Source organism: Arachis hypogaea, chromosome 12 (assembly GCF_003086295.3).
Source record: "Arachis hypogaea cultivar Tifrunner chromosome 12, arahy.Tifrunner.gnm2.J5K5, whole genome shotgun sequence".
NCBI classification, from domain to species: Eukaryota; Viridiplantae; Streptophyta; class Magnoliopsida; order Fabales; family Fabaceae; genus Arachis; species Arachis hypogaea.
The window spans coordinates 23,056,174-23,128,262 of NC_092047.1; the positions used below are offsets into that span (position 1 = coordinate 23,056,174).

The 72,089-nt window shown below is 34.9% G+C and overlaps 2 protein-coding genes, 2 long non-coding RNA genes and 1 pseudogene across 4 annotated transcripts; all 5 read right to left on the reverse strand.

Annotated features, from left to right (window-relative positions):
• Positions 1-2,470: 2,470 nt before the first annotated feature.
• Positions 2,471-5,221, reverse strand: LOC140176664 (uncharacterized). Its single transcript, XM_072208199.1, has 5 exons — positions 4,897-5,221; positions 4,237-4,467; positions 3,903-4,128; positions 3,394-3,767; positions 2,471-3,294 (listed from the first exon to the last, which is right to left on the reverse strand). Exons 1-5 carry the CDS (start codon positions 5,219-5,221, stop codon positions 2,471-2,473), a joined length of 1,980 nt encoding a protein of 659 aa, XP_072064300.1.
• A 2,008-nt stretch (positions 5,222-7,229) lies between these two features.
• LOC112729838 (isovalerate--CoA ligase AAE2-like) lies at positions 7,230-8,145 on the reverse strand (annotated as a pseudogene).
• A 3,575-nt stretch (positions 8,146-11,720) lies between these two features.
• LOC140177297 (uncharacterized) lies at positions 11,721-13,938 on the reverse strand. The gene is made up of 4 exons (XR_011869116.1): positions 13,762-13,938; positions 13,616-13,670; positions 13,399-13,527; positions 11,721-12,009 (listed from the first exon to the last, which is right to left on the reverse strand). It is a non-coding gene; the product is annotated as an uncharacterized lncRNA (long non-coding RNA).
• A 5,133-nt stretch (positions 13,939-19,071) lies between these two features.
• Positions 19,072-21,372, reverse strand: LOC140177002 (uncharacterized). The gene is made up of 4 exons (XR_011868411.1): positions 21,196-21,372; positions 21,050-21,104; positions 20,833-20,961; positions 19,072-19,443 (listed from the first exon to the last, which is right to left on the reverse strand). It is a non-coding gene; the product is annotated as an uncharacterized lncRNA (long non-coding RNA).
• Positions 21,373-31,851: 10,479 nt separating this feature from the next.
• LOC112727139 (NADH dehydrogenase [ubiquinone] 1 alpha subcomplex subunit 9, mitochondrial) lies at positions 31,852-37,006 on the reverse strand. Its single transcript, XM_025776782.3, has 12 exons — positions 36,767-37,006; positions 36,570-36,666; positions 35,615-35,679; positions 35,361-35,446; positions 35,134-35,218; positions 34,966-35,036; positions 34,256-34,387; positions 33,431-33,546; positions 33,170-33,293; positions 32,974-33,042; positions 32,299-32,419; positions 31,852-32,184 (listed from the first exon to the last, which is right to left on the reverse strand). The coding sequence occupies exons 1-12, from the start codon at positions 36,852-36,854 to the stop codon at positions 32,045-32,047; spliced, it is 1,194 nt and encodes a 397-aa protein (XP_025632567.1). The 5' UTR covers positions 36,855-37,006; the 3' UTR covers positions 31,852-32,044.
• Positions 37,007-72,089: the final 35,083 nt, after the last annotated feature.

The window sequence follows — 72,089 nt, forward strand, 5'->3', positions numbered from 1 at the left end:
TAGATATTTTTCTATTAATGTATTAACCATCGTATTGTATAATGCTACAGATATGTTATAATACTAGTTTGTCATTAATTACTAGGTATGTGAGGTGTCACATTATGTTGCTGATTGGGACGATACTGTTTGGGGATAAGTCTGGGATAGGTGTGCACTGGAAATTTCTATCCTTGCTTCGTGATTTTGTCAATATTGGACAGTTTAGTTGGGGTTCGGCATGCCTAGCACACCTTTACAGGGCGCTGTGCAGGGCATCTCGTTATAACTGTAAGGAAATAGATGGTCCCCTAACACTTCTGCTCGGTTGGGCTTGGATCCGATTGCCCTATCTATCGCCGGTTCCTAGAGAACCCCGCAGTTTCCCACTGGCAAACAGGTAATATTATGTTACAATGTATCCCTTTCTTGATATTTAAGATTCAGTTGAGCTAATTTAGAACATCGTATTAGGTGGCGTAACTGGGAGCGTGGTGACCGACGATATAGATTTCTGAAGCTAGATCACTTTAGGAAAGCCTTTGATGAACTTCAGGAAAGCCAGGTGTGTTTTAATTAAAGAAGTATTAGTTTTGGGAATATTGGGCTTCAGGAATATTAGTTTTAATTAAAGAAGTATCAGTCATTGTTATTGTTATTTGAATTGTGTGTTGTAATCATGAGTTTCCTTTATTTGTCCAGTTTGTCTCGGTTGCCTATGATGTGGATCGTGTGGATCCGAACATAATTCCTGCTGAAATCTACATGCAATCGTTTGTCTGAAGCGCTACAGTACCATTGGTGTCGTTTGAATGTATCGAGTGGCATGGCACCGATAGGGTCAGGCGACAGTTCAGCTTCGTTCAGGGAGTACCTACTCAGGAACAGAGTTTGGATAAGGTGCATGGAGAGGTTCTGACTGGACCTAAAAATCTTAACTGGGCCACGACACCGACTCATTCAATTTGGGTGATGCATTGGACAAACAGGTATCACTACGTTCTTTCTGAGCTTCTCATGCCTTCACAGCATCCATTGGATACTTACATGAACTGGTACCGATCAAAATATGGGAATCGCTTAGCCTTGTCGAATCTTGTGGGTGAAGAGAATGATGAAGGTAACCAAGATATGGATGTGGGGAATGAGGATATGGATGAGGGTAATCAAGATACCGATGAGGGTAGTCAGGATATGGATGAGGACAATGAAGAGCAGGAGCAACATATATCACCTCCAATGCCGCCTCCACAAGAACAACCCCAGTCCTCAACCCAGTACCTACCTCAGACACAGTTCACCCCATCAGTTCCAGTACAGCAACAATATTGGGGTATGTCACAGTTTGAAATAGGTGATGGAACTTCTTTTAGCCAGTTGCTTGGGTTCATGTCTGCAGATGCAGCACTACCACAATATGGCCATCAGCCTGAGTTCATGCCTGGCAGGTATTCGTTGGATGCCAGGTATCCAGGCCATACCTCATCAGTTGCTTCTGGAGGGTTCGTATCTGTCGACTCTAGTAGGAGTGAGGGTGGACGTGGTGTTCTGAACAGTCAAAATCCTAACCGGCTTAACATGGGACTCGTTGAGGAAGATACAAACACACTCGAACAAGAAACCGATGCGTATCTAGTTGATGAACCGGATGGCGAGGGCGAAGACGACGAGGATGAAATTGAAGAGTTCGATGAGGATGAAGAATCTCGTAACGATGGTATTATGTTAACTATTTTGCTTTACATATTCGATTACTTATTTACTTTCTTTGCATAAATGGCATCTCTTATTGGATTTTGCTTCTTCCTTTGTCGTATTTATGTTGGTACTTGAATATGTAATGTGCTGCACATACTTGTTTATTCAAAATTGTTTACAGGTCAGGCACGCAGTCCAGATGACAACGTCAAAGGTTACAATCTAAGGATTGATCCGCCACGTCAGAGTGCTAATCGTTTCACCCCTTCTGTTATTAAAAAAGCGGCCAAGCAATGCAAGAAGTTTGTGAAGGATGTAAAGTGGAAAATGAGAAAGTAGTTGTTTCCTTAGGTTTAGAGTTATTTGTTTCTGTTAGACATTATGTACTCATGACTTTATGTATTGGCTAGAGTTGTTTGTATTTGTTACACATTATGTACTGATGACTTTATGGAATGCTTAGAGTTTTTTGTATTGGTTAGACTAATATGTACTGATGACTTTATGTAATGTTTAGACTAATTTGTATGTGTTGAACTTTGTATAGAGTACTTTATATGTGTTGGACATTATTGATGTGTTAGCCATCTGGAATATGTAATAATGTCTCATAAAAGCTTAATATGCTGCTACAGATATTTATCAATTGATGTACTAACCATCAATTATATAATGCTACAGATATGTTATAATACTAAATTGTCATTAATTATAAGGTTACATATAGCAGGTCATGTTACCTCAATTTGCTCATTCAGGTTATATCATACAATATCATCTTAAAGCTGTGAACCTAGGGGGCATCTCTGTTGGTATTTGAACTAACTGACCGACGGCATCTGCTTCGACTATGTCCCTCAGCACCACATAGAGTACATCGCCTTGGACGATGTAACATCCTCGTGTCCATCTCATTCAGAAAGCGCGTCATCCTTGGGCGACCTTTTGTCACCCGTCGCAAGTACGGATTCGGTATGAACCGAGGTCCGTTGTAAGGAGGCCATGTAGTGGGATTACCTAGTGGCCTAAACCATGCTCGGTACACCCGCCGCACTTGATCCATCTTATACACATCATGAACATAGTGTCGCCAATCCAGTCGCTGGTTGGCACAACATGCGAACACATGTCTGCAGGGAATCCGGTCCACCTGAAACTCACCACAGTCACATTGAAGGCTACATAGATCAACTGCAAACTCCAGTCCACTTGGCATCTCACGAACCTCAAAGACCTCATTCTGGCGGTCAAAACAACTAACCTGGATGTTTCCTGATGCAAGTTGGTTTGCATGCAACTTCGATGTCACTATCTCAGAAAACACATGGCCAGCATTGATCCGGGCTTCCGCCTCAGCTCTTTTACGGGTGAACAACTCATTTAGCCTGTAGAATGTTGCCTTCACAAGAGCAGTAATAGGAAGATTGCGTGCACCCTTCAAAACTGAGTTGATGCACTCCACTAGATTCGTCGTCATGTGACCCCATCGGTACCCGCCATCAAAGGCCAATGCGTACTGTTCGCGAGGAATTCGGTTTAACCAGTTTGTGTACGCCTCGCCGCGGTCCCTTAACCGCTGGTAACGCACTTCGTACTCACGCACCGTCCTGGAATATCCTAGCAGATCAAAGCATATAGAAAGCAAAGTAATTGAGTTCAATATATTTATTTAAGGCAATTCTATTAATAATTTGATTAAATTTAGTAAAGGTTTACCGATGTTAACGACCAATTTTTGGAGGTGCGGTGCCTTGAACTTTCTCAGAAAATTAGACTCTATATGCCTGATGCAAAACGTATGAAAAGCTCTAGGAGGTGACCAAGCTCTGTTACTACGTTCCACAGCTGCATTGATGGACTCGTGCCTGTCAGATATTAGACCCACTCCATCCCGAGTAACAACATGTTGACGGAGGTTACTAAGAAAAAAATGCCATGCCTCAGAAGTCTCTCCCTCAACAATAGCAAACGCAATCGGGACGATATTGTTGTTGCCATCCTGTGAAACAGCCACAAGCAGACAACCCTTATACTTTCCGTACAAGTGAGTCCCATCCACCTGGACAATTGGCTTACAATGTCTGAATGCCCTAATACAAGGGTAATAACTCCAAAATACACGATGCAGTACCCGAATGTCACCCACCAAGTCATCGCCTTGATATGCAGGCATAGTCTCAAAATGGACAACAGCTGATGGCTCCTTGTGACACATGGCCTCAAACCATATAGGCAACGCTTCATACGATGCTTTCCAACCACCAAATATTTTTTCTACTGCCCTCTGCTTAGCCAACCATGCTTTCCGGTAACAAACGGTGTAGTTGAATTTTGATTGCACTTCTGCTATAACCGATTTTACCTTTAAGGAGGGGTCAGCTTCAACCAGGGGCTTTATTGCTTCTGCAATTGTGATAGAGTCCAGCTTTGAATGATCCTGTGAAATGGTGGCTGTGGTACAGGTGTGGCTACCATTATACCTCCTTATAACCCAACAGTACTTCCTGCTGATCAAGCTAACCCTGATAAGCCAATCACACCCTGACCCATACTGTGTACACTTGGCATAAAATGTCAATGGCTCAGACTCATATACACGGTAGTCTATGCTTCGTCGTATGGTATACTCCTTTACCGCCTTAATAACAGCTTCTCTGGAACTGAACTCCATCCCAACGGCAAATTCACCATCTGCGACGATAGGAATTTCTGCTGGGACATACGCCATAAGATAAATTTCATTAATACGCAGATATTTCAAAACCGATTCTAAAGGTAAATCAAATTTCACTGCATCCAGTATGCTATAAATCAAAACCTTCAACATGTTATGATGTCACCCTAAATAAAATAAGCACATCAGCAGCAAATATAAAAAACCAGACCGGACCGGCTGGATCGACCGGGAAACCAACCGAACCGCACCGGTCCTATCCGGTTCATGGCATTTGAACCGTACAATAGATCGAACCTGTGCACATAATAATTAAAAAGGCATGCAATTTGCTACAACCATATCGTAGCCAACTTAAATTTTATTTCCTATTAAACACTTTAAGCATATAAAAGAAAAAAAAATTTTCCTTAACGGGTCGAGGACCGGTTGGATCCTGACAACTACGACACATAACGCATGATTAAATAATGCTAAAAAAGGGTAAATTAGTAATAACTCAATCAATATCTAACTAAAAAAACACTTCTACCACGATTACGTACCTGCAGTCATATATTCCGGAAATTCCGGAACGTGCATGGCTTCCAAGTCTAAAACTCGCATGAATGATGGCTCCTCAAACGGCACTTCGTTTGCGAGTGCATTTGCCACTTGTGTCACATCTGGCTCCATGGTTCTGTCACCTAGATCTTCATCACCATCTGGAATAACAAATTCATAGTTGCTTTCGAACTCTTCTTCACTGTCACTATAATAATCTTCCTGTAGAATATTCCGGTCAGTCTCAGATTGTTCAAACTCAACATACAACTCGATGAACGAGATTTGAGACCGATTTTCAATATACATTGAAAACATCTCCTGCATGCTCGCTTCGTCCGTCACATATTTGATTTGATACTGTACGAATCCACCAAACACCAGTATGGGATATCTGTATAGAATACATGATATCTTTTTTGCCCTCTCAGAACCAATTTTTTCACAGATTACTCCTTTGAGCTCCTCAAATGAGATAATAAAAGGAATAACAACATCTACTGGGTTTTCACAAATAAATTTTACTCCTTCAACCGTTTCTAACAAAATCTGACCAAAATAAAATATTTTTAGCAATATTCTGTCACTCATTTTTTTCACTCACCACAAAATAAGCATAACCTTAGTCTTAGATACTACATTATCAAAATCAAAACTGAAAAAAAGAGAGAGTTTTTTAAGAAGAAGGAAGACGCAGCCGCTCAAGAAGAAGAAGGAAGACGCAATTAATGTCCCACCACTTCACTTCACCCTTTTATATCACCAACTTGAAGGAACTCGAACCCTACGACTAGGTTAACGTGAAGCAAAAAAAAAAGATTGAATTCGGAGCATCCGATTTCTACCGAACCGTTTCACAAAACGGAGGGTCCGAGTTCAATGATCTCCAATTCAATCTCTCAGCTACGAACTCGGACCGTGAGATTTGCATTCGCATTCCTTACTATTGAATTCGTTGGGTCCGAATTGTTCTACTCGAATTTCTCTCTCATTACCAAACAATTCGGACCGTCCGAATTGTTAATAGAAAATATCAATCCAAAGAACACGCACCGTCCGAGTTCCTTCAGCTCAAACTGACAAAAATCTGTCCCACATATACGTGTAGTCCCCCTAACTCCATATCCAAGCATAGCACACACATGCCCTCCATAACCATAACATTCTCTTGTGTCCTTTGAATTCATTTAGGTAGAAATGGTACTAGCTTGGTGGAGCCATTATTTTTCGTTAAATTATTCTTTTATAGGTTCTTAAGATGCTTTGTTTGATTAATTATCATACAAGCAGAAGTTGTTAGAAATGAAGAGAGTAGATTTATCTAATTTTCATGATATGTTAAGGAGTGCTTCTTCAGAAGATATCATTTTACTTTTGTTAAATTTTACTTTTGTTAAACACTTGTTTTGTTTTAACCAATTAATACTTGGATATGTCTTTCATGGATGTGTCTTCTGATAGATGTGTCTTTTGTTTAAAACTTATTTGGATGTATCTTTAATTAATGTGTCTTCTGTTGGAAGTGTTTTTAATAGATGTGTCTTCTGATTAAATGATTTTCATAAACAGGGATGTGTCTTTAATAGATGTGTCTGCTGTTCGATGTGCCTTTAATAGATGTGTTTTTAATAAATATGTCTTTTGTTTAAAACTTACTTGGATATGTCATTAATTTCATAACTACTTTAAATCAGGTAAGGTTTAGATTTGCTCCGGCGCACCCTAACCTAAACTTTGAATACAATTCCAAACCTTTAGTAAAGAAGACTAACTTTATTTTAATCAAGACTACAGAAATAAAAATGAAATAAATAATTATTTGTCATATGATCTGAAGATAATTGAGTACAACCCAAAGTTCACCGTTCATGAAACCAAACAAAACAATAAACTTGAAGGTTATAAATTTGAAGTGATGAAGTAATCTGTCAATAAACTTGAAGGTTATATGATTCGGACCACCCATGTTGTTTGATGACAATGGAGTATTCTTCATATACATACCTGTAAATGATAAATGTTACTCAGTGCTAGAATGGTAAAATCAAAAGATGAGTTCAAAGTGATTAACTGTTGTTAAATGATTGTGCATCCTCTTTGGGAGTAAATGCTTCTGCCAAATGCATTGGAAACGCCGAAGTAATCTGTCTCTGATCTGGAGGTATCCATAATCCTGCATGAAAAACCATTCCATCCAAATGATCATCGTGAAATTAAAGAACATGCATATGAGAAGAATCTTTAATATGAGCACCAAGTATAATCAAGAACTAGTTTAAAAAATTGTTATATCATTAATATACAACTAGCTAAACAAAAAATAACTTTCTATCTGCTACACTTGGATCACGTCTTTAGGAGCTCCCCCCAAGTGTGTAACCTTGTAATTTGTCACATTATCAAAAATGTCCTTAGGCCTTACCTTCCTAAGACAAATATTGGTTTCGAATTGCACTGCCATGCCCCAAGGAAGGCACCATCCATTGCAATGAAACATAGGACCTGTCCATAGATACATCGGGAAGAGATCCATTCGAAATAGTAGAACTGTCACGAGCGAGTTCAAATACGCGCCTCTATGGCTATAAACTACTCCTTTAGGCCTTGTGTGGTTCCAGAGGTGTAATTAACACTTATAGGATCCATTTCACTCTTTGACCTAACTATTTCAAACCCTTTGTCACCATTTGCTAGTAGCATCTTATACTCATAACTAATTGAAGAAGTGTCAATTGTTGAATCAGAATCAGAGTCAGCAATTAGGACTAGAATTGGCAATTTTGATGATGTTCTTTTGCATAGCAGGTCCAATGCACTGTGCGCGACTTCGAGCAGTTGGTAGTCTACAAAGAGGATCTTAGCTTGTGAATGCTCCAGCGGGACTGAAACCATGGATGCATTGAGGCGCGAATTCAAGGTGAAGATAATGGATCCAGCCATTAGGATTGCAAAATGCAGCTCATACTTCTGCTAGAACATTAGGTGATAATGTTGCAACCTATTTCAAAACAACATTGAATATATAATAGCATCAATGATTGAATCTATTCACCTTAAAGAATTTAAGGATGCTTCCTAATATTTTTCTTAGTACAAGTTTCAAACACTTTTGATGTGTCTCACCCCATTTATACTCCAAAAGAACCATAAACAAGTGATGTTCTCTCCCTGCAAAAACTTGCTACTCTCTCCAAGAACCTTATTGGAGTCAGAGGAACAAGATTTGCATAACAGTAGAATAGACCCTCCATTGATTCCCATGATCCTTGATCCTTACGATCTTTGGAAAAGTTGCAAAATTTAAGTGATCTAAGAAGTTAATATGGGCATACTGTCTTAGAAATTAGCTTACACAAATCATATTAAAATATGGAACTGCAAACAAATAATTTGTTTTAATTTATAGCAAAGCTAATAAGAAGAAAATTGAAATTTCAAAACATACAAAGATCGCAAAGCCAACTTAAAAAAATCCAATAACGTAAAAAGAACACCTGAAGGCTAGTAAATGAAATAACTATTTACTCTGAACTGAAAAAAAATAGAATTGGAAAATTACTGACATGAGGAACATAAAAATTGAAAGTTGAAACAGCACTGCAAAGAGGAAGTAGTTACCATGTTGGTGGGCGTGCGTTGTGGCGAGCAGGGTCGCAAGTGCGGTGGCAAGCGGGGAGGAGGCCATCGGGCAGCTGGGGTGGCGAGCGTGCCTTCGATGAAAGGGCGGCGCGACGATGCTGCGGCAGTTGGGCCGCGGCGGGTGGAGGACTACATGAGGAAGGACGCGCCCACTGAGGCACGGTTGAGGAGAGCGACGTGAGGGCGGGTGGTGCGGCGTGATGGAGGACACCGAGGTGAGGGAGAAAGAGGCGACGCCGGCGCTGAGTAAAGTGGCGTTCTCAACGAGACAACGTCGGCGCTGAGGAGGGAAGAAGAAAAGAAGAAGAAAAAGAAAAAGAAGGAGGCACAACGCAGAGAGGATAAGGTTTAGGAATGGGTGAAAGCAAAATAGAATTAGGGTAAATTTTGAACAGAATTATTCAAATTCAGATTTTTTTATTTTTTAATTATTTATTCAATAGTGTTATTTTTTTAATTATTAATGATTGTTGGTAATAATTGGCAGACTTAAGTGTTGGTAACGTATACTTTTCATTTTTTTAATTATTAATAATTGTTGGTAATAGTTGGCAGACTTAAGTGTTGGTACTTTCCCAAAATGAAATTTTTTTGTTGACTAATTAACATGAATCTTCTAAAACAAAAGATTAACCACTATTGGCCAAAAGATTTATCACTATTAAACAAATTATGGTTCAGTGTTTTTTTTGTCAGTATGCCAACGATTTTTATTATGCCAAACTAAGTGACCTACACCATAAGTTATATCTTCATAATTATTCAATCTGTGAAACAAAATAGCTTGTGTTAAGTACTAATTTAATACTTGATCAAAAAAGTATTTATTGGATATCTTTTAAATTCTTCAAATATTTTTAATATTTTTTCTATATAGTAAGATTGAAATAATCTTAAATTATGACTATCTCTAACAATTTTAATTCTTGAAATTATATTTATAACTTCTGTGTTTATCATATGAAAAATTATTAGATAAAAAATATTTATTTTTTCTATTTCTTTCAAATCAATACAAAGAATAAACATGTCATCAACATAAAAAAAAACTAAACATGCTGAGAAAGTTTGTTTTCTATTATTATAGTCTTAGCTTGTGTACTCTATCCATTGAACTTAATTGTTTACTTCTTTAACTTTATGTACAAATTTCTTTCTAATTAAGTTTCAGTTTGGTCCTATATTTCTGTCTATCCAAGATATCAAATGGCTTACATTATTATTATTATTATTATTATTATTATTATTATTATTATTATTATTATCAGTTTGGTCCTATATTTCTGTCTATCCAAGATATCAAATGGCTTACATTATTATTATTATTATTATTATTATTATTATTATTATTATTATTATTATTATCTTTTGGATAAAAAATATATTATATAAAAAAAAGTTGTGTTTAGAGGTAGCTCAAAAAATGATAGATGGGAAGACAATCACCTAATTTTTTTCCAATCGTTACTAGCCGCTAGATATTTTTCACGTTTTATTTTTGGGTAAAAGATTCATGGTCCCAAAATATTTGGACCATTAAATAATCTCATAATAAAATATGTTTTTTAAATTTTTTAATAATTGTTTTTATTTAATTTTAATTATAAATTAATTTTTTATATATTATTTAATTATAAAATTTATTTTTTATTTTATAAATTATTCTTTTATTATTTATGTAACACCTTAACTTTTAACACGTCATGATAATATATATGTATATAAGCATTGCAAGCCACGTTGCCAATTCTTTCTTTTCTTTTGCCTTAATGACTTTGGCCAGGTAAATGAATCCAAGTTAAAAAAAAAATATGATTATATATATGTATAAGGCATATGAGCCATGTTTCAAATTTTCTTTCTTTACTCCCTTAAAGGCTTCGGCCAAATTTCTTTCTTTTTTTTTAACTTTATTAATAATAATAATAATAATAATAATAATAATAATAATAATAATAATAATAATAATAATAGTTTAATATTATTAATAATAAAAAATTACGTCTCAATATAATATATTTGGTCATAAATAGTTAATTATTTAATTTTCAAAAAATCAGGGGTTTTATAATTCATCTATCATGTTTATTAATAATAAAAAGAGTAAAATATCGTTTTTGTCCCCAACGTTTCGGGTAAGTTCTAAAATTGTCCCTAACGTTTCAATCGTCCTATTTAAGTCCCTAACGTTTCAAAATTGACTCAATGTTGTCCTGCCGTTAGGGATCCATTAACAGAATTGACGGCGGGACAAAATTGAGACGATTTTGAAACGTTAAGGACTTAAATAGGACGAAAACGTTAGGGACAAAAACGATATATACAAATAAATTTTAATTTAATTTTATCTTTCAATAATATTAATTTTTTACTGTACATAGTATTCAATTATTTTTTAATTACATCTAAATAAATTATACTTAATCACATTACTTTTATTTTAAATAAATTTATTTTTTATAATTTTAAATAATTTTGATACATTAGAGAAAAAATGTATAATTTATATTTTATTGTATATATATTATTTGTTTCTTTTCTACAAGTTTATATACTAGTCATTTTACAAACATTTCATGATAACTAAAAATCTTTAAGAGTAAAATTATAAAAAAAATTAATTTATTTAAAATGACAGTAATATGATTAAATGTAATTTACTTAGATGTGATTAAAAAATAATTGAATACTATGTATAGTAAAAAATTCATATAATTGAAGGATAAAATTAAAATTTATTTTTATGTATCATTTTTGTCCCCAACATTTTTGTCCTATTTAAATCCCTAACGTTTCAAAATCGTCTCAATTTTATCCCGCCGTCAATTCTATTAATGGATCCCTAACGGCAGGACAACATTGAGTCAGTTTTGAAACATTAGAGACTTAAATAGGACAATTGAAACGTTAGGGACAACTTTTGAACTTACTCCAAACGTTGGGACAAAAATTGTAACACCCTACCACACAAAGCTTTACGCTTAAGTCGTAAAACAGAGGTGATGTGGTATTACGACTTCTAAAATAAAATAAGTACATATAATAGCAGAAGAGTTATAATATGCTAGGAGCCTTGAAGGATAGGGAAAATAAAAATCGCGAGATAAAAGCGCAACGCTCAAGGAACGAGTTAACTTGCATGCTAAGAAAACCGTAACTGTCAAACATAAGATAACAGAAGTAGGAATAGAGTGCCAAAGATACAAAATAACAAGCTTCTAACTCAGCCTGCGAAGTCAAGACTGGCCGGAGAATATTTACACATATATACATACATATCCAAAACCCAAAAGTACATACACACAATCCTGCCTCTCCATAAACCTTTAAGAGGATAAAAAAGGACAAGTTATAAGGAGAGAAAGCTAAGTACATATATATACATCACTGTACAACAAAACTATACAACAACACTATCCAGTAACCCCTCCGCTTTAAGAGTCCAGATGCCTAACGAGATGGCTCCCGACCTGCATCTGGAAAACAACAACATAGTATGGAATGAGAACCGGAGGTTCTCAGTATGGTAAAGGTGCCACACACATAATATATAAGGTCCTGGGAATGCCAGAGGCAATCCTAGAACGCCGACACTCAGATTGTAGAGCTTAAAGTATTAAACAGAAGCCATAAAAGGTGGTTTCCTAAAAATATTTAATTATAACTTAACTTAACCTTAAATCTAAGTCCTATGCTGCCATTCCTCCATACCTCCAACTCCATCATGCATTTTCACAGGCAAATAGACAGGTAAAGGCAAACACAAGAAAGTTACAACTACTGCAGGTAACAAATACACATTTAGCTTGGCAAATACAGGTAGGCACACCCAATTAGAGCACAAGCAAGTAATTCAAGTAATATGCATATCATGCATGCCTGTCCTATGGCTGATGAGGCTCATCTGTCGGTTATCCAGCCAACCCGACAAGTCTGAATTGTCCTTAGACTGTCCCCCGACGTGCATCCCCAAGAGTCTATGCATAGATTTTTCTCAAATAATCAATATTGCTCAATGGGGGTAACATTCCCGGGAATTTATATAGTGCCCGGTCACACTTACGTCGTAGGGTCAACAGAGTATCGAGTTTTCAACCTGGTACACGTGGTGGCAAGCCACGGCACTTAATCCAGGGAATCTCGTATCTCAGATTATTCAAATTCATAAGCCATATAAATAATTCAATTATAATTCCTCAACATCCACATCATTCTCAATTGCATCTCATTCATCATCATACATTAAACATATTCAATCCTTATCCTTCATTATCACACCTCCCATTCCGTCCATAAATAGTTTCAATTCAAAACATAATTCATTCTTTTCTAAGAATCAAACTTCAAACTTAAAACATACTCACTTTCTTAATAACTCAAAATCAAACTATATAACATTTAAATCTAAATCTCTTTTAAATAATCATCTAAATAAAATCTCTAATTTTTTTTTTATAAAATTTCGGCAGCATCTCCTCTAAAACTCGGACTTTGCCACCCTTTTCGGGTCCAAACCTGCTTTCTTTTCAATTCAACATACCCTTCCTCATCATCATAACAATCACCACAATAAATCTACTTCAATTCAACAATTAAACTCATACAATATTCAATTCCAACAACCAAAATTCAACTAAGAATCATAGTTCACAAATCCTAGGCTTTTAACACAAATACCTCAAATCAATAATTCACCAAATCGTTAGTTAATAACTAATTATCCAATAAACTTCAACCAAATATATATATTCATCGACAAATTACTAAACATTAAGCATACACCTGCATTCCAACTTATCCTATGGTCATCTAGCCTAAGTTTTCATAGAACATTATATATTAAATGCAAGAAACCTAAACCATACCTTAGCCGATTTCCACGTAACGACCAAAGCTATTTATTCAAAACCAAGACAGCCCCTCAAAACTCAACTAATCCGCTTCCTCCAAGTTCCAGTATTCACAATTTCAAGCTCCAATTATTTATTTACAACCTAATACACATTTATAACACATATATACCCAATTTAATACTCAAAGCTCAAATTAAATGAAATTAAAATGGAATTATGATTTTCTCACCTTACCCAAGCTTCACATAAGCAAGAGTGAACATTTTTCTCAAGCTAATTGGATCCTAAAACATCAAAGAGTAAAGAAATTTAATACCTCCACTTAATTTCCCAAAAATTGGGGAAGAAGAGGCTGAGAATAAAAGAATGATTTACCTATGAAATTGTTCCGGTAGAAATGTAGAGCTCAACACGGTGGACGCGTGGCCACAAACGGTGCGGCGATCGGAGCTCGGACGGAGGAGTTACGGCAAATTGAATTTACCGTAAGGGTTGGAAACGTTCTTTGTTTCTCTCTTCCCCTAAATGTGTTTCACGCTGCCTCTGCTGAATGGGGAAGAAGAGAGGCTTGGATTCATTAAATGCTGGGCCGGTTGGGCCCACGGGCCCGGTTCAACCGGTTCGGCCCATTCGGTCTAATTTTGGACCGATTTTTTTGAAATTGGTGTCAAAATTCTCGTTTCGACGAGCTCTATCCTAATTTAATATAATATTCACATTTCTAATCCTCCTTATTAAAAACTAATTTATTGACTAATTATTTACTAATTTAACCGGGGTTTACATTCTACCCACCTAATAAAGAATTTTGCCCTCAAAATTCAAATCTAATTACCTGAAAAGAGATGTGGGTAGTTCTTTCGCATATCTGATTCGAGTTCCCAAGTATGTTCCTCGATACCAGCTCGACTCCAAGCTACTTTTACCAATGATACTTCCTTTCCGCGTAATCATTTAATATTAGTATCATCAATTCTCACTGGAATTACTGGAAGTGTTAGATCTTCTCTCACTTGGATTGGTTCTGGTTCTAGAACATGACTTGCATCAGGAGTATACTTCCGAAGCTGTGATACATGAAATACATCGTGCAAATTCGAAAGGTATGGCGGTAAGGCAATTCTATAAGCCACTGGTCTAATTCTCTTCAAAATCTCAAACGGTCCAATATAACGGGGATTCAGTTGCTTAGTCTTAAAAGCTCTTCCCACTCCAGTGGTTGGTGTTACTTTCAGAAAAACATGTTCTCCTTCCTCAAATTCCAAAGGCTTTCGCCTCTGATCAGCATAACTTTTCTGGCGGCTCTGGGCTATAAGCATTCGATTACGAATCTTCTTTATCTGCTCAGTCGTTTCAGCTATCATCTCAGGCCCTAATAAACTCTTTTCTCCAGTTTCATACCAACACAACGGAGACTGACATTTCCTGCCATACAGAGCCTCATATGGAGCCATTCCGATGCTCGCATGATAGCTATTATTATAAGCAAACTCTACTAATGGCATATACCGGTCCCAACTTACCGGCTGGTCCAAAACACAAGCCCTTAGCATATCCTCCAAGGTCTGAATAGTTCTTTCTGACTGACCATCTGTCTGAGGGTGATACGCAGTACTCAAGCTTAACTGAGTCCCAAATGCACGCTGAAAAGCTCCCCAGAACCTTGATGTGAAACGAGGATCTCTATCAGATATGATAGTAGAAGGCACGCCATGCAACCTGACAATCTCTTTAATATACATTCGAGCCAATTCCTCCATTGTGCAGCTTATTCGGATAGGAAGAAAGTGAGCTGTTTTGTTAGTCGATCTACAACCACCCAAATAGCGTCATAACCTGATCGGGTTCTAGGCAACCCTATCACAAAATCCATTGCGATACTCTCCCATTTCCATTGTGGAATCTCTAAAGGCTGAAGGGTCCCTGATGGTCTCTGATGCTCAATCTTAACCTTCTGACACGTTAAACATTTAGATACATGCAATGCCACATCATTCTTCATACCTGGCCACCAGAACATCGCTTTCAGATCCTGATACATTTTAGTGCTCCCTGGGTGAATTGAAAACCCGCTCTTGTGAGCTTCCTTCAAGATACTTTGTCGTAGGTCTCCAACATCAGGCACAATAATCCGGTTCTTGAACCTCCATAAACCATCATGACCTTCTGACATTCTCCACTGTTTTCCCTGTTCAACTGCTGGTAATACCTTACGTAACGCTTCACTATCTTGATGAGCCTTCAGAAGTTCTGATTTAAAATCACTAGAAATTTGCAACTGACTCAAACACAGGATTCCAGATTCTTCTCTAACTCCCAAATTCAAACCTTGGAATGCCTTCAGTAACTCTTCCTCCCGTAGCATCATCCAAGCTGCATATAAAGACTTCCGACTCAAAGCGTCCGCTACAACATTCGCTTTTCCTGGATGATAATTCAATTCAAAATCATAATCTTTCAGAAGTTCCATCCATCTCCTCTGACGCATATTCAATTCTTTCTGCTCAAAAAGATACTTCAAACTCTTATGGTCTGAGAAAACATGAAACTTAACACCATAGAGATAGTGCCTCCAAATCTTTAAAGCAAACACAACAGCAGCAAGTTCTAAATCATGTGTCTAGTAGTTCATCTCATGCGGCCTTAACTGCCGTGAGGCGTATGCTACAACATTCTGGTGCTGCATCAAAACACACCCCAACCCTTTCAGAGATGCATCACAATACACTTCAAACGATTCACTTGGTTCAGGTAATACCAATACAGGTGCAGTAGTCAACCTGTGCTTCAATGCCTGGAAACTCTCTTCACATTCCGGAGTCCAGATAAAAGGTGTATCCTTCCTAGTCAACTTAGTTAAAGGTAAGGCGAGCTGTGAAAATCCCTTAATGAATCTGCGATAATACCCCGCCAAACCTAAGAAACTCCTGATCTCTGTCACTGAAGTTGGTCGCTCCCAATTCATCACTGCTTCCACCTTAGCAGGATCCACAGCTATCCCCTGCTTACTCACCACGTGGCCGAGAAACTTCACTTCACTCTTCCAGAACTCACATTTAGATAGCTTAGCATATAACTTCATACCTCTCAGAATTTGCAGCACAGTTCGCAAATGATCAGCATGTTCCTCTTCAGTCTTAGAATAAACAAGAATGTCATCAATGAAAACAATAACAAACTTGTCCAGATACGGTCGGAAAATCCTGTTCATATAATCCATAAATACTGCCGGGGCATTAGTTAACCCAAAAGACATCACTGTATACTCATAATGACCATAACGCGTCCTGAAAGCAGTTTTCAGAATATCCTCGTCTCTAATCCTTATTTGATGATACCCGGATCGCAGGTCAATCTTAGAAAACACACCGGCACCCTGTAGCTGATCTATTAGATCATCAATTCTAAGCAACGGATATTTATTCTTCACAGTGATCTTATTCAATTGCCGATAATCGACACACAGCCGCATACTCCCATCCTTCTTCTTTACCAGTAACACTGGCGCTCCCCACGGAGAAACACTTGGTCGGATAAAATGCTTACCCAACAGATCTTCCAGCTGAGCTTTCAGTTCAGCCATTTCTAAAGGCGACATCCTATAAGGAGTAATTGAAATTGGACCGGATCCAGGTACCAACTCAATTGCAAATTCAACCTCTCGGTTAGGTGGGAATTCATTAATATCATCCGGAAACACATCTGGAAATTCACATACAACCGGAATTTGCTCTAAACTCTGATCATCACCTGATACTCCCGCAGTTAATAACATAATACCCTGACATTCGGTTCCAGAACAGTTTACTATCATAGAGTTCAAATAGTAACTATTCACCACAACCGGTGCTTCTGAACCTTCTGGCATAAACTGTACTGACTTCTCAGAACAATCAAGCAAAACATGATTCTTAGATAACCAATCCAATCCCAAAATGAGATCAAGACCAGTCATAGGCAAACAAATCAAATCATGCACAAATTCACGCTGTTGTATTCGAAAGGGAACTTGTGGACATTCTATCCTAGTCACCATAGCTTCATGAGTAGCATTATATACTTTCAAATCATAACCTAAGACCACCATTCTTAATCTTAATCCATGGGCCTTTTCAAATGCAATAAATGAATGACTTGCTCCTAAATCAAATAAAGCATTTAAGATTTTACCAGCCATTTCACAATTACCTCTAATAAGTGTCTCAGATCCCTCAGCATCAATGGTAGAAGTAGTGTATACTCTCCCCGGCTGTTGCACCCTACCAGTCTCATACTTCTTCTTCTCAGGGCAATTACTGGCTATATGCCCGGGCTGTCCACAGGAATAGCACACTCCAAGTCCTAATCTACACGGAACTCCAGGATGATATTTTCCACACTTCTGACAATTCAGATCCTGCTGTGGCTGCTTCCCAAACCTTTTTCCTTGATTAGCAGTAATATTCGGCCTTCTATAATTACCCTGACCCTGAGTCTGCTGCGGAACAAAGCCTCCACGCTTGAAATTCCTACCTCTCGGAGCAAAGTTCCTCCCTGAAGGCCTCTGAAAAGGCATCCTCAAACTCCCTTTCTCTGCTGCCGCCTTCCTCACACAATCCTCAACCACCCTACTCTTATTCACTAATTCAGAAAACACCCTGATCTCCATTGGGGCAACGAAGCTCAGAATATCGCTCCGAAGACCTCCCTCATATTTAATACACTTCCATTCAGCAAAATCTTCAGGCGCACCTTGACAGTTACGAGAAAAGCGACATAACTCCTCAAATTTGCTGGTATACTCAGCAACAGTCATCTGTCCCTGCTTTAACTGCATTAATTCAAGTTCCTTGGCATTTCTAGCTGAATTAGGAAAGTACTTCTTATAGAACTCTGTCCGGAAAACCTCCCAAGGAATCGCAGCACCATCAGGCTGCAGGATACGTCGTGTTCCCTGCCACCAATACTGAGCCTCACCTTGCAGTTGATAAGTTCCAAATTCAACCCATTGCTCCTCAGGAACCTGTTGGGCCTGCAACAACCGTTCCATAGCTTGAATCCAATTATCTGCGTTAGTGGGATTTGAAGTTCTCCTGAAAGTCGGAGGGTGAACTTTCAGAAATATAGCAAGTGTCATAGGACCATCCTCATCATTATTATTCCCGTAATTACCCTGATTTATCTTATTATCCAGTGCCTCGGCTATTGCCTGCATAGCTACAACCATATTTCCCAGAGTAGCCATAAAGTCTACTGGATCATTCCCTACCGGGCTAGGAGTAACGATGCCTATCCTACCTCTACCTCGCCCGCGACCGCGTCTGCGAGTCGACATCTGGTCCTTATACACACTAAACAAGTGATATTAAGTTGATCAGTCTTAATATCACAGGTCTAATGCTTTAAGTTCCAAATGCATGCTCACAAACGTTTATGCCATATATATCAATCAGATATCCTAATAGCACATAAACACATATACAGAGAATGCACAGAAGCACAATCAGTCCGTCTTTCAGGCTCTATAGGAACGAACTGCTCTGATACCATTAATGTAACACCCTACCACACAAAGCTTTACGCTTAAGTCGTAAAACAGAGGTGATGTGGTATTACGACCTCTAAAATAAAATAAGTACATATAATAGCAGAAGAGTTATAATATGCTAGGAGCCTTGAAGGATAGGGAAAATAAAAATCGCGAGATAAAAGCGCAACGCTCAAGGAACGAGTTAACTTGCATGCTAAGAAAACCGTAACTGTCAAACATAAGATAACAGAAGTAGGAATAGAGTGCCAAAGATACAAAATAACAAGCTTCTAACTCAGCCTGCGAAGTCAAGACTGGCTGGAGAATATTTACACATATATACATACATATCCAAAACCCAAAAGTACATACACACAATCCTGCCTCTCCATAAACCTTTAAGAGGATAAAAAAGGACAAGTTATAAGGAGAGAAAGCTAAGTACATATATATACATCACTGTACAACAAAACTATACAACAACACTATCCAGTAACCCCTCCGCTTTAAGAGTCCAGATGCCTAACGAGATGGCTCCCGACCTGCATCTGGAAAACAACAACATAGTATGGAATGAGAACCGGAGGTTCTCAGTATGGTAAAGGTGCCACACACATAATATATAAGGTCCTGGGAATGCCAGAGGCAATCCTAGAACGCCGACACTCAGATTGTAGAGCTTAAAGTATTAAACAGAAGCCATAAAAGGTGGTTTCCTAAAAATATTTAATTATAACTTAACTTAACCTTAAATCTAAGTCCTATGCTGCCATTCCTCCATACCTCCAACTCCATCTTGCATTTTCACAGGCAAATAGACAGGTAAAGGCAAACACAAGAAAGTTACAACTACTGCAGGTAACAAATACACATTTAGCTTGGCAAATACAGGTAGGCACACCCAATTAGAGCACAAGCAAGTAATTCAAGTAATATGCATATCATGCATGCCTGTCCTATGGCTGATGAGGCTCATCTGTCGGTTATCCAGCCAACCCGACAAGTCTGAATTGTCCTTAGACTGTCCCCCGACGTGCATCCCCAAGAGTCTATGCATAGATTTTTCTCAAATAATCAATATTGCTCAATGGGGGTAACATTCCCGGGAATTTATATAGTGCCCGGTCACACTTACGTCGTAGGGTCAACAGAGTATCGAGTTTTCAACCTGGTACACGTGGTGGCAAGCCACGGCACTTAATCCAGGGAATCTCGTATCTCAGATTATTCAAATTCATAAGCCATATAAATAATTCAATTATAATTCCTCAACATCCACATCATTCTCAATTGCATCTCATTCATCATCATACATTAAACATATTCAATCCTTATCCTTCATTATCACACCTCCCATTCCGTCCATAAATAGTTTCAATTCAAAACATAATTCATTCTTTTCTAAGAATCAAACTTCAAACTTAAAACATACTCACTTTCTTAATAACTCAAAATCAAACTATATAACATTTAAATCTAAATCTCTTTTAAATAATCATCTAAATAAAATCTCTAATTTTTTTTTTATAAAATTTCGGCAGCATCTCCTCTAAAACTCGGACTTTGCCACCCTTTTCGGGTCCAAACCTGCTTTCTTTTCAATTCAACATACCCTTCCTCATCATCATAACAATCACCACAATAAATCTACTTCAATTCAACAATTAAACTCATACAATATTCAATTCCAACAACCAAAATTCAACTAAGAATCATAGTTCACAAATCCTAGGCTTTTAACACAAATACCTCAAATCAATAATTCACCAAATCGTTAGTTAATAACTAATTATCCAATAAACTTCAACCAAATATATATATTCATCGACAAATTACTAAACATTAAGCATACACCTGCATTCCAACTTATCCTATGGTCATCTAGCCTAAGTTTTCACAGAACATTATATATTAAATGCAAGAAACCTAAACCATACCTTAGCCGATTTCCACGTAACGACCAAAGCTATTTATTCAAAACCAAGACAGCCCCTCAAAACTCAACTAATCCGCTTCCTCCAAGTTCCAGTATTCACAATTTCAAGCTCCAATTATTTATTTACAACCTAATACACATTTATAACACATATATACCCAATTTAATACTCAAAGCTCAAATTAAATGAAATTAAAATGGAATTATGATTTTCTCACCTTACCCAAGCTTCACATAAGCAAGAGTGAACATTTTTCTCAAGCTAATTGGATCCTAAAACATCAAAGAGTAAAGAAATTTAATACCTCCACTTAATTTCCCAAAAATTGGGGAAGAAGAGGCTGAGAATAAAAGAATGATTTACCTATGAAATTGTTCCGGTAGAAATGTAGAGCTCAACACGGTGGACGCGTGGCCACAAACGGTGCGGCGATCGGAGCTCGGACGGAGGAGTTACGGCAAATTGAATTTACCGTAAGGGTTGGAAACGTTCTTTGTTTCTCTCTTCCCCTAAATGTGTTTCACGCTGCCTCTGCTGAATGGGGAAGAAGAGAGGCTTGGATTCATTAAATGCTGGGCCGGTTGGGCCCACGGGCCCGATTCAACCGGTTCGGCCCATTCGGTCTAATTTTGGACCGATTTTTTTGAAATTGGTGTCAAAATTCTCGTTTCGACGAGCTCTATCCTAATTTAATATAATATTCACATTTCTAATCCTCCTTATTAAAAACTAATTTATTGACTAATTATTTACTAATTTAACCGGGGTTTACAAAAATGATACTTTACTCTAATAAAAAATTAAAACAATAACAAATTAGATCTTCTATTAATCGTAATAAATATTTTGCAATCTTAATCGATCATAATTTTATCATTGATCCGTTGCATACGTATTGAATTAAAAAAATCGTGTTTGTTAGAAATTCAATCGATTGGATGCATAAATCAATTAATTGAAATTCAAGTTTTCCAAACTTCAATCGATTGGAATTTATACACAATCGATTGAATTTTGCAAGGCATGTGGGGTTTTTCTTATTCAATTGATTGGTCATGTTACCTAATCGATTTAAGTCTTCAAAGCAATATAGATTTTCACAATTCAATCGATTGGTTGTGTCACACAATTGATTGAATTGTGCAATCCGTTATATATTACGCTTCTCTAAATTTGTATGCTCGTGATTATAAATTATTATTTTACGAAAATATTTGGTAACCAAAGAAAATCAGTCAAAAACAGCTATAATTTACCTTATTTAGCATTCATTTCTTGTGTATTTATGTATTTCTCAAATTGCTTTGATGATTTGAATCGAGAAGCCTGAATTTTGATCGATTGGTTGGTGCATCCGATCGATTGAATTTCTAACAAACACGATTTTCCCAATCCAATATATATGTAAACCGATCAATAATAAAATTATGATCGATTAAGATTGCAAAATATTTATTACCATTAATGGAAGATCTAATTTATTATTGTTTTAGTTTTTGATTATTAATAAACATGATAAATGAATAATAAAATAATAATTTATAAAATAAAAAATAGATTTTATAATTAAATAATATATAAAAAATTAATTTGTAATTAAAATTAAATAAAGACTATTCAATAGTTATTAAAAAATTTAAAAAAATATATTTTATTATGTAACTATTTAATGGTCCAAACGTTCTGTGACTATTGAATCTGGTGCCTTATTTCTTATCCTTTGTTCACTCTTAAACCAATCTTCATATCAATTTATAAAGTTACCTACCTTAGTTAAAGAAGCACTCCTAATCATAGTTGTAAAAACCGGACCGGACCGGTCGGTTCGACCGGAAAACCGATGAACCGAATCCTATACCGGTCCGATCCAGTGTTTGAATCGCACAAAGAATTGAACCGGTCAAACTCGGTGTGAACCGGTACGAACCGGTCAAAACCGGTGAGGTGGTCTGACCGAACCGTTTGGAAGAAAATATTTCCAAAATGCTTGAGGTAGGGTTCAAACCCTTGTCCTCAAGGAAACCAAAATGCTCCACAAGCACCAGACCATTATATTTTCTATTAAAACATATGCAAATTATAATACATATAGATATCTTCTATCAAATAGTTTACTTTTATTTAATTTATTTTAATTTTAATTATAAATTCACTCCTTCTTAAATTAATTATATTTTTATTTAACAATAATGATAAACTCACTTATTTTTTTATAATTATATAATATCTATTAATATTATTTTTTAATAAATACTTGTAGTATATAATAGTATAAAAGATATAAACTAATTAATAAATTATTAAAATTTAAAAATAATAGTTATTTTAATATAAAAACAAAATAAAAATATTTATGATAGAGTAAAAATAATAAAATATTTATTGTTCATGTTCCATATTGTTTTAAAATAACTTGATATTTTAAAATGTTAGTAAAAATATGTATTTTAAATTTTAATTTTAAACTTTTAACTATTTTTTATTTTTTATTTACATAGGACCGAGTCAACCGGTTCAACCAATAACCCAGCGGTTGAACCAGTGACCCAGTGACCCAATGATCTGACCAGTTCGATTACCGGGTCGGTTCTGACAACTATGCTCCTAATTATTCAAACATGCTCTTAGCTGTTAGAGTACATAGAGTACACAGAGACAGAGTACTCTTGAACTATTTGCGGAACCATAACAAATGAGTAGTGTTATTAACTTATTATTACGTGATTAGAAGTCTTATCTAAATAAAATTATACGTATTTTGGAGAGAGAGTATTTTGGAGAGAGATACAGAACATGAACATGCTATAATCTAAAATTTATCATTTTATAAATACAAGGAGGGGATGTATCTAATCTAAAATTTATCTATTAAAAATAAATTATTTATTTTTCTAGAGGGTCTATATTCATTTTTTATTTTTAATATAAAAAATATATGTATTTTAAATTGTATAAAATATAATACAAAGTATAATTTATTTATAAATAATAAAAAGATTAAAATAATAAATACATGATAAAGCATAAATTATTAATAATATTATACTAATAAATATATAAATATATAATTAATCTATTGATATTATTATGTGAAATTGTGACTTGACTAAAAATATGTTTGATATATATTTTAGAAATTTTCACTCATGTAAATAAAAAAAATTAACTAAAAAATTCTCTCCATATCCGTAATCCAATGGAAAAACTTTTCCGTCCATTATCATCTCTAAAAGTGTTTATGATTTAATTTTTTCATAAATAGAACTGAAACTTTACCAAATTATTTTAAATAGTTTAAAAATTAAACTAAACTACTCTTTTATATAGAAAATTGGTGCAAGGGCCAAATATACTATATTACCAAATTTTCCATCACTTTAATCACGGGGCGACACCATATTGCAACAGCGACAAGTTGGTGACAGCGATGACACTAATGGAAGTTGGCTGACGAAGACCGTGTGGAAAAGGACAAAATAATCTTGTATTAGACTTGGTCAATTAGTTGTTTAGGAAGGTGTTGTTTGGACTTTTCAATTAGCCAATTTATTTTGGTTTTAAACCAAACCTAACGGTAAAAAATTAGTTTACATCAAACTGATTTTTATAAAAGCAATATTTTTAGATTAGTTATCATATTTAAAAAAAATTGTTTATCTAAAATAGCTTAGTTCAATTTTAAAATAGAACTTACCAATTTTTCGTACTTCTTCAAATAATAAACTTTAATTAAATTCTGTTGGTGGAATTTTTTTATATTTACCTCTTAGTGCATGTAAGTCTTTCTAGTAATGAAATTACTGTCTTAGACACGAAAAAAAATTCAATTTAATTAAACCAATTTTTTAACACTTTTAGTCATTTTTATATAATATTTTTATCTTGACTTTCTTAATCATAGTCTTTTACCTTTCCTACTACCCAATGATCATGTATGCAAATGTGTAATTACATTTCTAATTATTACAAGCAAAATATTAGAAGCAATATTTTTTAAGGATACCATTAGATTAATTAGTATATTTATATATTTAATAGTATAATATTATTAAGAATTATAAAATATCATGCATTTATTATTTTAATTTATTTATTATTTATAAATAAATTATACTTTGTATTATATTTTATACAATTTAAATATAAATATTTTTTTTATATTAAGAATAAGATGTGAGTACGTACTTTCTAAAAAAAAAAAATAATTTCTAACGCTTATATTTTTTAAATAATAAATTTTAGATTATAACATATTCTGCACCTCTCCAAAATACTTGTAATGATTATGTAAATAAAATTTTATTTAAATGAAACTTTTAGTTACATAATAATATAAAAAAATTATCAGATGTTTTCCCACAAAAAGTGGAACATAATATTCCATAGTACTATTAAATTGTTCAGAATACTTTTGTTTTATAGTGAAAGAAAAAATGATAAAAGTGTCCATCATTATACAAGTGTATTGGCCTTATTAATCCTACTAAACTTCATTGGATATTGGCTTAAAAGTGAAGCAGCCAAAGTCAACAATAATTGGACTCTTGTGTCCAAGAATTATTCACACAAATCTACTCAAATATTTTCACATATATTTTTAAAAATTTACATTCAAATATTAATATTATATTTCTTCCAAACCAATAATATTCACGTACATACGGATAGAGAAACCTAAACCCAAGCTATTCATAAACACAATTTAACATAATTTCTATTATTAATTTCTTATTTATTAACCAACTTCAATAGAAAAACACAACTTTTATATTTTATTAATGTTTCTTTTAAATATTACTAATACTATTTAATAACAAATGTACTTAATAATAAGTATATTTTTATCTTTAATATTTGTGTCATATTTGGTTTAGTTTTAATAGTATTTTTAAAGTTTTAAATATATTTTTTAACAATTATTTTAATTATATTTTTAGAGATTAATATCATATAATTAGTAACACATTAGCATAATTAAACAGTTAACTTATCCATTATTAATAATCTCAATTTGTAGAGATGTAACCAAACAGTTAACTTAATTATCCATTATTAATAATCTCAATTTCCAAAGATGTAACCAAAACTCCAAAAGTTTGAAACATAAATTAATAGTTAAATAAAAATTTAACAAAAAAATGATATTAGAATAATTTGTGACTAAACAAAAATATTGAGAAAAAAATACACTTACGTACCTTTTAAATATAATAATTGTACAAATAAACAAAAAAAAATTATTTCTTAAAGTGTACTTCCATATGTTACAAGTTCTGTATTCATAATTTAGTTGATTTTGGAACATTTGATGATTAATTGCTAGAGTTTGAGGTTTTGTATGAAAAAAAGAAAAAAAAAGTATTACAAAAAAGTTTTAGTTATACTTTTCTGATCTCTAATACATGGAAATAAGTATATATGATCCAATTAACAATGTTAATATCAACGTCACTCACTCCATTTACTATTTGTATCAAATTTAAGAACGAAATAATATTAAACTTATTTAAAAAAAATTTTGGACCAAAATAAAATACTTAAAATATTAGAAGTTAAATTAAAAATTTAGTCTAAATATTGAGACCAAAATAATAATAAAAAAGATAGAAAATGGGAGGGACCTAAAAAAATAATACATATAACCTGGACAACAATTTTTCAATAATTATAATTGATGATATTTTGTCTTAATGGGTAATTATTAAATTATTTTTAATAATTTTTTACATGTTAAATTATTAAATTAAATTAAAAAGGTATATTGTTTAATAAGACCACTCTTATTTTTTACAAATTATGCAAACATATCATAGAAAAATTCATATATGACATTATAAAAAATTACTACTAATATATATTATTTAAATATAGATTTTAGAAACTATAAAAATAAAATAAAATTGTATGAATAGAGTCTAATTCAGATTAAAATCAAATTTGGATTAGCTCTACCTGATTTTTCTTTTTATAAAAAAAATAATTATTTTTATTAATAAAATTGTCATATTTTATTTTTAAAAATATTTTTTATTTTTAATTAATTTATTTATATTATGACAAAATTTGCCAATTACAACATTATATGAACACTGATAAAATGATAAGTGATCTTTCTATTCAATTACCATAAATAAAATTATTTTTATATATTTTATGATCACTAAAAAAATTTTCCTTTCATGCATATAAAAAAGGAGCAATTTATTATAATAAATAATATAGAAACCAATTTTAGCAGAATGTACAAAATGAAAAATAGATACCAGAAATGTATTTTTTTCATAATCTATGTAAACTGCAACATGGGTGTCGCGGTTTACGTGCAACGAGAAATAAGCATAAATCGCGACAGAGATGTCACGGTTTACATGTGAGCGTAAAATGTGTATAAACAGCAAGAGGGGTGTTGCGGTTTATGCGTTAGTATACAATTTATATAAACATAAAACAAAGTGTGTGGTTAACAAAAAAACATACATTACATAAATTTTTATATTTTTTGAGAAGATAAAATAGTTGAAATAGATGAAGGAATAAGATTTATTAGTTTAATGAATAACTTTTTTTTTTTTTGGATTTGGGATAAGATTCACAAAAGCAGACCCAACCGCAAGAATTCTATCCTTTTCAACAGACCCATACTCCCGACTTGGTTCCCACCCACCCCAACCTAGACCCTCTTCCTCCATTAGCAACATATGAGAGCTCCATGAACGTTAAAGAAGATGATGTTGTTTGTGGACTCGCTACACGCTGTCGTGGTGGAAGCTTCTTTCGATCACGTCTCGTTCCTGTGCCATCATTGTCAAAACCGAATCGATGATAGAACCGATCAGACTACTGAGTCACTGGTTGAACCAGTAAGTCACTGATTAAACCGATTAATCCGGTTCTACGTGAATGAAAAATTTAAAATTAAAATTCAAAATACATATATTCATTAACATTTTAAGAATAATCAAGCTATTCTAAAACAATATGGAACAGGAATAATAAATATTTTATTATTTTTACTGTATGATAAGTATTTTTATTTTATTTTTATATTTAAATAACTATTATTTTTAAATTTAAATAATTTATTAATTAATTTATACCTATTATACTATTATATACTACAAGTATTTATTGAAAATATATAATTAATAGTTATCATATAATTATAAAAAAATATAAGTGAGTTTATAATTATTGTTAAATAAAAATATAATTAATTTAAAAATGAGTGAATTTATAACTAAAATTAAAATAAATTAAATAGAAGTAGCATGATAGTTAGGTGGCTATTCATGCATGTCTCGTTCTTTGAGGAGAGGGGTTGAAGTATGAAGGACCATACGATACACATACTATTGTTTTCTACTACTAATATTCTTTTTAATTATATTCTCTCGTGTTGCATTGTATACTATTTTTTTTCTGTGACTATTATTCTTTGCACAGATATGAATTTTAGAAAAGAATAATATTAAATTTTATATTCTTATCTATGAGAACATTATGATTTATTATATTATAAATTAATATTGTACCATATAATAGAAAATAGAAATATATATTTATTTTTTGTTATTTATATTATTCTTTTTTAATGGTCTAAATTAATTTATATATTATTAAATTATTTTTATTATTTATACAATATTTTTTTCTTCTGATAATTATTCATTGATAAATATTGAATTAACAATTCTGTTTATTATATTTCATTATTTCAATGTGTTTACTTCAAAAATATTTGCGTCAAAAACATTCACAGGTTGGCTCTTCCGCTTTAGTCACTTTAGCCACCGATTCTCTTCATTCATCACAGAGTCACCTATATATATATATATATATATATAATTTTCATTGGTGCAATCCATAGATGACAGAGAAAATGAAAGAGTTATTCATCATTTTTACAAAAATTGTACGTACTGTGAAATTTAGAGTCGTTACTAACCAATTTTTTCATATGGAATAGAATAACTTAGGTTCAGGAGTTGAGAAGATTATATTATAATAAATAGACATAAATTACGATAAATTATTGATGTTAACTATATAAGATACTATTAAAATTTAAGATAACGAATCAATATTAAATTACGAAATTCTCATTTTCTCATACATAGCACCTGCCATTGCATTTGTTAGAAATTACAAGAATAAAATACAATCGCTTCATTTTCTTCTGAGATATATTATACAGAGAGACTTTTTGAGATATTATATTTTGAAAAAAAAAAAACTGTTATATTAAAAATATTACAACATTGTTGAAATGTTAAACCCAAAAGTTATCATCAAGAGACATTAAATAGTGTACAATATATATTTAACAGTGATGATAGTTAGCACATAACATTAGAAAAAATTGGTTATGAGTATTTTAATGAATTAGTTGCAGGATCATGTTTTCGGCCATTAAGTATCAAAGACTGTTTATTTGTAACGCATGATGTTCGTGTATGATTTGGCAACATTTGTGATGGGAAATTCTCTTTCATTGGTAACCCAACTGGTCATTTGTAATATGATGGAACTAACAATTGTCAGATCTCAAAACTTTTAGAAGCATGCGATAGAGCAAAGCATACAATCTCTTGAAACTCTGGAATTTCATAGTATGCCTCGTTGAGGGGCATTTTCCTGAAGAGTTTGATGGGTTTTTTTTTTTTTTTGTCTTAAAAGGCTTTCAGTAAGGATAGTTTGTTTCTACAAATAAAGACAAAACAACTGAGAGCAAGACACAAAAAATAGAGATATAAAATTTTGTATTATTTATTTGTATTCTGTTTAGTGATAAATTAAAATAAATTATGAAAATTTAATTTATTTTCATTTTTTTATTAAAAAAAATATAATTATAAAAAATTAACAAAATAATAAAAAAAATAAAAAATAAGTTGTGTCACTTATTAGTGTCTTTAGATCATTCTTGTCAGGATAAACACAAAATACATTAATTCAATGTCTCTAGATACAATATCTCTATCCATGTTTTATCTACGATTTCTGTGTCTCCGAGTTCTATTCCTAAAAACAATAGCAGCCTAAGTAACTGTCCAGTATTAAATAGAAACTTGCCCACTCACCTTCTGGTTTTGAAAACACTTGCCATTAAAAGATTCAAACAACTTGCCACCGCATTCGAGTTATGTGTAATGAGCATGGAGGAGCCGCCACGTTTTCACCACACGTCATAGAAATTGAAGGAAGCCAACTGGTAGAGTCTGTATTGAAGTCCTTGGCCTAAAACCAACCATCTCGTCTCCAATGTTTAGTCATTGGAAAGTGTTTGCCAGCCATGTCAATTTCAGAGGACTATTCGTGTTCATGTGTGATTTTGAAAACTTAACATTCTCTTAGCAACAACTAGATAAGCCTTTTAACCAACTTGAGTTCTGGTTAACTCATTATTCCGCATAAGTAAGTGTCAAGAGTTTGAATCCGTTTTATGCATGTAGTAATTTATTTGATACGGAAATAAAAGATAAATCAGAAAATAAAGATTCAAACTGAATAAAAAGATACATTGAAATTAAAATAGAAACAAAAAAGATAAGTTGAAATTGAGGACAAAAAGAATCACTCTACTTTCTACTCAATTTCTTAACGCAACAAGAAAGGAACTCCTCAACCTAACTTGCCAACGCTATAATTTGGGAATTGAATCGAAGGGATCCTCAACCTTCTACTCAATTCCCCGATGTAACAAGAGAGGGACTTCTCAACCTTAATTGTCCACACTATGATTTGCTAAGGAGGTATTTATAACCTCTTATTAGGTTAAAACAAAGAAAAATCCTAAAGCCCATAAATCTAAGGCCCCAATCTAGTAATTAAATAAACAAAATCAAAATACATTAAATTAACATATTCTAAAAATGTAGATTAATATCTTCTAAATAACACTTGAACTTTTATATCACGAACATTTGAAGCACGTATCATTATTGGCCAACGACAAACCATTAAATAGAGTTTCAATATACAATGGATCGGTCCTTAACTTTCTGGGTCAGAAAATACCGTAGAAAACTAAAAAACTTATGTAAGCCTTTTAGGCGGATACTGTTCAGGTGTAATTTTTCCAAATCTTGAGGAACTCATAATCAGCAATTGAGTCCTTTGAGGCGTAAGCTGTACGACATGAAGGACTCACGTTTTAAATCCGAAAATAACCCACCTTATAATCTACATTACTTTATTCGACAAAGAACGTGATCACTGATTTTCAACAGGTATGGGTTTACCTTCCTCCAAGTATTGTAGTGTAATTTATTATAGTTATTGCTGAGTGCTAAATGAAATATTTGTTTTCGGTCATTAAGGAAGAGTGAATATCAATGTATGGCTGAGGCATCGGGAGAATTGTTGTGATTTAAGTATGTTTGGCATTGCCAATGTGCTGCAATTGCTATTACACAGGGAGCTCTGTAACTTAGTAGTTCAGAAAACAATGTCATCTTGTGCCGATATGTTGTTAACGCTACACCTCCAACCACGTGAAAGAAGACGAATGTGTTGACTAACGGCAAAAGGAGACTCAGGACAGAGTACAGACTAACTGAGTCTAATGTGAGACATTCTCAAAGATCCAAGTGTCACTTATTTTTTTTATCAAAGACCTATAAGTTCAACTGGAAAATTTACAAGGACCTATTTCATAGTGCTTGCATGTTATCACTGCACATCCTCAAATACCTAATTGCACATCCTCAAATACCTAATTGTCACTGTCACTGCACTATAAGTCAAGCTCAAAATCCTCAAGAACCTATGTCATATTACTCTTAAATCAATTAAGCATTAAAAATAACTTTTAGAACTTTCTGAAATTTTATGGATAAAAAATAAATTTACCATTTTTTAAGACATCATGAAACAGACAGCGTATTAGAAAACTTGTGTTTACTTAAAAATATTACCGATTCTCGTATAATAGTGACAGAACACTGATGGATACCTGATGAAAAAAAAAAAAAAATCTACCATCAAAATAACAAGCAATTTAAAAATGTAACTTCGAGATTGATTAAAAGGCAATTTTATTATGAAATCAATTAGTATCTCGATTTTATTATCATTATCAAACACGATGGCGCATATTCTACATTTTGATAGAAAGATACAAAAGTTGAGCTTTCTCAAAAACTCTTTCAACTTATGAAATGAAATGTTTGGTGGTACATGGAAAATGATTCGAGATCAAACAAAAATAATCTTAAGGGTAGTCTTCCGGTGACACCTTTTCACTGATCGTAGATCCAAATTGTGGGCCACCTTTCCTATATGAAATAAGGAACTCAATAGGGTATCCCTTCAGCTTGTGAGGAACAATCCCAAGATCGTTGAAAGTCAAAGCTGCAGAATTTTCATCAAACAAAAAGGATGTGGGACATATGAAGGTAAAAAAGAATAATGTCTTGAAAAGGACTACGGCTTCAAGGACCGGATAATAAGTTTTAAGGAACTTACCATTCTCTGAAACAACAGTATCGTTAGTCAAAGCATTGATCTCATCCAAATTGAACATGTTAGGAGTGGGCAGCGGAAAAGGAACCTTGTTTAGAAGAGCTTCCCGTGGGGTTGCTAATGCCTGAAATCACACATACCAGACGATGTTAACATTTAATTTAACCGAAGCACACTATATGAACTCTCAACACCTAACCTAGTATCTGTCCAATTGTCCCCCAGTTAAGGTAGTGGTCACTCCAAAGCTAAAACGAAAAATGGACCAAGTGGCTAGTAATCTTTCAAATAAAATAAAAAAATATAACTGATCCGCTGCTTGGATACTAATGCATGACACAGAATTACACAGTGAAGCAATGTAAATCCATGCAAGATTACAAGTTCTAAAGGTTTGAAATTTTAATTTTATGGAGATGACCAAATCTTCTTTGTTCTGAGAACCATTTGCTTGTCACCAGATACGATTTCCCAGTTATGCATTTCAACAACAGATGGGACTGGATGAATTAAACCGGCCGAATCCAGCATGCACAAATTCTCTAAATTTAGTGACACTAAGAATTGTGCACTAAATTTCGAGCAAAAATTAACCCAGCATGGTCAAAGTATTTATCATCAACAACCTTTTCCAATGCTAAGTAGACAATTACTCGAACAATGAAGTGATGAAAATACCTTGGCAATGGGAAAAGGCACCTTAACATATCTTGGCCATTCTCGGATTGTGTCATACATAAGCTCTGCCTGCAATTTACAAAAGATAACAATCATCATTTCAACAGTTTCTTCTTCAAGATGTTCCCAACACCGTATCTCTTGTAGTGACAATCTGAAATATAAATAGCATGAAATAAAAAGATTTAGAGGTTACCAATTCATGTATAGTAAAAATTTCTGGACCGCCTAGTTCATAAATCTTTCCCATGCTAGTGCCATCATCCTTCAAGGCTGTTGTTAATGCACCCGCAACGTCAACAACATACACGGGCTGGATTCTGCAATAATTGTGTTTGTCAGACCAAAAATCAAGAAACATGCACTTCATTGTTAATCAGCTGCACCACACTCAAGACAATTCACTTAGCAAAGATGATTGAAGCTCAGAATAAATTCTCCATAAATATGTACATACTTGGTGCTGCCATCCCCAATCAATGGAAGAAAGCCATAATTTTTTGCAAAATGAGCCCATCGATTTAAAATTCGATCCTCTGTACCAACCATAACAGCAGGTCTCAATATTGTAGCCTGTAGAGGTAGAAGTTAGGAAGTCTGATATTAATCCTCTTGCAAGATAGCAAAGCATGAAAGTTCCCTATCTACTATTTTTTTGGTGCGAAAATGGCCATACATGTTTCAACTGTTCAAGTACAAATAGTTTTAAGGGGAGAACCACCCTTAAAAGCTAGTTGTTAAGGAGAAACAACCACTCTCCTTAAATACAATATCAAGCATCTCATACTACTTGACGTGAGACTTACGGCACCTGAAAATATACCCAAGTCCCTAACAGACCAATTCACTGTTGATAGAGATTGATATCATAGCATTGCTACCTTTTAAACATGTCTTCAGATTTAATATATACACTTCAACCCATTTAAGTAAAGTATATCTGATAATTTGATAATTAATTAGAATATAAATTTCTTTTATATGTGAATGGAAAAGATCAATAACTGAACAGTCAATAGTCAACAGGGAAAAATTTTACTTAGGTTCTTTACATTGCCAGGTTGGCTTTTCTAGCTCTAAGTCTCAATTATTTAGAATTGATTTTTTTTTTATATTGATTTTTTTAATAAAAATAATCAGTTCATTACAAAAGCTTTTAGAAAATACGGCCTTTTTGTCCAGCTTCTTTGCGAATGAGAAGTGCAATATCTACTCCAATTGCATCTCATAAATGCACTAGAAACAATTAGTTTAGCCTACATAGTCAAAAGCTATATTGTACCTCCGGCAACTCCCTTAAAACTGCTTCCTCAGCAGCTGCTTTAGCTCTAAGCATCTTGGATGGGGATGAAGGAGAAGCCCCTAAGCATGAAACTTGAATAAATCTCATGATACCACCATGCTCCTTGGAAATCTGCAACAATTTGAATTTACTATTTAACAAATAACACAATCAGAAAATACAGATATTCAGACTAAACAAAGCAATTTCAAAATTCGCAAGGCTCCATATTGGGTCACTTTATATTCACTAAACTTAAATTGGCGTAAACCTTAGAACTAAGAGCATACCCCTTAAAGATAGCCCAAATAGCTTGCATGAAGTTCCTGGTAAACAGCTCTGAATTTCTCCATTTAATATTTCCTCAAGCTAGCTCATGTTATAACATAGTATGCCAATAAATTTCAATAGCTTGCATAACATAGTATGCCTTGATTTTTCTCTTTTCTCAAAATGCCCATCAACATCCTCAATTTCCAGCTAATAAGTGTATTTGTTAACAGCCGTTAAATTAATTTTTATAAACTTTAGAATGGTTTATTGTTATCGCAAATGCAAATGAACAAAAATAAACAGACATCTAAGTATATACTCCGTGTCTTTACCCAAGATAAGCACACACAGGGAATAAAAGAAAATAGGTGTAAATGACAACTTTTAGCTGTTAACATGATGTTATATAGGATGAGAGCAAAAGTAAATGATTGTACCATTGCAAGTTTCTCAGCCATGTGATGGTGTACTTCCTCAAAACCGTAGTTTCTAGTCTCATGATCCCTTCCTGCCAGCAACCAACCCAGCTAGAGTAAGTAGTTAAAAGCTCTAATTTTATAAAATTTAAGGTGCAGAATTAAATGAGAATATGCATAATTGCATACCAATAAGATTGATAACAACATTGGCCTTTGCCATCACGGCTTTTATTGAACTTTCATCTCTTGGGTTGTACTTCATGGGTACAATCTGTTCATATTAACCACCAGCAAATTAACACAAATACCATAAAAAAATAACGCATGTATATAACACCATTAGCTTTTCCATTCAAACCAAAACGGAAAATGACACATGCCATTTAATGTATAAAACTATTTTCTTAGGCTACCTGTCCTAAATCCCCCATCAGTTTGAGATGACGGTGACTATCTTCAGAGCCTCGGAAAGGAACTAGGACTTGAGATCCCATTTTAGCTAGAAAACAAGAATGAAATGCAATAAGATTTAGGTCGGAAAAGGAGAACTTAATAGAATTTACTCTACAATATTTTATCTACAGAACAAGTACTTAAGATATTTTGTCTTCAAAACAACAATCTGGTAAGTTTTTCTCTGAAACAATCATAAACCCAAGAAACTCACCTAGTTGTTGAACAACATATCGGCCTAGGAATCCAGTTGCTCCAAAGACTGTAGCAATAATGCCACTGTTAACAGAATTGTTTTCAAGCATCAGTTTCACTACCTATAAGCTGTATAATCTAACAAGACTACTTTAGAATCACATCAAGCTCTTCCAAAACATTAACCGAAAGTATGAAATAATCAGCAGTAGAGAAGTTAAACCACAAAATCTCGTCTAACCTAAAAAATTTTAGCAATTAGAAGATTTTTGTTCTCCATAAGATATCCCTACTCTATCAAGGTCACATTAAATATATTCCTTAGTTCATACTATGGAGTTTTATTTCAAAATTATTAATCTTCCCACATATCCTACCAGACATTCATAATGCCAAAGATTATATACAATATGTAGACAGTGTAGTCCTTCTTCAAGAGTTAAACATGAAAAACATACTACTTGCCACTGCACGCAAACAATACAAAAAATTTAAAATATATGAACATCTGCTCATCCCATGAACACCTCACTGGAAAGCTCAAAACTCTTGTAAACAGTACTTTAAGGGCACTTCTTTTTTTTTTTTTTTATATCTCCCTTTTATTGTTTTCCCCTCCAGCGACTTAAACATTTTCACCTGCAAAATGTTACCAGCTCCTCAACCAACAATGATTTTCTTTTCTCCCTAAGTATTCTTAAACCACTAACAACTTCTTTGAAGAAAAAAAAAAGGGTTTCTATTTGAAACGATGAATGAACAAGAAATGATAGAACACACAATCACCAAAATTTAGCTGGTTCAAGTGGAATTGAAAAAACCTACAGTGAACCAGATTTATCGGAATTCACTCAATTCAGTGTACTCCGGGTCCCCGATAACAATGATTAAACTAACGAAATAAATATACCGAAAAAGAAACAAACATTAACAAAAAGAAAACAACAAGCGAAATGAAGGAATCAAGTGTGTACCTGACAGATGATCTTCCACCAGTGCCCTTGCGGACAAGGTGACCCACGCCCTTGGTTGCGAGGGTAGAAACGTAACGCTCATTGTTCACTCCATAATCTGCAACAACAACAACAACAAGAAAATGAAAATCAGAATCCGAAATTACACTAGAACCCCGACATTGCTCGGAAAATTGGGGGAAATGGAAGAAACTAACGGTGATCGGAGAGTGCGTAGAGGGACTTGAAGGAAGAGATTGAAGCTGTTGAAGATTGATGCCCTAAGCGCCTCGTAATGGCCTGCATCTTACCGTGCCCACCCACACACTTACACAGAGAAGAGAGAGAAGTTGCAGAGAGAGAGAGAGAGAGAGAGAGAGAGAGAACACAGCGTTGTGTGTAGCGAAAGAGGGTGCACGCAAGTGCGAATTTCGATCTGAATGAGGTTGGGTCGAATTTCTCTATAGAGCCCATATAGGTAATTGGGCTTTAGGAAAAAAGGAAAAGAAAAGAAAAGATGTAGGTTAGGTTGTGTTGAGAGTTGGGATCGAAGAGAATGTTTGGTTGGCAACAGTAGAATCCCATCTACTAAACAAACTTGGCTTAATTCACTAATCAATTTTGAATAAGTATTAAAAATTTGAGTTCAGTCTTATATATATAATAATACAATAGTCAATGAATAATTTTTATATAGAGCTCAAATCCACCATAAATTAATTCCTTTATCTATCAAAATGAAAATACAATGGATAACCATTAAAAAAAATAAAAAACTATCTTACAAAATATAATTTTTTTTATAATTATCAAATGTAATCTATCTATTTTTATTATATAAAAATTGATACCAACTTTTTGTACATTAGATTTAAGTCATATTTTTTCTTCTAATGATACCACGTCATTAATTTTAATTACTTGACGAGACTTTAGAAATTAACCAATCAACTTTTAGTAAAATATTAAAAGAGAAATTAAAACCATAACTCTTATGCATAATTAATTAATTTATTTATTACATATTATTATTTAATAAAAATATAAAATATTAATTAAATATAATAAACATCTACATTAAAAATATCATAATAATAATATTATCATAATAAATTTTAAGTTATAAAATATTCAAATTTTATTCTATTTGACTTACTTATATATCATACATAAAAATATTAATACTATTACTTCATTTCACAATTTGTGATTCGTCTCTGAAAAATATTTACACCAATAATTGAAGAGGAGCTTATCTACCTAAAAATGATTCTATTAGATGGTTACAAAATGAAAATATTTATTATATTTTTAAAATAAATTAACAAAAAAACTCTTATTATTTTTATTATTTATAATTTTTTTAACTTTTTGTAATACTTTACATATAATTATATTTATTTTAATATGCTATTTAAATTAAAGAATCAATTTGGATCATTTTCAATACTGTTTTGAGTTTGTATCACTTGAAACATTGTCTGATAGAATAAATTTAAAAAACTATTAATACTATAATAGATATTTTTACTTTATGCTATTTAAATTATTCTTATTAAAAATAACTTATTCAATATATATATAATTTTAGATATCATTGAAAATCTCTCTCTCTCTATGTATATATATATACAAGCCAATAAATATTCTAAAATTTTTTATTCTTACTATTAGATATCATTGAAAATCTATATACACTAGAAGAAGAAAAACAAGTAAATGTCAAAGAAAAATCTACAAAAAAAATATAAAAAATAAAATTTTTGTGCTACAACATAAAAAATTATTATAAATTTAAATTTATAAAAAAAAAATATTATTCTTACTATTATATGTCATTGAAAATATGTAGGCACTAAGAGAAGAAAAATAAGTTGATGTCAAAGAAAAATCTACAAAAAAAAAAAAAACAAAAAATAAAGTTTTATACTACAACATAAAAAATTATTATAGAATCAAATGATAAAAAACTCTATCACATTTTATCAAATTATACCTATCATAAAAAATTTCATTAAATTATAAATTACTAAGTCAATAATAATTACATATTCAAAATTAAATTAAAAGTTACAAATCAAAGTGCTACAATCACCTTTGTACTATTTGATTAAAAAAAATTATTAGGCACAACTATCTCAAATCTAATTACATTCTAAGTCACCAATGACACAAAAATATTATCTTAATAGAAAAATTTATACAACCTCACACTTATATTAGAAATCAAAGTAAATGATTTTAGCTTTAAAAAAGACTTTCAACAATATACTGTTACTAAGATATTTGTCCCAATAAAAAATACTAAAACTTAATCCCTATTACAACAAATCTAACAGGTAATACTACAAAATTTTATTTATTCAAAATATTATTTATATTGCTCATTTATATTCTTTATTGATTATAGGAACCAATTTTACCAACACTAATATTATCAGATCTAGTTGATATACCAATCAAGAGATTAAGAAGAAAAAAGTAAACGAATCCAAAACACATCTTTAGACGGAGAACATACATACAAAGATGGAACAAAAAAGACAATAAAAAATATATACAAGTTAACAGTTTAGAAAGAACATGTCTTCATAAGAACATATAAAAAAAGAAAAAGTCTAACAACAACCAAAAAAAAAAGAGAACAAACACCACATAAAAAGTCTAAGTCCGCCAACTAAAATAAATACAAAAATAAAAATAACAAATGAAGATATAATTTTGTACAATTTTAATATAAAAAAAATTTTGTATTATAAAATATTTTAAATAAAAAATACATCAAATTTAATATTAATTTATATATATTTTAACTAATTTTTAAACAAATAATACTTATTAAAATGTATTTTATACCATCATTAATTTACTACCTCACGTATCCTGCATTAGCAGGTAGAGTCTATGCTCTAGGCAACTATTATTACGGTGGTTATATTAGTTATACAACTTTTACAATACGCTCACAAAAATTAAAGCCACAACCTAAAAGTTCTTCCCTCTTGTCCTCAACTATATCGGATTCACTCTAGGAATTCTTCGATCTTATCCTCGACAACCAACAAATTTTTCCTTCATCAAATAATCTCGTGCCTGAGGAGAACTCTTACAAATGGAAGAGCCAGAGTCCACCTTGCCTTAGAAGGCCATCACAACCAACATATCAACATAATGTTGTCGCATCACACGTCCCAAACAATTATTTAGATGACATCAGTTTCTAGGATTATATTAAAATAATTTTAAAATGTGTGTATGATGATAGATCGACCGCATGATGTTAGTAGTGTAAAATATCTTGCTATAATGACAAAAATAGGTGACAACAATTTCTTTGAGCAGTGTATGATGATGTGTAAAAATTGCACTTAGTGATTTTTTTTAATTTTTTAAAAAATTTCATAAATTACATAAACAATTTTACTAAATCGTACATGTGATTTTTCTTTCTGTATTTGCTTTTATATTTTGATAAAATTTTTAAAAAAAATCTCTATATAAAAAAATTTAAAGACTAGTCAAATTTATTTTTTGTCAATACTTTTAACTATCAGTCTAATTTTTTTAATCTAGCAATTCAACAGCATAATTTTAACTCACATTTTTAAATATTATTGACTAACTATTGAGTAAAAACAATAAATTTTGCTGGCTTTCATGACCCAATCCGACCATGCAAGGCGCTTTGGAAATATTTTCCAACAAGCCTCAAAAGTTGATATTACAACAAACTAAAACAAATAGAATTTTCAATAACACTAAAAGGCAACTGATGCTGAGGTATCATATTTAATATATACTCGACATATTTATAGAAAATTCTACTTCAATATTTATAGCAAAGTATGGTCTATTAATTCTAGGAATTTTTTTAAATAAATAAAAAATATTTTATTTACCAAAATATATAATTTGTATCATTTTTACGAAAATTCATCATATCTCTTATCTCGTTTACAGTGTAAATGAAATAAGAATACACGTATCTCGTCTACACTGTAAACGAGATAAGGCACGAAAAGGAAGACGTGTGTATTTCGTTTACAGTGTAAACGAGATACGTGTATTCTTGTTTTGTTTACAACGAGATACGTTATGATAAAATTTCAGCAGCTATAAAAGGATGTGCAATCCTTTGTATTCTCCACAAACATTTCATTTCTTCTTCTCTTCCATTTTTCTTCTGAAAAATAAGCCAAAATGTCTAGTAGTACTGGATATGTGGTTGTAAGTGTGTATTTAAATTGCCATATGAGAAACGGTGATACTGAAGTGATATTTGAGTACGATAATTCCATTCTGTTGCGCACTCGGTGAATAAATTCTTTGTCCAAGATGAAGAGTCTGATATTGAGTAGCATTAGCGGTAGCGGAGAAAGAGATTGGAAGGGTGGGGTATAGACTGCTAGCACCAATAGGAAATGGAGTTTTTCGGTTTCGTCTGTTTTGACTCCATGACGACGAGCATGTGCGCCTCATGTTTGATATTCATGGGAGAATCATGGCGGAATAAGTGATGGAGCTTTTTGTGGAGGTCGGTGATGTTGGTGGCAGTGGATCTGGCCACTCGGATTTTGTGCAGGATGACTCACCTCTCGCACCACCACCAATACATGTTGCTAGTCCAGTGGAAGACATGAGCGTAGATGGTGAGGACTCCGACGAGGAGTATGTTGTTTTGGTGTCATTGATATTGAATTTTGTGAATTGGTGTTGCACAGATTACTTGTTAATGCTAAGTTATGTTGTTTATAACTTTGGATGCCAAATATTTGTAAATATGCCTCAAAAAGCTTTTTATTGAAAATTTTGGTCAATCCCTTGAAATCATTGCTTGTTCTCCTCTTGTTTTATCTATTTGTACTGATAGAATTTGATTTATTTTTTTATTGACCGGTGTTTTTGAATTTTGAATGTTTGAGATTTCTTACCAAATATTGCAAGTTTTATACACTTTACCCTATGGAATTTGATTTGTTTAATTTTAGTTTAATTTAGTTTAGGTTTGATTAGAATTTTAATTTAATTTTCAATCAGTATCAAAGTTAGTTCATTTTAGTTTTCTAATCTTAGTAGATTTAGGTTGATTAAGTTAGGTTAGAGTTAATACACATTAGCTTTTGAATTGTTGAAGTGTTTGGAATTTTCTAGTTGTGTTAATTGCTGCGTTGATGACTATTTTGCTAAGAAATTATTGTTGAGATTATTTGATAATTTGATATTTGCAGACATGTCGACAGATAGAGGTGCTGCGAATCAGGCTGCTGGTCGTAGTTGTAGCTATGGTCGGGGTAGAGGAAGGGTTTCTTTTGGTACCCTCGGGACTTTTGGCTCCTCTTCTTATACTCTGACCACTCCAGTGATGCCATAGTTGCGGGTTTAGTGGACCAGCTATTCATCATGGTCCCTAACCCCAACTACGTGCTTTTGACTATGGCAATGACGTCGTCTCCTACCGCTCAACAGCCCACATCTATATCGACGCCGCCTCCAGCGATAGAGTCCGCATCCCCGGAGTCCAGCCACGTCAGTGAGCCAGCAGTTGATGCCCCACCACCACCTCCCATCATACAGTTGAAGATTTGGCCTGATAGTGGTATGAGATAAGTATCAAGTTGAGTCTCATGTATTTCCTGTTTGTTGTTATTGCTGAAAGTGCCTGAAAATTGATTCTAGTTTAGCGAATTTAGGTTTGAATGCTGGTTAGCATTTTTAAGTTTCAATAATTATGGTTAGCTTTGTTGCTAAAAGTTCCTGATAATTGATTTCTGTCTAGTGGATTTAGGTTTATTTGGTTGCAGTCTCATGTATTTCCTGTTTCAATGATTACGGTTGTTGCTAAAAGTTCCTGAAAATAGATTCCTTTTTACTGGATTTAGGTTGATTTGGTTGGCTAGCTTGTGTTTTAAATTTTAATGATTATGATTAACTTTATTGATGAAAGTTCCTGCTAATTGATTCATGTCTAATGGATTTAGGTTGATTCTTATTTGTGGCTTGTTAGGTTTGCGCCAAACAACAACGCGTGTACTCAAGAGATGATCAATGTCATCAAGCTGATGTACGGCCATTTCTGGCCCAGCTACATGAAGATCGCCATTGAGACTAGGGAGCGATGGTTTTAGAAATGGGCAGCAATTAATTTTTTTTATGTTCGAACCTTTTTAGCTAGTTTATATCTTCTATCTTGCTTAACTAATTTTAAAGCTTTTTTGTTGTAGGTGCACTTTAGGTGGGATGCTGAGCACGACCTTACCATCAAGAAGATATTTGACCATAGAATAGGTCAGTAGCTCCAGCAGATGCTGGATGATGTTCGTCAGGGGCCAGACTACCGAAGGCAGTGGCTCTCACCAGACATAAAGAAGGCTCTGTTTGTTCATTGGGAGATTGATGAGGGATTCTAGCATCGGCATCTCACCAACAGAGCTAATAGGGCCTTAGCCAGGTCGTCCAAGTATATTGGGGGCTCAGCGACTTTCATGAAGACAAAGGCCAGGCTGGTATGTAACGTGACTTCAATTTTGTTAATAACTTAGTTATATTCTTCTGCATATCAATACTAGGTATCCTAATCATATTGTTTCAATGCAACATGTGTAGTTGAAGTCGTTCGATCGCGACGCGATGTTGGCAGAGACGTTCAACTATACCCACACACTAAAGGAGAACAAAGAGACATTTGCTGATCAGCAGTCTTAGATGCGCGCATCTGGCATCGACCTTACTAGTGGCAACATCGCTACTGGTGGCATATGGACATCACCGCCTTCTGCGCCGCTGACTCAGGTCCACGGGACCGACAACGACAACGACGATGATGACTACCTAGATCTGTAGTTATTAGTGTAAATCATGTTGCTTGTATGCGAAGTTTGTATTCGTAGGTTTTGATGAATGACAAACCAACAAACGACATGAAAAACAAACCAACAAACAACTTGAATGAAAAAGCATGTTGAAAGATCAACCAACATTCAACGTTGAGGAATGAAGAGTTGAAAGCAACACAACAACAACAAGAAACTCAAGTCCACAACATTTGAAGACAAGTATAGTGTCTTAGGACTTAGGTAACTTCTTGTTAAGAACCAATTGCTAAATCTCTCAACACACACTCACAAAATGTTTTGATGCACATCTTGCAATTCGATGCTAGCCAAATGGTTTAAAAACTTGTTTTCAAAGGTACAAAAGCATAGGAATTGACTCCAACAAGTTTGAGATCAATCCTAAGCATTTTGAAGTGATTTTAAGCCATTCTTTAAGGTTTGCATCGATGCACACTCATCTTGCATCGATGCAAAGATGTTTGCATCGATGCAACCTAGCTGAAAATTCAAATTTCAGCTTCAAAGACACATTTGCATCGATGCAAAGTGTTATGCATCGATGCAAATGATTCAAAAACATAAAAAACGGCTAGTTTTGACAAAACGGCTCCATCCCATTAACTCCCCAACGTTTCTAAGGTTTGGGGAGTCTATAAATAGATGGATTGAAGCCTTATTTCACACACGTGAGTATTTGCAAACTATCTTGTTCATATTCTTTCATTCTACACATTTTTAAGGTGTTATAATACACAATTTGAGAGAGCAATATCAATTGGTTCAATAGTGCTAAAATTGTAATCATACACTCTTCTAGAGAGTACTCATTTCGTCTCAACAATTCTTTGAGAATTGTTTTCTTGTACACTTTGTAAATTGGAGTGTGATCTCCAAGGTTGAGTCAAGAGTTATAAACACTATAGTTGGTGAGGATATCAAAGAAGTATACTAAGTACTCAAGGCAAATCTTAGAGAAGGTATCTCTAAGTGGAGTAGGTTAGTATACGAGTGGTGATCATATACCGTGAGGTGTTAGAAACTAAGGACTCGGATTGTAAAAGGTTTTGCGCGAGCACCTTGAAGCTTGGCAATAGTGGAACTTCTCAATAGCGATTGAGAAAGAAAGTGGACGTAGGACAAGGATTGTGCCGAACCACTCTAAATAGCGTTTGCATCTCTCCAAACTCATCTCTTCAATATTATTGTCTTTTACCTTTGAGCAAATAAATTGTGATCGAAAAGTAGCTTCGTAAGTACTTAAGGAATAGCTTAAGTCCGATTGGTGAAAAGCTTGATCAATTTATTTGAGTTGGTGTCTATTGGAAAGTAAAAGCTCCTTATAAATGCTTAGCAATTGAGTTAAGCTCTTGGAAAAATACTAGTACAATAACGCTTTTGTATATTGTCTTTAACTTTCGCAAAAAGATTCATTGTTGTTGCAATACTCAATTCACCCCCCCTCTTGAGTAATTGTGCATAGGTTCTACAAGTGGCATCAGAGCTTAACCCTTTGAAAGACTTAACCGTTTAAGGGAAAATATCATGGCAAGCACAAGCTTTAACAACAACAACACTAGTGAAGGTAACTCAACCGCTAGACCTCCTCTTTTTAGCGGAACAAATTACTCTTATTGGAAAAATAAGATGAGAATTTGGATCCGTTCTCAAGATGTGAGAATTTGGAAAGTGATTGAGAATGGAAATCACATTCCAACAAAGACAACAAGCGCTAAAGAAGGAGAAGTCTCCGTCTTAAAGCAAGTACCGAAAGGAGAAGATGAATATAGTGACGATGATTGGAAGAAAGTGGCAATGAATGATAAAGCCATCAACTTCATTCATTGTGCACTTAACGAGCATGATTATATGAAGATCTCTACATGTGAAACCGCTAAAGAAATTTGGGATAAACTCCAAATCACTTACGAAGGAACCGACCACGTTAAAGAATCAAAGGTATTCATGTTGGTTCATGAATGGGAAAATTTTAAAATGAAAGATGAAGAGAGCATTGAAGAAGCTCTTGAAAGACTCTCCAAGATCTTCAACAACCTAAGCATGCTTGGCACAAAATACAATGATAAACAAATTGTGACCAAGGTGCTTACAAGCCTTACACCAAAATGGAACTCCAAAGTGAACGCCATTGTGGAAGGAAGGCTCTATGATCAACTTACATTTGATCAACTACGAGGTAATCTTCTCACCTATGAAATGACTATGCTAAATAGACAAAAAGGTGAAGAAAGCAAGAAGAAAAGTCTCGCCCTTAAAACAACATCACTACAAGAAGAGAGTGATGATAATGAAGAAGAAGGAGATGAAGAATTTGCACTCTTATTAAAAAGATTCAATAAGTTTGCAATGAAGAAAAACTTCAAGAGCAAAACAAAGGTACCAAAATGCTATGAGTGTGGAGAAGTTGGACACATTAAACCCAATTGTCCAAAACTTCAAAAGGAGGACAAAAACAAGAAATTTAAGAAGAAGGAGAAAGCATACATATCATGGGAGAACGAGGATGAATCCGACTCCGATGACGACGAGGTTGCAAATCTTTGCTTAATGGCAAGCGAAGAAAAGGTACGTGTTGGAGCTAAGGATACAAATTGGTATGTTGATAGTGGATGCTCCAAACACATGACCGGCGATGAATCAAAGTTCACCGCAATAGAGCCTACAAACGGAGGAAACGTCATCTATGGAGACAACAACACCGGCAAAGTAATCGGCGTTGGAAAAGTTGGTAAAAATTCTTCTACCTCCATAGATAATGTTATACTTGTCAAAGGTCTCAAACATAATCTCATTAGTGTTAGCCAACTTTGTGACAAAGGAAACTTAGTCACCTTTGATTCAAAATGTTGTTTGATAAAAAGGCAAGACACTAATGAAATTGTGCTAATTGGGCACCGTGTTGACAATGTATACATGATTAATCTAGATGAAGTTTCCTCAAATGATGTGAAATGCCTTGTTAGTAAAAATGATGAAACTTGGTTATGGCATCGTAGAGTAGCTCATGCTAACATGGACCATCTTAGCAAGTTGGTCTCTAAAGAGTTAGTAATTGGCTTACCAAAGCTACGTTTTGAAAAAGACGTCCTTTGCGACGCATGTCAAAAGGGAAAACAAGTAAAGGCATCTTTTAAATCCAAAAACATTGTTTCAACAACAAGGCCATTACAACTTTTGCACATGGATTTATTTGGTCCTTCCAGGACTATGAGCTTTGGTGGCAATTACTATGCTTTAGTTATTGTTGATGATTACTCTCGATTTACATGGACCTTGTTCCTAGCAAACAAGAGTGATGCATTTCGAGCATTCAAAAGATTAGCCAAAGTTATTCAAAATGAAAAGAATTTGCATATATCATCTATTAGAAGTGATCATGGTGGAGAATTTGAAAACAATCTTTTTGAAACTTTTTGTGAAGAAAATGGCATTGAGCATAACTTTTCCTCTCCTAGAACACCACAACAAAATGGTGTGGTTGAAAGGAAAAATCGTCATTTAGAAGAAATGGCGAGAACTATGCTCAATGAGGCTAATATTCCTAAGTACTTTTGGGCGGATGCGGTTAGTACCGCGTGTTATGTTATGAATAGGATTATCATTCGACCTATTCTTAAGAAAACACCGTACGAATTGTACAAAGGAAGAAAGCCAAATATTTCCCACCTTCACGTCTTTGGCTGTAAATGCTTTATTCTAAATAATGGAAAAGATAACTTAGGCAAATTTGATGCTAAGGCTGATGAAGGAATCTTCTTAGGCTACTCTTTAACTAGCAAAGCTTTTAGAGTATATAATAAACGCATCATGACTATGGAAGAAAGTATTCATGTCGCTTTTGATGAAACTAACCGTTGTTGTGCTAGAAAAGATTTTGATGAAAATGTAGAAAATTTTGATTCACTAAATTTGAATGGTGAAGACAAAGAAAAAGATTTAAATGAAGCCTCTACAAGCTCAACAAAGGATAGTGTTCAAGTTGAAGAAATTGAACCATCACAAGCACAAATAAATGCACTTCCAAAGGACTGGCGTACTTCAAAGGATCATCCTCTAGACAACGTCATTGGTGATGTTTCGAAAGGGGTAACAACTCGATCCACTTTTAGAAATTTATTTGCATATAGTGCTTTTGTTTCTCAAATTGAACCATCTACCATTGAGTCCGCAATTGATGATGAACATTGGGCTATGGCAATACAAGAGGAGCTTAACCAATTCAAACGAAATGACGTTTGGGAATTGGTGCCTAAACCAAGTAATCAAACAATTGTAGGAACAAAATGGGTTTTTAGAAATAAACTCGATGAAAATGGTACAATTGTTAGAAACAAAGCTAGATTGGTAGCTAAAGGTTATAATCAAGAGGAAGGCATTGATTATGGCGAAACTTATGCTCCCGTAGCTAGATTAGAAGCTATTAGGATGTTACTTGCTTTTGCATCCTCTTATAACTTCAAACTTTATCAAATGGATGTTAAGAGTGCCTTTCTTAATGGTTTCATTCAAGAAGAAGTATATGTTGAACAACCTCCCGGTTTTGAGGATTATGAAAATCCTAATCATGTTTTTAAACTCAAGAAAGCTCTTTATGGTCTTAAACAAGCTCCTAGAGCTTGGTATGAACGTTTGAGCAAGTTTTTAATAGAAAAGGGTTTTAGAAGAGGGAAGGTTGATACAACTTTATTTATCATGATTGAAAACAAAAATATCCTTTTGGTACAAGTTTACGTCGATGACATAATATTTGGTTCAACTAATGAATCACTTTGCAAGTTTTTCTCAAACCTCATGCAAAGTGAATTTGAAATGTCCATGATGGGCGAACTCAACTTCTTCCTTGGTCTTCAAATCAAATAAGGAAAAGAAGGAACTTTCGTTAGCCAAACCAAATATTGCAAGGAATTGCTCAAAAGATTTGGAATGGACAATGCTAAGGCAATGGACACACCAATGAGCACTACTTGCTACCTTGACAAAGATGAACAAGGTAAAAACATAGATGTAAAGAAGTATAGAGGCATGATAGGATCATTACTTTATCTAACGGCAAGTAGGCCAGATATCATGTTTAGTGTATGCATGTGTGCGAGATACCAAGCTAATCCTAAGGAATCTCACTTAAGTGCGGTGAAAAGGATTATGAAGTATCTCATAGGAACATTAAATGTTGGATTGTGGTATCCGAAAGGATCCACTTGTGATTTGATTGGTTATTCCGATTCCGATTTTGCCGGTTGCAAATTGGATAGGAAAAGCACTAGCGGCACTTGTCACTTGCTAGGAAACTCTCTTGTTTCATGGCATAGTAAGAAACAAGTAAGTGTAGCCTTATCTACCGCCGAAGCCGAGTATGTAGCCGCCGATAGTTGTTGCGCCCAAATTTTATGGATGAAACAACAACTTGTGGACTATGGACTCATGCTTGATCACATTCCTATCAAATGTGATAATACTAGTGCAATAAATTTAACCAAGAATCCGGTTCAACATTCAAGAACCAAGCATATTGAGATTAGACATCACTTCATAAGAGACCATGTTGAAAAGGGTGATGTGGTTATTGAATTTGTCGAAACTAGTAAACAACTAGCGGACATCTTCACTAAACCTTTATGTAAAGAAAGTTTTTTTAACATCCGAAATGAACTTGGTATCTTGGATTCTAATCTAATATGATTTGTTTGAATTCATTGTATTTATATTGCTATTTTTGTATCTCTTACTAACTTAAGCATTGGAGATATCCAATTAGCCATTGTTTTGTAGGTTTATGAGTTGATGAATGAGTGATTAATCTTGAGGTAGATTGAAGAATTTGAAGATTATAAACAATGGAGGATCAACAAATTGAAGTTTATAATGGTTTAAGTGAGTATATACATGATGGAATTCAAAGGATTGAAGAAAGAACCACCAAAGGATGAAAATTTGGTGATTTTGGGCAAAATGATGCATGTTGCATCGATGCAAGGCCTATTGCATCGATGCAAACACGACCAAATTGCACAAAAACACGTAAATTTGGCATTTTTGAGCAACAAAACCCCACTTTTTCATCATCTTCAACCTCACAACTCATATCCCTACATTCAAACCTCCATAACCTCCAAAACAAGCTCACATATAGCTTCATACAACTCACAAAACTTTGATACCCACTACAAACAAATTACATATTTGAAGTCCCCACATTCTCCTCTACAAAACCCATAAAACAAAATCATCCACAATGCCTAGAATCAAGAGAACCATCAAGAAGTCAAAAGGCTCTTCAAGTGTGGTTCCACCTCCAAATGATCATCCTTTGGCAAGGTACTTTGCCTCTAATGAAGATCTTCAATTCTATGAGGAAAGGCTTGCCGGAAGAAAGGAAATTCCTCCGAGGTATTTGGATCCGACCCTTCTTGTCATTCATAACTTTGATACTCTTAAGGCTATTCTAGTTCATCAAGGCCTCATGGATTTTGTTCAAATTAAGAGTAAATTTTATCCGGATTTAGTTGCCATAGCCTATAGTACACTCATGATTGAGATTGATGAGGAAGATGAATCAAATTTCACATTATTCTTCAAGATAGGAAGAAAGGATTATAGGCTAGATGGTGATGAGTTAGCCACCATTTGGGAGTTGCCAAATCAAGGTGACTTGTTTCAAGGTGGTAAAACCCCAATTGATGAATGGGGTTATTCAAAGGACAATGCCATGCATTTGTTCAATCTTGTACAAGGAGCTCATTCCAAAATTAGTTGCAATTCAATGAGTGCGGAACATAGAACTTTGTTATATCTAGTCACCTATGTATTGCAACCTAGAATATCCGGGCATGCGAATGTAAATGATGAAGATTTGATTGTCATGTGGGCTATGATGAATGGGATTAAGATTAATTGGCCATACTTTATAGTACAACATATGATTAGGCTCAAGATGAAGGATAGGAATGGTGGATTAGGATTCCTTTGCCTATGGTCTAAAGTCTTTGATTATGTTGGTATTAATATATCAAATGAGATTGCCAAGGAAGTACCACCTCAATCTTGTATCAACACTCATATTCTCAACAAAATGGGAAGAAGAAGTGTTGATGAACAAGGTCCTCAAGAGCAAGCTCCTCCACAAGCACCTCAAGCTCAAGAACCACCTTCCTTGGTTGATGTAATGAGAGAATTACAATCCATCAACCAAAACATCCAAAGGATTGAAGTAGAGCATGGTAGGCAACTTGAAGCACTTAATCGTCGTGTGTCTCGTGTAGATCATCGCACGGGTCGCTTGGATCGTCGTATTGATGACTTATATGAGCATTTCGGCATCCACCTACCGTATGAAGAGGATACTGATGATGATGAAGACCAAGATTGATTGTCTCCTCTTCATCAAGTCACTTTTTATTGCTTTATGTTTATTTGATTATATGAACTGTTAAACTAACTCCTAGTAAGCTAAGGATTTCTATTATGGTTTAAATACTTTGATATTTCCTTCATAATTTTGTTTAATGATTAATGCTTGTATGCTTATTTGGTGAATAACTCAAAATAGGATTGGTACCCCTATTTTAAGTTAATGTGCATGCTTTAATATATTTCACTTCTTTAGGGGGAATTATGCATGCTTGTTTTATATATAAAAAGAGGAAATCAAATTCTTTTTGAAAGGGGGAATATCTCATCCTTGAAATTAATAGAGAAATTGAACTTAAAAAATTCCTTGTTTTATGCATGCTTCTATGACACATTTCAAACTCCTTTCTTTTTGATAATGTCAAAAGGGGGAAGAGAAGTTTGAGGATATTTGAAATCTTGAACTTTTGAAAAAGAAGAAGTTTGAGGATTTGAAAAGAAGAAATAAGTTTGCGAAACAATGATTTCAAAAAGACTTCCGCTAAGCAAAAACTTCTTGATATCTAAATCGTTTTCTTTGATAAACGCCCTTTAAGGGAACAAATGCACATATTTAGGGGGAACTCCTGCAAAATTTTTTTTTTTGTGAAGTCTTCTCCAAAGCTTTCTATAAAACAAAGTGCATTATTGTTGCTTTCAAAATCATTTATAAATGCATATCCTCAAAATTGGTTTGTCATTATCAAAAAGGGGGAAATTGTAAATCATGTTGCTTGTATGCGAAGTTTGTATTCGTAGGTTTTGATGAATGACAAACCAACAAACGACATGAAAAACAAACCAACAAACAACTTGAATGAAAAAGCATGTTGAAAGATCAACCAACATTCAACGTTGAGGAATGAAGAGTTGAAAGCAACACAACAACAACAAGAAACTCAAGTCCACAACATTTGAAGACAAGTATAGTGTCTTAGGACTTAGGTAACTTCTTGTTAAGAACCAATTGCTAAATCTCTCAACACACACTCACAAAATGTTTTGATGCACATCTTGCAATTCGATGCTAGCCAAATGGTTTAAAAACTTGTTTTCAAAGGTACAAAAGCATAGGAATTGACTCCAACAAGTTTGAGATCAATCCTAAGCATTTTGAAGTGATTTTAAGCCATTCTTTAAGGTTTGCATCGATGCACACTCATCTTGCATCGATGCAAAGCATGCGACGACTTGTTGCATCGATGCAAAGATGTTTGCATCGATGCAACCTAGCTGAAAATTCAAATTTCAGCTTCAAAGACACATTTGCATCGATGCAAAGTGTTATGCATCGATGCAAATGATTCAAAAACATAAAAAACGGCTAGTTTTGACAAAACGGCTCCATCCCATTAACTCCCCAACGTTTCTAAGGTTTGGGGAGTCTATAAATAGATGGATTGAAGCCTTATTTCACACACGTGAGTATTTGCAAACTATCTTGTTCATATTCTTTCATTCTACACATTTTTAAGGTGTTATAATACACAATTTGAGAGAGCAATATCAATTGGTTCAATAGTGCTAAAATTGTAATCATACACTCTTCTAGAGAGTACTCATTTCGTCTCAACAATTCTTTGAGAATTATTTTCTTGTACACTTTGTAAATTGGAGTGTGATCTCCAAGGTTGAGTCAAGAGTTATAAACACTATAGTTGGTGAGGATATCAAAGAAGTATACTAAGTACTCAAGGCAAATCTTAGAGAAGGTATCTCTAAGTGGAGTAGGTTAGTATACGAGTGGTGATCATATACCGTGAGGTGTTAGAAACTAAGGACTCGGATTGTAAAAGGTTTTGCGCGAGCACCTTGAAGCTTGGCAATAGTGAAACTTCTCAATAGCGATTGAGAAAGAAAGTGGACGTAGGACAAAGATTGTGCCGAACCACTCTAAATAGCGTTTGCATATCTCCAAACTCATCTCTTCAATATTATTGTCTTTTACCTTTGAGCAAATAAATTGTGATCGAAAAGTAGCTTCGTAAGTACTTAAGGAATAGCTTAAGTCCGATTGGTGAAAAGCTTGATCAATTTATTTGAGTTGGTGTCTATTGGAAAGTAAAAGCTCCTTATAAATGCTTAGCAATTGAGTTAAGCTCTTGGAAAAATACTAGTACAATAACGCTTTTGTATATTGTCTTTAACTTTCGCAAAAAGATTCATTGTTGTTGCAATACTCAATTCACCCCCCCTCTTGAGTAATTATGCATAGGTTCTACAATTAGTTTTTTGTTTTATTATTTCATTGTATTTATTTGATGTACTTGACTTTTAATTTATTTGAACATTGTATTATTTATTTTAAATAAAATTTTTTCATTATTTATGAATGAACCACTAATTGTGTGAAAAAAAATTAAATTTAAAATTAAAATTGACCATTTATTTTAAATAAAAAATAAAAAAATTGACATTACCCTCGGAATAATTCGACGGTAATAGTGCGCGAAACAACATTTTTTGGTGCCAATAATACCGTTTGAAAAATTCGCCGGTAACCAATTGGTTTTTGAGCCTATAATCCGTTGCAAAATTTGATGGTATTTACCGTCGGAGAAAAAAATTTCGATGGTAAATATTTACAGGCGAGGTTTATACCATCTGATTGTTTTCGACGGTAATTATATTACCATAATATTTTATTCATTTTCTGACGGTACTCAGTGTTTCTCTTTTAGTGTGGGGCATTGTTTAAACCAAAGAGCATCACCAAAAATTCATAGCGTCTATATCGAGTTCGAAAAACCGTTTTAGAATGTCTTCTCCTTTAATCTTTAACTGATGGTATCTAGAACGAAGATCTATCTTGGAAAAACAAAAAGCTCCTTGGAGTTGGTCAAACAAATCATCAATCCTTAGTAAGAGATACTTGTTATGAATAGTTACTTTATTAAGTTGCTGATAATATACACACAATCGCATTGAACCATCTTTTTTTCTTCACAAAGAGGATAGGAGCTCCCCAAGGAGAAGTACTAGGACAGATAAATCCCTTGTCCAATAGCTCTTATAACTAAACTCTCAACTCTCGCAATTCTGTGGGAGCCATGCGATAAGGAGGGATCGACATAAGAAGAACTCCTGGGACTAAGTCTATAGAAAACTCTACCTCCTGATCAGGTGGTATGCCTGGTAGTTTCTCTGGAAACACATCTAAAAATTTCCGAACCACGGGAACTTGATCAATGCTAGGTACTTTATCTTCAACGTCCCTAACTACTACAAGAAATCTTTGAATTTCTTTGTCCATCAAGTGTGAAGCACTCGTAGAAGAGATAAGATTAGCCAAGTTAGAACAACCCTCACCAAAGAAAATAAAGGTTGGAATGCCTGGATTATCAAATTTCACTATTTTGGAGTAGCAACTTACTTCGGCATTGTAAAACCCATGAAATTAACGAATAATTAGCCAATAAATTAATTATTAATTTAAGAAATTAGAAAATTAAATTTTATAGTTTAATGTGATAAAGCTATTAAAAACAAAAATTTTAACACTAATTTTAAAGAATTTGACACAAGATTGGGTCGAACGGGCGAACCGGGCTAGTATTGGGCCCAAGGCCCAACCCAAGCCACATATACCCGTGAGCTTCAGCTTATTTCTCTTCCATTTTCACATGAAACATGCAGGAAACAGTTTTGGGGAGGAAGAAACAAGAACACCAAACCTAACCCTCACTTAATCTTCAAATCTAGATAACTTTTGATCCGGAGCTCCGATTGCTGCACCGTTTGCGGCCACGCGTTTGCCGTGACGAGCTCTACAAAGTCTAGAACATAATTAGTAAGGAAGTCATGTTTTATTACTCAATTTTCTCCTTCCCAATTTCGAAATTCAATGTGTAATTATGTTGAATTTTGTATGATTTTGGTGTTTAGGTTCGAATTAACTTGCGGGTATTGTCGGGTTTAGCTCTTTGGAGATGTGAGTAAGGTAAGCACTCTCAAACCTTTTGAAAAATTTGGAATTAGTGAACCTTGTATTGATTGTGGTGATAAATGTGATGTTAGATTGAGATTGATTGTTAATTGGAGTCAAAGTGAGAATTTGGAAGTTTGAGATCAAGTTTTGGAGGCTAATTTTTGTTGGAGTGTGGCTTAGATTGAGAAGCTTGTGGTGCGGTATAACGTGAGGTGTCTCAAGCTTTACGAGAAAATCGGCCAAGGTATGGTTTCGGTTTCTCGTATCTAAAATATAATGTCTTGTGAAAACTTAGGCTAGATGACTCTAATATAAATGATATGTTATGTATGTTTGAGGATTAATGACTTGTGGTTGGAATTATTGTGTGAGTGGCTGGATTTATATGATGAATAATTTATATTAATCATGTGAAATAATGAATTGATGAGAATGTGTTAAGTGTGATGATGATGTTGAATTAAGAAGTTGAAGTTGTATGATTGAAGATAGGAATTGAATTGTGATATAGTGGTTGATTGATATTGATTATTATGTGTGTGGTTAATGGTTTTGGAGGTTGTGATAGAGGCTTGTCTGGATGATGTATGTGTAACTTGGTATATTCATAATGGTTAATGAATTTGAAGTTGTTGTTGGTACTATGTTGGTGGTAAAAGTTGATATTGTATTTGATATAAATAATTAATTATATATATTGAATATTGTTTGAATTTGAAATATTGAGCTAAGATTGATGAGAGTGGAGAATTGGTAGGTGGTAGGATGAATGAGGAGGTTGGAAATATGAGTTGGGAATGTTTGATAATGATTTGGTAAGGTTTGGGTTGGATTTTAAAATGTTTGGAATTGATATGTTTTGAAAATGGAGGTTTGTAAAATTTTATGAAAACTCTAATTTTTGCTCAACTTTGGCAGAGCATAACTTGGCCTCCGGACTTTCGAATTTTATCAAATTTATCTTGAAAGAAATATTGTTGTCCGATAGGTTTACCTCGTTCGAAGAATTGAGGAAAAATGTTTTAAAACGACAAAGTTATGCGCGATCAAAGTTTGGTGTGCAAAATAGAAATTCTAGACTTAGCAGCTTTTTGAGATTTCTGCTAATTATGGGTATGTGAAGAACATACGCGATGCGAGCAAGCCATTCGGGCTGGAACACTCGCGTACGCAAGCAAGGGGTCACGTACGTGACCCATTTTTAGCCGTGTGCGTACGCACAGCAGGGGTGTGCATACGCACAACCACTATTTTTCTGAAATATAAATTTTTGTGTTTTTAAACCATTCCTCTAGCTTTCAAAATCTTTATAAGTCTCATTTAAAGCCTGGTAGTTGGTTTTTAGGATGTCGAGTGTGGGTAAACTTATTGGAGGAATTAGTTTGATGTTGAGTGAGATTGCAAAGTGGTGATTTGTTATTGAAGAACGCTGGAAATATTGAATGTGAGAATAATGATAAATGATTAAGATTGAACGAATGTATGTCTGTGATACCTGGATAGTAGCAAGGATGGTGGTTCATCCCACTTGTTCCAAGTCAATGCTTGAGATACCTGGGTAGTAGCAAGGATGGTGGTTTGTCCTGCTTGCTCCAGGTCAATGATTGTGATGCCTGGATAGTAGCAAGGGTTGTGGTTTGCCCCACTTACTCCAGGTTGAGCTTTTAAATACATGTTTGGGTAGTAGCCGCAGTAGTGGTTATTTCACTGGCTCTGGGTTAAGCGGGTAGTAGTAAGGGGATTGTAGCTCAAACCCACTTACTCTGCATGGGTGTTTCAGTCCATGGTTAGCTACCAGAACGTGTCGAGTTGGCTATATAACCGACAGATGATATCATCAGCCATAGGACATGCATACATCATATGCATATTGTTTGAATTGCTTGCTTGTGCATTAATTGGGATTGCCTAAGTGATTATAATATGCTATTTGTTATATTTGCTATCTATATTACATGTACTCTACTTGTGTTTGCCATTGTCTACTTGTTTGTCTTTGTGATTTCATCGAAGATGGAGGAACGGAGGAAAGGCGAAGAGGTTTAGGGTTCTAGTTAAGTTTTAGTTAGATTTAAGGAATTGGTTAAGTTTAAAAAAAAAGCCTTAGAGAACCATCCTGATTCATAATTTCTGTTTTAGTCCTTTAAGTTTTATAATCAGAGTGTCGGCATTCTAGGATTGCCTCTGGCATTCCCAAGACCTTATATCTCATATATGCAGGCACCTTTACCATACTGAGACCCGGTTCTCATCCTATATGATATTTATGTTTTTCAGATGAGGGTCGAGAGACACCTCGCTAGGCGTCTGGGGTTCTGCAGCGAAATGGATTTTTGGGGCTTTATTTTGATGTATAGTTTGTATATGATTATATGTATAGAACTCTCCTGATAACTTGTTTTATTTCACACCTCTTAGAGGTTTCTGGAAAACTAGGATTTATTATATATGTATTTTGGGTTCTGGGTTAAGTATATATATGTATGTAAATATTTTTCGGCTAGCTTTAGCTTTGCAGGCTGAGCTAGGAGCTTGTTATTTTGTATTCTTGACCCGCTGTACTTACTTTCTATATATATATATATATATGTTTACGAACTCTAGTTTTCTTCGTACGCAAGTAATCTCTTTCCTAAGCGTTGCGCTTTTAATTTTGCGATTTCGTTTTACCCATTCTTCAAGGCTCCTAGTATACTACATTCTTTCTACTATTATACGTAGTTATATTTTTATTTTAGAGGTCGTAGCGTCTCGCCACCTTTGTTTTACGTCTTAGGTGTAAAGCTCTGTGTGGTAGGGTGTTACATGCATGATAAGAGAATAACCAATCCATGTCCAAGATGATATCAAATTCATCCATCATTTCAAGAAGGATCAAGTCAACTAAGGTATCAACAGTGTTCATTCTAACAATACAGGATCGAAAAAAATATTGAACTATTGTAGAGACTCCAAGTGGAATACCAACATAGAATAGACAATTTAATACTTAAACTTGCTTATCTAAACGAAATGCAAGATTTGGAGATATATAATAGAATGATAAGAACCCGGATCAAACAATACTTGAGTATCTAAGGAGCAAACTTATAAAGTACCTGCTATCACTGCATTTGAAGCTTGAGCATCTTGACGGGTTAAAGCATGAACTTGTTACTAACCTCTTCTAGCTTGTGTTGTACGCTTGTTGTTAGATCCTCGACTAGTAGATCCTCTACCTGCCTCTTTAACTAATGGAGATGAAGAATTCTTGGGAGACATATCTGAAAAAGATGGTGTAAATATTGCAGGTGCTGAACTCTAAATGAAATTTTCCTAAGGCCAGGATGAGGACAATCTCTATGAAAGTGACTAGTCAGTCCATAACTATAACATGCACCAGTAGTCTTGAAGCATGCTCCAGAATGATATTTTTCACAATGCTAACACAGTGACCTAAGAATTTTTGAAGGCTTAGATCTCTGCATGCTTGGTTTAGATGCACTCTTAGCTCGACTCCCTAAGGCTGATGTACCCTTTGAGGCAACTTCAGAATGGTTAACCCCACTTGATTGTGTTTGTGGGAGATTCTAAATGACCTGATATGCCCCGATAGTTCTATCCTCCAAAAAATGCTCCTTGTACCCTTTTCTTTTTACCAATTTCTTTGTTAACTCTCATTTTCTCCAATCCATCTTCAATATCATAAGGAGCATTCACAATTTTTGAATAGGTCATGCTCCCAATCATGGGTGAAAGAGTAGTGAAGTATGAGTTTGCTAGTCTCTGAACAAATCTCTTAACTCTCAAGATATCTAAGGTCACTAAGTGCTCAGCATATCTAGAAAGTTTAGTGAAACGATTCTCATATTGCATCATAGATATACTAGGAGTTTGTCTTAACTTCTCAAAATCAGTAGCATTTTTCTCCTTTATACTAATAAGAAGGAATCTTTCCAAAAATATCTCAGCAAATTCATCCCACAATAGAGGTGTCATTCAACGTGCCCTTTTACTTTGAAGTAGTGTTTCATACCAATGATAAGCATGTCATGTTAAATTATATGTAGCTAGATCCATCACTGTGTCATCTAGACATCTGAGGGCTCTAAAGGACTTTGTTCAAGTTATCTATGAAGAATTGAGGGTCTTCCTCCAGAAGATTGCCAGAGAAAGTAAATGGATTCAACTTAAGAAAGATTGGAGAGTAACAGCTCTTTTCCGAAGAGGTTGTTGGTATTCTTGATTAAGGACATTTGGCCCCGTAGAAGGTGGAGCTGTAACTTCTCTTTGATCATTTAAGGACTCCCCAAGATTATTGCTTGATAAAGTCCTTGTATCTCATTGGAAACATTCACTGGTTCTTCTGTGATGGTCGCACCCTTGCCTCGCCCTATTAGTCTTCTATGACCATCACCCCATCAGCTAAGTGGGGGAAAAGGTAACCTATTAGATTCAACATTAGGAGCATTATGTACTCTTGCCCGTAGAGTAGGAACAAGACGTTTAAGTGGCATCTTTCACCTAAAGAATAAATGACTATATCAAATACAAATAGACTCAAACACAGAAGACAATGAAAACACTTTAAAGATCTTGTTTTACAAACAATATTCCTATAAGTCCTTAGTAATATCACAACTTGTGAAAATGGGCCAGCTTCCATTTACACAATCATGATCTTACTATAGGAAAACTGCTCCATATTACACAGGATAACCTAACTTTGATACCAATTTGTCATGAATCAATCTAGCCATGATTAGCGTTTTAAAAAATATTTTCTGGCAAGCCTCAAAATTTGATATTACAGCAAACTAAAACAAATAGAATTTCTAATAACACTAAAAGGCAACTCATGCTCAAGCATGATATTTAATATATATGGTGCACAAATTGTGAATCACACTTTTCACAACTCGTACCACTAACCAGCAAGTGTACTGGGTCGTCCAAGTAACACCTTACGTGAGTAAGGGTCGAATCCCACAGAGATTGTTGGTTTGAAGCAATCTATGGTTATCTTGCAATTCTTAGTCACAAAGTCAATTGTATTTATCAGTTGAATTGCGAATAAACAAGAGAGCATGGGTTAAAGGTTACTTGTTATGCAGTAATGGAGAATATGTTGGAGTTTTGGAGATGCTTTGTCCTCTGAATCTCTGCTTTCTTTTGTCCTCTGATTCACGCACGCATGTCCTTCTATGGTAAGCTGTGTGTTGGGGCATCGCCGTTGTCAATGGTTACATCCCCTCCTCTTGTGAAAATGATCCAAATGCTCGGTCACAGCACGACTAATCATCTGAGGTTTCCGATCATGCTGGAATAGGATTCACCCTCCTTTTGCGTCTGTCACTACGCCCAGGACTCGCGAGTTTGAAGCTCGTCACAGTCATTCAATCCTTGAATCCTACTCGGAATACCACAGACAAGGTTTAGACCTTCCGGATTCTCATGAATGCCGCCATCAATCTAGCTTATACCACGGAGATTCTGATTAATGAATCTAAGAGATATTCATTAAATCTGATGTAGAACGGAGGTGATTGTCAGACACACGTTCATGAATTGAGGAAGGTGATGAGTGTCACTGATCATCACCTTCTCCATAGTTAGTCGCGAATGGATATCTTAGATAGGAACACGCATGTTTGAATGGAAAACAGAAATACTTGCATTAATTCATCGAGACACAGCAGAGCTCCTCACCCCCAACAATAGAGTTTAGAGACTCATGCCGTCAAAGAGTACAAAGTTCAGATCTAAAATGTCATGAGATACAAAATAAGTCTCTAAAAGTTGTTTAAATACTAAACTAGTAGCCTAGGTTTACAAAAAATGAGTAAACTATGATGGGTGGTGCAGAGATCCACTTCTGGGGCCCACTTGGTATGTGCTGGGGCTGAGACTTAAACAATTCACGTGCATAGGCTGTTTTGGGCGTTCAACACCAGGTTTGGATCCATTTCTGGCGTTGAACTCCAACTTTTAATCCTTTTCTGGCGCTGGACGCCGGAATTGGGCAGAGAACTGGCGTTGAATGCCAGTTTACGTCGTCGATCCTTGAGCAAAGTATGGACTATTATATATTGTTGGAAAGCCCTGGATGTCTACTTTCCAACGCAATTAAAAGCACGCCATTTCGAGTTCTGTAGCTCCAGAAAATCCACTTTGAGTGCAGGGAGGTCAGAATCCAACAGCATCAGCAGTCTTTTTTCAGCCTGAATCATATTTTTTCTCAGCTCCCTCAATTTCAGTCAGAAAAATACCTGAAATTATAGAAAAACACACAACTCATAGTAAAGTCCAGAAATATGAATTTTTCCTAAAAACTAAAGGAAACAAACTAAAAACTCACTAAAACATACTAAAAACTATATGAAATTAACCCCAAAAAGCGTATAAAATATCCGCTCATCACAACACCAAACTTAAACTGTTGCTTGTCCTCAAGCAACTAGACAAATAAAATAGAAGACTAATAGGTTGAGAAGCAATAATATCTCAGAGTTTTGAGTGAAGCTCAGATTCTAATTAGATGAGCGGGACTAGTAGCTTTTTGCTTCCGAACAGTTTTGGCATCTCACTTTATCCATTGAAGCTCAGAGTGATTGGCATCTATAAGAACTTAGAATTCAGATAGTGTTATTGATTCTCCTATTTCAGTATGATGATTCTTGAACACAGCTATTTCATGAGTCTTGGCCGTGGCCCTAAGCACTTTGTTTTCCAGTATTACCACCGGATACATAAATGCCACAGACACATAATTGGGTGAACCTTTTAGATTGTGACTCAGCTTTGCTAAAGTTCCCAATTAGAGGTGTCCAGAGTTCTTAAGCACACTCTTCTTTCTGCTTTGGTCCTTGACTTTAACCGCTCAGTCTCAAATTTTCACTTGACACCTTCACGCCACAAGCACATGGTTAGGGACAGCTCAGTTTAGCCGCTTAGGCCAGGATTTTATTCCCTTAGGCCCTCCTATCCACTGATGCTCAAAGTCTTGTGATCCTTTTTATTACCCTTGCCTTTTGGTTTTAAGAGCTATTGGCTTTTTTTTTTTGCTGCTTTTTCTTGCTTCAAGAATCATTTTTTTCTTTGATTTTTCAGATTATCAATAACATGTCTCATGTTCATCATTCTTTCAAGAGCCAACATATTTAACAGTCTTAAACAACAAATTCAAAAGACATATGCACTGTTCAAGCATTCATTCAGAAGACAGAAAGTATTGCCACCACATGTAACTAATTAGAATTTCTCTTATTAAAACTCAAAATTTTATTGCCTCTTATTCAAAAGATCTACTATTTTATTCATGTCACTCCCTTGCTCTTCTTGTTCTTTAAACATATAGGTCAGCATTTGACTGTGTTCCTTCTGTTCTTTTATTATTTGTTCCATAGCTTCCCGTATCTTGGTGACAGACGTCTCAAGATACTCCCAGTATTCAGATTGAGGGATTTCTGGGAGAAATTCTTGTGTTTTCTTCTTGGTGGGATCATCCTATGCTTGTTGTTTTTCCATTGATGCTTTGGTGATTGGTTTCTCAACTGAGATATACTCAGTTATTCCCATCCTTACCCCGGCGTCCTTGCAGAGCAGAGAAATCACGCTTGGATAAGCCAACCTGGCCTCTTTAGAATTTTTGTTAGTAATTTTGTAGAGTTCAGCTGAGATTAGCTAATGAACTTCCACTTCTTTTCCCATCATGATACAATGGATCATCACTGCTCTTTTAACAGTGACTTCAGAATGGTTGCTAGTGGGCAGCAGAGAATGCCCAATGAAGTTCAGCCATCCTCTGGCGACTGGTTTGAGATCTTCTCTCTTAAGTTGATTTGGGACACCCTTTGTGTTGGTGGTCCACCTGGCTCCAGGGATACATATGTCCTCTAGAATCTTATCCAGGCCCTTGTCTGTTCTCATCATTCTCCTGTTGAAGGAGTCCGGATCATCTTTCAGCTGAGGTAGCTTTAAGATCTCTCTAATCTTGTCAGGGATGGTATGAACAATCTTTCCTCTGACCATGGTCCGATATTCATAGAAAGCAGCCCCAGATAGTTTCTGCTTGTCAGTTTGCCACATATTAGCATAGAACTCCTGAACCATGTTCCTCCCTACTTTCGTTTCAGGATTAGCTAGGACTTCCCAGTTCCTGATTCGAATTTGCTCCTGGATCTCCGGATATTCATCTTCTTTTAGATCGAATCTAACTTCCGGGATCACTGATCTCAGACCCATTATTTTGTTATAATGGTCTGAAAGTTCTTTAGATAAGAACTTCCCTTGGTTCCAAAGTGGTTTTGGAACGCTCTCTTTCTTGCCTCTTGGAGTGGGTTGTTTTCCTTTAGGAGCCATGATCTTAGTGATCGCGGATAAACACACCAAACTTAGAGGTTTGCTTGTCCTCAAGCAAAAGAAAAGAAAGGAGAGGGATAGAAGGAGAGCTATGTGCAATTGTTGATGGAAGGGGAGGGAGGCCGAACCCAAATTTAAAGGGAGGGAGGGTGGGTTTTCGAAAAAAGAGATAAAGATATGATAAAAAAGATTGATTTGGAAAAGATAAGATAGAAGATATGATAAGAGAAGATTTTTGAAAAAGATAGATCTAGATTTTTTTTTTGAAAAAGATAAATTGGAGATTTTGAAAAAGATATTGATGAGTTGAAAAGATAGATTTGTTTTAAAAAAAAAAGATTTGAAAAGAGTTGGATTGAATTTGCAAAGAGGGTTTGTGCTTATGGATTAAGATATATTTGATATTTTTAAGGTAGGGTTTTTAGAAATTAGGGATTTTAGAAATCAGGGTTCTTAACATGTTTATGCAAGAAATCATGAATTGAAGTATGAAAATCAAGATTTAGAATGAAAAAATATGAAGAAAAGTGAATTTTGCCTCCTCCCCATCATCCTGGCGTTTGAACGCCCAAACACTGCCTGTTTTGGGCGTTCAATGCCCAAATGCTGTTCTCTTGGGCGTTCAACGCCCAGTTGTTGCCATTTTCTGGCGTTGAACGCCAGATTGCTATCCTTACTGGCGTTCAGCGCCCACTGGCTGTCCCTTTTGGGCACTGAACGCCCAAAATAGGCTCTTACTGGCGTTTTCTTGCCAGTGAGCTCTTTTTCTCTGTTTTGTGTGCAGATTCCTTCTGTAACCCTGTGAACTTATGCAATTGATTCTTTACCTTGTTATCAATGAACTCTATATAAACAAATAAAAATAAAAATAGAAATAGGGCAAAATTCTTAGAGGATTGATGCCCCATGGCTGGGTTGCCTCCCAGCAAGCGCTTCTTTATTGTCTTTAGCTGGACCTAACTGAGCTTTTAGTCTAGCTTCAGCCTTGAGCACTCTTGCTCAACGTTGCCTTCAAGATAATGCTTGATTCTCTGTCCATTGACAATGAACCTCTTATCAGAATCAATATCTTGAAGCTCCACATAACCATATGGTGATACACTTGTAATCACGTATGGTCCCCTCCACCGGGATTTCAATTTCCCGGGGAATAGCCTGAGTCTAGAGTTGAACAGCAGAACCTTCTGTCCTGGCTCAAAGATTCTAGATGACAGCTTTCTGTCATGCCACTTTTTTTATTTCTCTTTATAAAGCTTGGCATTTTCGAAAGCTGTGAATCTGAATTCCGCTAGCTCATTTAGCTGGAGCAATCTTTTTTGTCCTGCTAATTTGGCATCAAAGTTCAGGAATCTGGTTGCCCAATAGGCTTTATGTTCCAGTTCCACGGGCAGGTGACATGCCTTACCATACACAAGTTGGTATGGAGAGGTCCCTATAGGGGTCTTGAATGCTGTTCTGTAAGCCCACAGAGCATCATCCAAGCTCCGTGCCCAATCCTTTCTACGGGTACTTACTGTCCGTTCTAGGATTCTCTTTAATTCTCTGTTAGAGACTTCAGCTTGCCCATTAGTTTGTGGATGATATGGAGTAGCCACCTTATGGCGAATTCCATACCGAACCATGGTAGAGTAAAGCTGTTTATTGCAGAAGTGAGTGCCCCCATCACTGATTAGTACTCTAGGGACACCAAACCTGCTAAAGATATGTTTCTGGAGGAACTTCAGCACTGTATTAGTATCATTGGTGGATGTGGCAATGGCCTCAACCCATTTTGATACATAGTCAACTGCCATCAGAATATAAGTGTTTGAGTATGATGGTGGGAAAGGTCCCATGAAGTCAATTCCCCATACATCAAACAACTCAATTTCCAAGATTCCTTGTTGAGGCATGGCATAACCATGAGGCAGATTACCAGCTCTCTGGCAACTGTCACAGTTACGTACAAACTCTCGGGAATCTTTATAGAGTGTGGGCCAATAGAAGCCACATTGGAGGACCTTGGTGGCTGTTCGCTCACCTCCGAAATGGCCTCCATATTGAGATCCATGGCAATGCCACAGGATCCTCTGTGCTTCTTCTCTAGGCACACACCTACGGATTATTCCGTCTGCACATCTCTTAAAGAGATAAGGTTTATCCCACAAGTAGTACTTTGCATCAGTAATTAATTTCTTCTTTTGTATCCTGTTGTACTCCTTGGGTATGAACCTTGCGGCTTTATAGTTTGCAATATCGGCAAACCATGGTGTTTTCTGAATGGCAAATAAATGCTCATCCCGAAAAGTCTCAGAGATCTCAAGAGAGGGGAGGGCCGTCCCTTCTACTGGCTCTATCCGGGACAGATGATCAGTCACTTGGTTCTCTGTCCCTTTTCTGTCTCTTATTTCTATATCAAACTCTTGTAGAAGTAACACCCATCTGATGAGCCTGGGTTTTGAATCCTGCTTTGTGAGTAGATATTTAAGAGCAGCATGATCAGTATACACAATCACTTTTGATCCTACTAAGTATGATCTGAACTTGTCAATGGCGTAAACCACTGCAAGTAATTCTTTTTCTGTGGTTGTGTAATTTTTCTGGGCATCATTTAGAACGCGACTAGCATAATAAATGACGTGCAGAAGCTTGTCATGCCTCTGTCCCAACACTGCACCAATGGCGTGATCACTGGCATCACATATTAGCTCAAATGGTAATGTCCAGTCTGGTGCAGAAATGACTGGTGCTGTGACCAGCTTAGCTTTCAGCGTTTCAAACGCCTGCAGGCACTCTGTGTCAAACACAAATGGCGTGTCAGCAGCTAGCAGATTGCTTAGAGGTTTTGCGATTTTTGAAAAATCCTTTATAAACCTCCTATAGAATCCTGCATGCCCTAGAAAGCTTTTGATTGCCTTAACATTGGCAGGTGGTGGTAATTTTTCAATTACCTCTATTTTTTCTTGATCCACCTCTATTCCCTTGTTTGAGATTTTATGCCCAAGAACAATCCCTTCAGTCACCATGAAGTGACATTTTTCCCAGTTTAAAACTAGGTTGGTCTCTTGGCATCTTTTCAGAACAAGTTTCAGGTGATCAAGACAGGAGCTGAATGAGTCTCCATATACTGAGAAGTCATCCATGAAGACTTCCAGAAATTTTTCCACCATATCAGAGAAAATAGAGAGCATGCATCTCTGGAAGGTTGCAGGCGCATTACACAGCCCAAATGGCATCCTTCTATAAGCAAACACTCCAGATGGACATGTGAATGCTGTTTTCTCTTGATCCTGAGGATCTACTGCAATCTGGTTATAGCCTGAGTAGCCGTCCAAAAAGCAGTAATAATCATGACCTGCTAGTCTTTCTAGCATCTGGTCTATGAATGGTAAAGGAAAATGATCCTTTCTGGTGGCTGTATTGAGCCTTCTGTAGTCAATACACATGCGCCACCCTGTAACTGTTCTTGTAGGAACCAGTTCATTTTTTTCATTATGAATCACTGTCATGCCTCCCTTTTTTGGGACGACTTAGACAGGGCTCACCCAGGGACTATCAGAAATAGGATAAATAATCCCAGCCTCTAGTAGTTTGGTGACCTCTTTCTGCACCACTTCTTTCATAGCTGGATTTAGCCGCCTCTGTGGTTGAACCACTGGTTTAGCATTATCCTCCAATAAGATTTTGTGCATACATCTAGCTGGGCTTATGCCCTTAAGGTCACCTATGGACCACCCAAGAGCTGTCTTGTGTGTCCTTAGCACTTGAATAAGTGCTTCCTCTTCCTGTGAATTTAAGGCAGAGCTTATGATCACTGGAAAAGTGTCACCTTCTCCCAGAAATGCATATTTCAAGGATGGTAGTAGTGGCTTGAGCTCGGGTTTAGGAGGTTTTTCTTCTTCCAGAAGAATTTTCAGAGGCTCTTTCATGTCCTCTGAATCCTCTAAATCAGGCTGAACATCTTTAAAGATGTTTTCCAACTCTGATTCGAGACTCTCAGCCATGTTGATCTCTTCTACCAAAGAGTCAATAAGATCAACTTTCATGCAGTCTTTTGATGTGTCAGGATGCTGCATGGCTTTGACAGCGTTCAACTTAAACTCATCATCATTGACTCTCAGGGTTATTTCCCCCTATTGGACGTCAATGAGGGATCGTCCAGTTGCTAGGAAGGGTCTTCCTAGAATGAGAGTAGCACTCTTGTGCTCCTCCATTTCCAGCACAACAAAGTCAGTGGGAAAGGCGAATGGCCCAACTCTGACAATTATGTCTTCAATCATGCCTGATGGGTATTTAGTGGAGCCATCAGCAAGTTGGAGACATATCCGGGTTGGTTTAACTTCTTCAGTTAAGCCAAGCTTTCTGATAGTGGATGCAGGTATTAGGTTGATGCTTGCCCCAAGATCGCATAAAGCTGTCTTGGTGCATTGACCTTCTAATATGCATGGTATCAGAAAACTCCTAGGGTCTTTAAACTTCTCAGGAAAGCTTTTCAGAATGACTGCACTGCATTCTTCAGTGAGGAGAACTCTTTCTGTTTCTCTCCAATCCTTTTTATGACTCAAGATCTCTTTCATGAACTTGGCATAAGAAGGTATTTGCTCAAGTGCTTCTGCAAATGGAATCTTTATTTCAAGAGTCCTGAGATAATCTGCAAAGCGAGCAAATTGCTTATCCTGCTCCTCTTTCCGGAGTTTTTGAGGATAAGGTATCTTGGCTTTATATTCTTCAACTTTAGTTGCTGTAGGTTTATTGCCTACAGAAGTGGTTGAAGAAGCCTTTTTAGAGGGGTTGCTTTCAGCATTTGTGTGTGTCTGATCCCTCACTGGCAATTGAGTGCCAGAGTTAGAGACTGGAGTGACGTTAGATGCCAACTCCTTGTCTGTTCCTGGCGTCTGAACGCCAGAACTGTGCCCATTTTGGGCGTTCAGCGCTAGATCTTGCCCATTTTGGGCGTTCAACACCAGATCCTTGCCTATTTCTGGCGTTGAACGCCAGTCCTGCCTTGTTTCTGGCATTGAACGCCAGTCCTGCCTTGTTTCTGGCATTGAACGCCAATCCTGAGCATGGTCTGGGCGTTTAGCGCCAGTCTTCCACCATATTTCTGGCGTTTTAGTTCCAGAATTACTTTTCCCTGGGCTCTTACTGTCCTCAGGTGAATTTTGGGTGGTTTGCTCATTTCTTAGCTTTTTGCTGCCTTGAGGCGGGGTATTTAATGTTTTCCCACTTCTTAGTTGAACTGCTTGGCATTCTTCTGTTATTTGCCTTGACAGCTGCTGCTTTGTTTGCTTAAACTGTTCGTCCATATGTATATTAGCCATCCTTGTCTCTTGTAGTCTATCTTTGAATTCAGCTAACTGCTTTGTTAGAAAGTCCAATTGCTAATTGAATTCAGCAGCTTATTTTACAGGACTGAGTTCAGCAGTTGCTGTTTTAACCTCTTCTTTCATGGAAGGGTCACTGCTTAGGTACAGATGCTGATCCCCGGCAACGGCGCCAAAAACTTGGTGCACGAATTGTGAATCACACTTTTCACAACTCGTACCACTAACCAGCAAGTGCACTGGGTCGTCCAAGTAATACCTTACGTGAGTAAGGGTCGAATCCCACGGAGATTGTTGGTTTGAAGCAATCTATGGTTATCTTGCAATTCTTAGTCAGGAAGTCAATTGTATTTATCAGTTGAATTGCGAATAAACAAGAGAGCATGGGTTAAAGGTTACTTGTTATGCAGTAATGGAGAATATGTTGGAGTTTTGGAGATGCTTTGTCCTCTGAATCTCTGCTTTCCTTTGTTCTGATTCACGCACGCACGTCCTTCTATGGCAAGCTGTGTGTTGGGGCATCGCCGTTGTCAATGGTTACATCCCCTCCTCTTGTGAAAATGATCCAAATGCTCTGTCACAGCACGGCTAATCATCTGAGGTTCCCGATCATGCTGGAATAGGATTCACCCTCCTTTTGCGTCTGTCACTACGCCCAGCACTCGCGAGTTTGAAGCTCGTCACAGTCATTCAATCCTTGAATCCTACTCGGAATACCACAGACAAGGTTTAGACCTTCCGGATTCTCATGAATGCCGCCATCAATCTAGCTTATACCACGGAGATTCTGATTAATGAATCTAAGAGATATTCATTAAATCTGATGTAGAACGGAGGTGATTGTCAGACACACGTTCATGAATTGAGGAAGGTGATGAGTGTCACTGATCATCACCTTCTCCATAGTTAGGCGCGAATGGATATCTTAGATAGGAACACGCATGTTTAAATGGAAAACAGAAATACTTACATTAATTCATCGAGACACAGCAGAGCTCCTCACCCCCAACAATGGAGTTTAGAGACTCATGCCATCAAAGAGTACAAAGTTCAGATCTAAAATATCATGAGATACAAAATAAGTCTCTAAAAGTTGTTTAAATACTAAACTAGTAGCCTAGGTTTACAAAAAATGAGTAAACTATGATGAGTGGTGCAGAGATCCACTTCTGGGGCCCACTTGGTGTGTGCTGGGGCTGAGACTTAAACAATTCACGTGCATAGGCTGTTTTGGGCATTCAACGCCAGGTTTGGATCCATTTCTGGCGTTGAACTCCAACTTTTAATCCTTTTCTGGTGCTGGACGCCGGAATTGGGCAGAGAACTGGCGTTGAACGCCAGTTTACGTCATCTATCCTTGAGCAAAGTATAAATTATTATATATTGCTGGAAAGCCCTGGATGTCTACTTTCCAACGCAATTGGAAGTACACCATTTCGAGTTCTGTAGCTCCAGAAAATCCACTTTGAGTGCAGGGAGGTCAGAATCCAACAGCATCAGCAGTCCTTTTTCAGCCTGAATCAGATTTTTGCTCAGCTCCCTCAATTTCAGCCAGAAAAATACCTGAAATTACAAAAAAACACACAACTCATAGTAAAGTCCAGAAATATGAATTTTTCCTAAAAACTAAAGGAAACAAACTAAAAACTCACTAAAACATACTAAAAACTATATGAAATTAACCCCAAAAAGTGTATAAAATATCCGCTCATCAATATACTCAGCATATTTACAGAAATTTTACTTTAATATTTATAGGAAAGCAGGGTCTATTAATTCCATCTACTAGAATATTTACAAAGCAACCTATTTCAAATCACTAAGGTCGGATTCTGCCTGTATCATATGGAGCAGTTTAACAAGTCTAAAGAGCTTTTAAGTTATTTACTCAAAACATCAAGTTCTTGAATAGTAAAAGGCTCACCAACACAAACAAAAACTAGAGTGAAACTAATAAAGTTTGGTTAGGATCAAGTTTCATATCTAAAAAAAAAAATGAAAGGACAACAGAGTGAGTTTTGCAATCCAATGATGACAGAGTATCCATAGTCCGACAAGAGACAATTGTATAAATAATAAAATTTTAGTTAAAATAAATCTACTTTAATAATAGTGAAAAAATATACTTAAATACAATTATAATTAATTATAAATATCAAACGTTTAAACTTTCTTATTTTATAAAAATATAAGCAGAATGTTATTTAATCCAGAAAAATCAAAATAACAGACAAAAATCACACTTAGATTTTTTTTTGTGTGAATTTTGAAACAGACATGTTCCACTGATTTTGTGGACATGAAACAAACATGTACAATTTCTCATTTCATATAGACCTAAAAATACAATTATATACTGATAAGATGCACAAAGTCTAGTGTCTACTGCCACTAGTTGCAGTTTTTGTCAAAGAACCTTTTAAAATATTTTGATATACAAACTATAATCAAGCTAATAGTCGTCAAAGAAATCAATAAGTGTATCATCAATTCAATAAAAATTCACATGACAATTTTGTACAAATTTAATATTAACTTTACATTCAAGATGTAAATACAAAGATAAATTTAAATTATAATTTAATTTTTCAAATAATAAATTAATTTAATTTTAACACAAAATATTGTCTCATGTAAATTTTTTTTTTATAGAATATTTAACATAAACATCATGTTAACAAATAAGTTAGTAAATAAGTTATTAAATAACTAAATAATCGGTTTTAAAATTATTTTCTATAATTATAAAGAATGACACAATTCTAAAATTTAATTATAGATACAGAATTTACTTATAGACTAAAATCTAAGAGAGAGAGACTTCTACTCTATAGGTTTCAATAGTTAAAGAGAGTGGTTCCTTTAAGAATCTAATATCACAAACAAAACAATAATTCCTCTAATAAATTAATCTTGATATCAATTGATATAATAGAATATATATACCCCAAAATCCTAAATTCTATCTTACCCTAATATTAAATTTTCAAAATTATTAATACTCATAACTACAAACATGACAAAAATTAAAAATATAGGTAATTATCAAGTTAAAGAGTCACCTTAATGTCTTAATAATTGGTAAAACATGAATTAATGGTGTTTTTTCTTTTCTTCAAGTTTGGACTACTTCAATAAAATTTTGGAAATAAGAACCACATAAGATAGCACAATTGATAAGGCATGATAATAATGGAGTAGAAGAAGTGTAGTGAAAATAATTAAAACAAAAGTGTATAGAATTTATTGTTGAAGAAAATGACATGAGAGAGGAGAGGAGAGCATCATTGGCGGTAAGGAGAATGAAAAGATGCAAATGTGTGTATGTTGCTGGAATGGGGAGTGTGTGTACTGTTAGAGTGGGAAGGGTTAAAAAGTCATGGGCTTGGCCCACGTTCCTTTAGTTATAAAGAGTTGTTTTATGAGGCCTTACACTAGTCTTCTAACATTCTTCTAAAAAAAAAAAAAAAAAAAACAACCATTTGTACTTATGAACTTTACGAACGCTGACAAAAGTATCCATCAAATAAGAAAACTAACGTTGAACCCATAAAAGATGAGTTCTATATCACAAAAGTATTCAAACCCTAATTTTTTAGTTTTCAATAAAATCTCCAAACTACCGCTACCCTTTATCTTCAATTTCAACTCTATCTCTATCTCTTCTTTCTCTTATCCTAAATTTTCACAATCTTTCATTGCCATTGAACTTCTCAAATTCTGTTTGCTTTCT

What these genes read in the sequence shown, in the direction of transcription:
- LOC112727139 (XM_025776782.3), bottom strand. Translation starts at nt 36,854, where the DNA reads ATGCAGGCCATTACGAGGCGCTTAGGGCATCAATCTTCAACAGCTTCA. An exon ending in TGGCTGAGAAACTTGCAATG is followed by an intron (nt 34,388 to 34,965) that starts GTACAATCATTT and finishes AAATTGTTGCAG; the next exon opens with ATTTCCAAGGAGCATGGTGG. An exon ending in TGCCTTTTCCCATTGCCAAG is followed by an intron (nt 32,420 to 32,973) that starts GTATTTTCATCA and finishes GTGTGATTTCAG; the next exon opens with GCATTAGCAACCCCACGGGA.
- LOC140176664 (XM_072208199.1), bottom strand. Translation starts at nt 5,221, where the DNA reads ATGCAGGAGATGTTTTCAATGTATATTGAAAATCGGTCTCAAATCTCG. An exon ending in ATTGACATTTTATGCCAAGT is followed by an intron (nt 4,129 to 4,236) that starts GTACACAGTATG and finishes CCTGTACCACAG; the next exon opens with CCACCATTTCACAGGATCAT. An exon ending in TATGAAGCGTTGCCTATATG is followed by an intron (nt 3,768 to 3,902) that starts GTTTGAGGCCAT and finishes CCCTTGTATTAG; the next exon opens with GGCATTCAGACATTGTAAGC.